Source organism: Pezoporus wallicus, unplaced genomic scaffold (genome assembly GCF_028554395.1).
Source record: "Pezoporus wallicus isolate ANWC-B61680 ecotype Strahan unplaced genomic scaffold, APGP_CSIRO_Pwel_v1 contig_4722, whole genome shotgun sequence".
NCBI classification, from domain to species: Eukaryota; Metazoa; Chordata; class Aves; order Psittaciformes; family Psittacidae; genus Pezoporus; species Pezoporus wallicus.
The window spans coordinates 6,283,377-6,355,465 of NW_026641840.1; the positions used below are offsets into that span (position 1 = coordinate 6,283,377).

Sequence of the window (72,089 nt, forward strand, 5' to 3'; positions counted from 1 at the left end):
TCATAGAAACAGCCGCATGCAGATGATTTTGAACAAGTTTTATGGTATGGAATAAAGAAATAAATTTATTTCTAATGAAACAAAATATTTGCTTTATGTGGAAAAACTTTATCAGTTTCAACTCCTTAGTCAGTATTAGAAATTTGCATGTACCTAATTGAAATCTCTTTGAGGTGATTGCAATTGATATTTTCTCTGCAATTTCAGATGACAGCAAAATACAATTTTTCAAATACTCACTAATAAAATGGGATCCTAGCAATAGTGGTGAGAAAATTTTTAAACAACAAACCTAGTAAGTTGCTCAAAACTCTTAAAATGCAAATAAACTAATTTCACTGAATACATTGTGAACAGGAAAGTAGAGTATGTATACTCTAGAATGTAGAACGTAGAGTGAGGTTTTAGGAAACTTTTCCTTTTCTTATGCAACTTATAATGTAACGCCTAAGTATTATGAGAAATTGGAACTTCCTTGAAATATCCTCAGTTCTTTTGAAGTCAGCTTGTAATTTCCTTTAGAAATAGGGTATAACCTTAATTGTGTTTTAATATATTTTTAAGGTTGATATTTTTTGTGCTTTACCATGCCCCTGATTCAAGGAAGTGCTAATCAAGCATATGTTTTCATGCTTTCCCAAACAGAGATATTTTTGAACTGCAAACTACAAACTCAACTCCACATATTAAATTGAATATTTTCATTGTTTTTTTCCATTCTCTGTGCCTTAATTGGCTTTTTCAGGCAAAATCCTGAAGATTCCTATAACTACAGTAATTAGGAATACTTATAATTTATGTTTTAAGTATTTTAATTTCTTCCCAATTTGAATATCATTATTTTGAGACTGACAAGTAAAATAGGTCATCTCATATTTCACAAGAAAGCCTGAATAACCATAGTCAAGTTAACTGTTGCCGATTAATTCAGCAGACGTGTCTCTGGATTTTATAATTCAGTCATTAATTGTAACAAAACTTTTATGATCCATTTGGTCAACAACTACGAGTTAATGACAACCACAAGGTAGGGCAGGTATTCAAGTCCATGAGGTCATGGACTTACTCAAGTCCATGAGTCCCTTTTCTTCTGAACCTGTTTACATTTTGTTCTTCAACAAGCCAAAACGCATTGATTGCAAGGAAGTGTTGTACTAGGCTCAACTCAGAAAAATTATGACTAGAAACAGTGCTAAAAATTATCACTAAAAAGGTTCCTTTTTTTCCCTACCTGGTAGATGGAGACCCTAGCATCCTAATCCAGAAAGCATATTTGCCTGATGTGGCAATCCAGCCAGACTAGATATTTGAATTGTACTGTATCATTTCATTCTGAGGTTATTTAACCCTTCCTTGACATTGCTTTGGTCAATTTTGAAACTAAGTACTTGTTTCAAAATAAAAAGCTGCACTGTTTTATTTTGCTTCTGAAGATTTCTAAGTAAATACTGCAACTCTCAGGATAATTTTAGGCTTAAAATGTTTGCCAAAAAGAAATAGAAAAATAAAAAAATAAAGATAAAGAAAAAGGAAAAGAAAAGCCTACTAAACCAGTAATAAATTTGAGCGCTCTTCTTGTAGTCTTTATGGACTGTAGTTCAGGCAGACCAAGTCATTCCCAGCCCCTGCAGGCATCATGCTGTCCAATACTTCCCACTATTGACCTGTGATGCAAGTGCCAAATAACCTTGTCTGGTGTTATTTGGGCTGTATTTTTCCATGATGGATAACAAGCCAAGGCAAACACTTTATATGACTATGCATAATTTTTGTGCTTCAACTGCTAATCTATGATCAATATGAGTAAAAAAAACAACAAGTGAGGCATTGTAAACCTCCTCATGATTTAAAATAAAATCTTGGACTTTGTCAGTGGCCTTCTTGAGGTGGAGGAACTGCCCCCAAAAACAACCTTCTGAAAAAATCCTAGTGGGCACAGCAACAGAGAAGCGGGAAAGGGGCAGGACCTGAAATTCACTGGCACACTTGATTCTTGTATTTCTATATCATTTGAGTGCTTGAACCTGAAGCCTTAAAAAACCTGTTAAGGAAGGCCTGTGTGCATAGGCTGGTATGTGTGTTTCAGTATTAATTAGAAAAACCATCTTTAAAGAGAGATCAAGAATATAAGGCTGCATAAACTCAGGAAATAACAACAGTAAGAGAATTATGTAAAATTGATATGACCAAAACAAACAGGATGGCTCTGCTCATTTAATCATCTTAGTTTTAGAGAGGTTTAATTGTTAAATAGGTTGTGCAAAATAAGATTCTTTCTTAATTTTGCAGCTGTTTCACTAGAAATTAGCATTAAACATATACAAAATAATAAAGCTTAGGTAAAATATGGTACACCAAATCTTTTCCTAGAAAAAATCGACTTATTCTGAGTCCACCCATTCATTAGCTGAACTATATGCAAAGCATGACTAATAATTTGACTTTTAATTATTAAGTTACCTGCAGAGACTGTATTTTACTTATATTTACTTTTACTATATTTTTAGTATACTTTACTTTGTAAAGAAATTCTTTTAACTTGAAGCGTTTATACCCTAATTATAATTCAACTCAGATTTAGATCTTGTTTAGATTTTGTAATAGTCTGAATTAGAGCTAGCTTATTAACAGTCAAAATATGAACTAGAGCAATATTACTATTGGCATTTGAAAAATCAGGATGACATTTACATATTTTTTTATATACATATTTATATATATATTAAGAAGGCTAATGCTCTGATAATGCTCTGAACTTCCTGAAGTTCATTCTGATTCTTCCCCTACTCCACTCCAGTTCCTGCCAGTGCCAGGATACTGGTGATAGAGTGAACCTTTGTTTAACCTGAAACCAGGATGTTACAGTCTTGGTTTTACTGTATGAGTCCCCTGCTCTTTTAAAGTCTAATTTAAATGCATATATGTAGTAAGGCATTGTAGATGGCCAGATAAGTAGCTGAGGCAGATAGGAAAAGTAGACATAACCTGTTCATGGCATTGGTACCCAGATCTTGCCAGAGCATTTGGGATTTATTTATAACGTCTGCATAACTTTTAGGGGTCTGAGGTGGGGAAGAGGTAGCAGTTGAGTATGGGGTTTCGGCCACCAGAACCTGAGAATTTTTTTAGATAACTGCCTATTTTTTCTCTGATTTATTTCTCATGCTCATACAGAGAGCTAGAACTACTTCATTCTCCTTAGGCTGATATTTTCTGGAAGGTCACTATAATTGCCCTCCCTTGACTTGTAACACCAATAACCTTGTTATTTATCTTACAGTTTTCCACCTTCTAGCTCAAGCAAATTTAGCAAAAACAGAGGCACAGTAAGCCCACCTCCCTGCACTGGTGCACCCCCAATGACATCTCACTTGCTGGCCAGCGCATCCCCCATGAACACACTAGTGCATTGCAAAGGCCACAGAATCTGCTTTAAATGGTAAAAAAACTCATCAGACCACTTTAGGTGCTTGACCCAGTCTTCTGATAACACATGAAAGAGAGTTTGCTGGCTATGGACCTTTGCAATGGCTGCCTGAGACATTCAGGAGTCTGAGTGTTGACACAGGGTGGTTTTTTTGCTATGCTATTAGCATGTCTGTCCTTTCATAACATTTTATATTACTTCTCAAATGAACCTTAAGTTCAGGACAGGTCACATCTTGTTTAATACACACTGAAACTAGAATAAATTAAAACAGATACCTACTCTATTCTAGACTAAGATTAAAATCTGTTTTTAAAATACAGTCATTGGTATTTTGATGGGACATTGTTCCAGAACATTTAATCTGTATAGTTCCTTCAGAAAACAATATTTCTGAATGCTTAACAAAACATTCCTGGAACAAGATGTCATTCTGCATTTCATCCTTCCAGCCTCAGAAATCAACTCTTCTTGATGTATGTGTGTTTTATTTTGTTTGGTTCTTTGTTTCTCTTAGTTTAGAGATCAGAAAGTGAATCTGTACTGTAAAAATAAGGCCTGTGGGGCTGGAAGCTAAAAAAAAAGAGAGAGGATGGGAAACATTTCATCATATATAGGTTGCATCTAACAGCTTTATTAATAGTGTGTTTCAGATGCTTTGAATTAAAACTTAATATAAAGAAGGTTGAATGAGTGCCAAAATCAACTGTATTGTTGGATAAATGGTATCATTGCACCCAAGTTCTGATTTATTCTGACATAAAATTGCTTGCCTGCAATTAGAGGTTCATTATTCTACTCTAAGACATAAGTAAACACTGATAATAAGGATTTAAATTACCATAATGGTTTGTATAAATTCTGTGATCAATTTTTATTCTCCTACTTTTATGCTTCTAACAGCCATTACATGGTCATATTAATATTGATAATTGCTACAGGCATACATTAAACACTCTATTTTTGTCTCATCCCAGTATTTGCCTGAACATACACACAGCCTGTCTTTCACAGTCTGCTCCACCATTTTCTTATTGCATGTTTTTTTCTTGTTGTGTCTATCCATCTCTCTTCCTTTTCCATTAAGTCACTCTCACTTCTCCTGTAGCTAACATATATTTTTACAGAGAAAAACATAAGCGGGGAAGGAAAGGAGGAGCTAGAGACCCCTGGAGAAAAAGACACTGATTTTGCAAGTGCAGGGGTGATGACATAGCTGCTGGAACACATTGGCCAAGAGCACTGCAACATCTTCTTACCCACTTCTCCCATATTATCATACCTCAGTAACCTCAAAAGTTTTCACTCTTTCTAAAAATTTCCATTTGGGCTCTGACTGAAGGTGAAATGTCCTGGAAGGTTTGAGTAAAAGAAGGTGGTAGCTTTTTATGTGGACTCCGTGTAACAAAACCATGCTTTCCCAAAACTAATTTTAAAGTAAGTGCCAAAAGACTTAAACTCTTCCTATTGTCTGATTTTGCTCTGATTTTGCACTTTAAAGAGAGAAATAAACACAAAAGTAAATCTAGAAATACTACTTAAGCAAAGGAGCAATGTGTAAATTATTTACCCAATTAAGAAATCAAGCAGCAGAAAATGCCAAAGGTTGCAATCATAACCTTAATTCAATTAATATTTTTTTCTGTCCATAGCTGTTGTTTATTTGGTCAAAATAAATGATGCTGCTCTCTACCCCTTGTTTACAGGGCTAACTGTGCCACAAGTCACATGGGATGACTGCTTAGAAATGGTCCCATTGCCAAGAGCATCATCCCTTCTTTGTCCATGACACAGGTTAATATTATGTGTATTAATATGCCAGTATAATACTGATGCAATGGAATATAAGACTTTATAAAATGTAATATATATGTATAGAATTTAGAATTTAATAAATAATATAGGACTTTACCTACTCTTTGTTAAACATCACAATGTGATTGTTAGTAGGAATTGTTACAATGTTCACCTTTGTAGGTGCAATCCTTGCTAAAAATGTTCTTCAGTGCAGACAGATCACATATCTCAGCATTTGCTTGATGCAGTTTTCTGTATGTAATACGTATTCATACTGATTGAAAACACTTATCTCCTCTAGATTATATATCCATGAAATAAAGAGCAGCGATGGACTGTATGTTGCCTGTCTTCCCAAAATGCATTTTACCTGTGCAAGGGATATAGTGTTTTAATTGCCAGCTCAAGAGCTAAGAAGTCAAGAAGTGTCACAATTGGTTTGTCCATATAACCTTTAATCTCTTGTTGTGCATATTCTCAAGTATGTAACAATATGCATTATCTAATTTAATGAGCACACACTCATTTGTCCTCAGGAAAAGTAATGAATGCAAAATATTTAATACTCATGCAGAATCCAATTAATTTATGAATGCAATTTGTCTTCATATTTCTGAGGATTTATAAAGTTGGCCTAGTTAATGATGGTAATCCAGTAGCACTACTCTGACTTCACTCTGATATTTAAAACAGCAACTTCTTCATGTTAAAAGAAACTTCTTATTTTTCTTTTTCTCCTTGGGAATGTATGCAATTTGCATTAGATCATAACTGCATATTTGTGAGTCCCAGTTAATTTGTCTTATCTGTGGCCTTCAGGGAAAAAAAATGGGGTTAATCAAATGATTTAGCATCATCTAAACAAGAACTAAGTAACCATGCTCATATTATTCTTATGAGCACTTCAGTTAACCCCAGTGAGACTACTCATCCGAATCAAATGAACAGGATCAAGCTTTCTGATCACTAACTAGTTTGTGTGATGTCAAAATGAATGTCCGTATAATGTGCATATTAAAAATGGAGCTAAGGATGGAATTTTGATTCTGGGGATCATTTTTATAATTTAAATGACTGACAACTCATAAAATGCAAAGGTTGTTTCTAATAATGTAATCTAGCAGTTCATATAATTCAAAACCACATTTGCCTGTTAACTGCTAGGTGAATTTTAGCACTTTGACCCAAGGAATGTCCTTTGATTACTCTACAGCACCTAACACACAGGGTTGCAACCTCAAAGGCACTCAGTGGCAGTAGTTTTGCCATTAATCACAGAGAGAGATAATCTGCAATGAACCAACTGGAGCAGTAAAACCCAGGAGGGAGTTACAGCAGAATTCACTAAGCCCTGAAAATTCAAAACTAAACTGAGACTTTGTCCTTTATTCATCAGATATCACAAGTTTTTGCAACAGAACTTACATAACCTGCAGCAGATGCTGTAATACATAAACGAATTGAATTGATCTAAGAGTTGATGTGAACTGTGAATGTCTTACTTCCATGCATTTGTTTTTATTCCTAAAAAAGAATTAACTTTTTTGGTGGTGGCTGGTGGCTAAGCAGAGCTTTACAGGAGTTCAGTGTCACAGATACATTTTCTACCATGTGCACAAGTTTACCCCTCAGGCAGAAAAAAGTGCATATTCAAATTGGTGTGGTTATTTAAATGAAGTCTCAACCACATATTTGCAGAAATAGTCTGTCTACAAAATTGTATTAAAAAAAAAAAAAACAAAAAAAAAGGTCCATCATCCCAGCCAAAGCAAGCACAAGAGTCTTCTAGAAGAAATTCTGCATAAATCTCTGGTTTGTTTGGAAGCTATTTTAATCTGGTTTTGTAATTATCTTCCTTTTCTCCTAGTCTACGTGTCAGTTCATATCCAGTGGGCCAAATTACATATAAGATCAAAAATCAGGTTCCACTAACTTTGTGTTTCCTTAAACCCAAGGAGACAGTACAAAGAATCAGATTTCACAGAGGACACGTCAGGAGAAGGAACTGTAAATGCCAGTGCACATTGCCCATGGCTCAGTGTTTCTTCTCCTGTTAAAACCGTCCCCTTAGACAGTAGTGGTAGTTTTGCATCTCAGTGCTCATCAGCCTCCACAGAAGGAATGCTGCTGCACTGAACAACAAGCTTAGTGCTCTCAGAGGGATCGGCGGCATGTGGGCTCGCAGGGGACAGCCACCAGGAGAGGAGGGCGGTGCTGAGCAGCTGACAATCCAGGCATTGGCAGGTCACCGTGGACTTTACATGGTCATTTTCCTGCCTTCTCTTCACTATCCCGAGAACTAAAACCTTAGCCAAATGTTTCCCAGAGTCTGAATTTGGGATTTTATGGTCCACAGCCTGAAAGAGCTCCAGGGACAGCAGTCTATGCATCATTTCCTTTTCTCTATCCTCTTTAATAAATGACAAATAAAATGGTGAATTACAGGTTTAAGCAGCTGATTGTGGGTTCTGCCAAGAGTCCTGAGACCTATTGAAGCCCAGGGAAGGGGTTTCACATATGGCTTTGGAAAAAACCTTGTCTTTGCCTGGCCTCACCTATTACCATTTTTCTGACAGAGTATCTCCCACCTTTCGAGAGCCCCAGTCCTCCTGGTTGGCAGCAGGAATAATTGCAGCCTCTGAAAACCACTAGAGCAGTTCCTGTTTGGATCTTTTTGGACTGCTGTCAGGCAGTGCACCCTCTCTGTTCTGCCTGCATTTCAGTGCCCTGTGTAAACTCCTGCCCTTGCAAGGAGGAAGCACTTCTCCTACGATGGGTTCTGTGGCAGGAGAGCTCTAGATGCCTATGTCTGAGTGCATGTTGGTGCCTGAGCCCCACAGAGATGCTCAGCTGCCAAAGGAAGATGGTCATTCAAAGCTGTCTTCATACTTTGTTCCAAACTCTGTATCCATCAGACTCTCACTGCAAAGATCTATTTGCCAACTACAAAATGGAAGACTGAATTTCAAAACCAGAAATTTTGGAAGGTCTTACATCTAAGTGCAAAGAGCTGGCTGAATGTTAACCTTGGACCAGGACTGGGTAAAAGCAATTAGAAAACTGCCTTCCCTATACTTCACCTAATGCCCCCCAAGTACAGAAGTAGAAGGGTAGCCTATATGCCTGACAGCACAACTGTTCACAGAGCTGTGTTGGGACCTGGCTCCAAAGGGATGAGCCTGGGGATCTCTGCAAAAGTCCACTCCAACTAATGCCCAGAGCAGCCCAGTACCAACATAATTGTAGGGATGCAAACAATTAGAAGAGGGCAGAAACACCTGAGACCATCATTGTCACCAGGGAAAAAGGCTGTGCACCTCAGCTTGAATTATCCACAAGCTGAGCTGGAAAGACCAAAGGGGAAAAGTGAACGAAGGTTGCAAAGGAATGTTAAGCAGTAAGATATCCCACCCCAGCTCTGCTACAAGCGTTTGTTTCAAACAGCTGTTTCCTATAAAGCTGACTTGAAAATTGGTATCTTCCTACTTCTGAGAGAATTTGTTCACTTCATCTTTTTACTGGCAAAAGCACTGTTATTGCTTTTCATTCCTGCCAGCCCTGCAGAGCCATGTCAGTGCTGTGGAGGTGAACTGGAGTCTATTTTGGCATGAAGCAGAAAGAACACAGCTTGATCTCAGATCCCAGGGTGAATTTTCAGTGCTGGCAGTCAAGAAAGTCGTGGTTTTATTTGTAAATTAAAAGAGAGGTCAACAGGAAAGTCATTTGGGAAAAGAAATTGAAAAAAGCAAATATGGAACCCTACCATGCCATTTATAGTCCTTTATAGGTGAGAGCACAGTTTACATAATGTAATTTGAGTTATAAATAATATTATTGTTTGTTTCAGCCAAAAAGCTGTAGCTCATTTAATTAAGAGAATGGATGTGTTTGCGTTGTGTTACTCATATTGTAAAGTATGTTTGTAATAATAACCTATGGAAAAGTTACTGCAGTGGCAGGGGAAAGGATAGTAAAAGAACTTACACAATTTCCAGTAAGAGAAAAACCTGAGGATTATCAGATCACTTTGTTCCTGTAAATCATGTAGCTGAAAAATAGAAAAAGAAGTAAGGGAAGAAATGTGAATTGGCATATTTGACTTTGGAGTCCAAAGTTAAAAAGAGACCATTTGCACACATAAGCCTGGGAGAGAGGCTTAGTCATTTCCTAAATCTGTTCAACACTCACGGTGTCCCATTGCCTTGGCTGGTGTGCAGTGCATACTCAGCGGTAAACCATATAATATCTATCAATCTTAAATGCTCACCTATTTCAAGCACCATTGGTGCAGAATTGCTATGTCATGTCAAACAGAAATGTTCACTGCAAAAGAGAAAAAAAACATGCTTTTTCAAATACTGTAAATGGAAACACCACACAAAAACACAGACGCAGCAAAAAAAAATATGTCGCACCATCCAGGAATCTAAGATGGCAACAGAGGAAAATTTGTAGAACTTCTTTGAGCCAAGTAAATACTGACATTTAATTTTCATGAAGTTTGTGTGACCTTCCATCCCCCACCCCAAAGGAACGTAAAAAAATGAGGTTTAAAAAAAACCCAAAACATTAGGCAGTATAAAACAATACTTCATAATTTCAGATTGCTGTATATGGAACAGATTGTTCCCATCAGGAGTAAGGCAAGTCAAGGAAAGGTAAAGAAGAAACACATTCTTGTGTGCCAAGGTGAATGAAGCAAGGGGCTGTGATTTGATTTTTAATGAATGGATCCACCCAATGACAGTAACACATGTAGCAGGATGTTATAAGCTGTTTCCATGGCTCCCTAATGTGGCTGCTGTTTTGTGCAGGGAAGAGGCAGGGGATAGGAGACTGAGAGGGTTGTCCCCCTCAGATTCAAAGACCAAAGTCCAAGCTCTGATCTGTACTGGTGCCAAAGGCCATTTTCAATAAATCCAGTTATAAATAGAAACTCATCTGTTGAAGCCAGGAACTCCAAGGCATCCGAATGCGATGCTAGCCACATCACCCCCCTGGCTGTCACTAGTTATAGAAAACACTATACTATGGTCATGCTTTCTTGGAAAACCACATAGGCAGACCTTTGACTCATATCAATACAGGGGACCTGGGTTTACATTAGCAGGGACAAGTGATGTTACAGATATATCCCAGTGATAGCTGATCACAAGGGTCTCAAGGTAATATAAGAAAATCAAACTCAAAGCAGCTAGGCTATTTCCATTGCTTAAACTAAAGTGAATGTATAAACTTAGCACTTCAAAAGTAATATAGATTGTTTGGCCACATGTTTCAGTTATCTGCGGACCATAACAAGCAATTCCCGGTCTTGGAGCTCGCAAACGTGGTGGATCAATAAGCCAGACAAAACCAAGTCCAGCTGGTACCAAAACTAAAAACAAAAAGGGCACCCTCTCCACAAAAGAGAGCCACAGAGATATCACTGCTTTGGAAAAAGGGCTAGAGATGTCAGGAAGCTACAACACTGCTCACATACTCTCTGACAAACTGTGCAGCAGAGGGTCACAACTTATATTATCCCTACACTGAGCAAAGGGGCAGTGAAAAACCGGTGCAGTAAACACCTTGAAGAAACTTTGGAATGATAATGAACGTGTAAATTGTCACACAACTTCTAAGGCAGGCATGCTCAAAAGAGCAGATTTTGGCCTCTTCAGGAACCTGCTTCGGAAGGTTCCATGGGATATAGCCCTAGAGGGCAGGGGGGCCCAAGGCTGCTGGTTGATATTCAAGGATCACCTGCTACAAGCTCAGGAGTGTTGCATCCCAACCAGAAGGAAGTGCAGCAGGAGGGCCAGGAGACCTCTTTGGATGGGCAAGTTGCTCCTGAGGAAAATTCAAATGAAAAAAAGAGGCTTATAATAAGTGGAAGCAAGGACAGGTGGCATGGGAGGAGTACAAGGATGTTGTCTGGGAAGCTAGGGACCAGGTTAGGAAAGCTAAGGCCCAGGTAGAATTAAACTTGTCTAGGGATATTAAGGATAACATGAAGGGATTCTACAGGTACATAGCATATAAAAAACAGACTAGGGAGAACGTAGACCCCTTCAGGAAGCTCTCGGCAGAACTGGCTACACAGAATTTGGAGAAGGCTGAGGTTCTGAATGACTTCTTTGCTTCGGTCTTCACTGGCAAAGGCTCTGACCGCACCACCCAAGTCTTGGAAGGCAGATGCAGGGACTGTGAGAATGAAGACCTTGCGCCCACTGTAGGAGAGGAGCTGGTTCGAGACCATCTTAAAAATCTGAATGTGCACAAGTCCATGGGTCCTGATGAGATCCATCTGCGGGTCCTGAAGGAGCTGGTGAATGAAGTTGTGAAGTCGCTGGCCATCATATTTGAGAAATCATGGCAATCAGGTGAAGTTCCTGATGACAGGAAAAAGGGAAATATAGCCCCCATTGTCAAGAAGGGGAAAATGGATGACCCGGGGAATTACAGAGCAGTCAGTCTCACCTCTGTGCCTGGCAAAATCTTGGAGCAGATTCTCCTTGAAGGCATGCTAAGGCACATGAAAAACAACAAGGTGCTTGATGACAGCCAGTATGGCTTCACTAAGGGCAAATCCTGCCTGACCAATTTGGTGGCCTTCTATGATGGGGCTACAGAACTGATGGACAGGGGTAGAGCAGCTGACGTCATCTACCTGGACTTGTGTAAAGCGTTCGACACTGTCCCACACGACATCCTTGTCTCTAAATTGGAGAGACATCAATTTGATGGATGGACCACTCGGTGGATAAAGAACTGGCTGGATGGCCGCACGCAAAGAGCTGTGGTCAATGGCTCAGTGTCTGGCTGGAGACCAGTAACAAGTGGTGTCCCTCAGGGATCAGTGTTGGGACACTGGTGTTGTTCAACGTCTTCGTTGCTGACATGGACAGTGGGATTGAGTGTGCCCTCAGCAAGTTTGCCGATGACACCGAGCTGTGTGGTTCGGTTGATACCCTGGAGGGAAGGAATGCCATCCAGAGGGACCTTGACACACTTGTGAGGTGGGCTGATGCCAACCTCATGAAGTTTAACCATGCCAAGTGCAAGGTCCTACACCTGGGTGGGAGCAATCCCAGGCACAGCTACAGGTTGGGCAGAGAAGAGATTCAGAGCAGCCCTGCGGAGAAGGACTTGGGGGTGTTGGTCAATGAGAAAATGAACATGATCTGGCTTCAGTGTGTGCTCACAGCCCAGAAAGCCAACTGTATCCTGGGCTGCATCAAAAGAAGCGTGACCAGCAGGTCAAAGGAGATGATCCTGCCCCTCTACTATGCTCTTGTGAGACCTTACTTGGAGTATTGTGTGCAGTTCTGGTGTCCTCAACATAAAAAGGACATGGAACTGTTGGAACAAGTCCAGAGAAGGGCCACGAGGATGATCAGGGGACTGGAGCACCTCCTGTATAAAGACAGGCTGAGGAAGTTGGGGCTGTTCAGCCTGGAGAAGAGAAGGCTGTGTGGAGACCTCCTAGCAGCCTTCCAGTATCTGAAGGGTGGGTATAGGGATGCTGGGGAGGGACTCTTCATTAGGGACTGTAGTGATAGGACAAGGGGCAGTGGGTTAAAACTGAAACGGGAAGTTTAGATTGGATATAAGGAGGAAATTCTTTCCTGTTAGGGTGGTGAGGCACTGGAATGGGTTGCCCAGGGAGGCTGTGAATGCTCCATCTGTGGCAGTGTTCAAGACCACGTTGGACGAGGCCTTGGGTGATATGGTTTAGTGTGAGGTGCCCCTGCCCATGGCAGGGTGGTTGAACTTGATGATCTTAAAGTTCTTTCCAACCCTAACTATTCTATGATTCTATGCTCCAGAGGAGTTTCACCAGTCCCAAGTGAATCATCCTTCCTCCCTGGAGCAGCAGCATCTTTTGCACTGATGGGCAATCATGGCAAGGAAGTAAAAATCAGAGGTTAAATATAGGTCCTGGCACAGCATGCCTGTGAGGGAGACCACTTGCCCTGGTGGAGTGTTGGCTGAACTCCCTTCTAGTCCCTGGGGCTCTCAGCCTCAACCTCCACCAGGAAGAGGCCTCCCATCCTGGGGAACACTGAGCCAGGGTGGTAGCTTCACCCAGTAGCACTGAGACACCAAGCCTGGGAACAGGGGAGCCCATGAGCCCCACTACAGCCAGGGTTGCCTGGGACCAGGGCTTGTCACCAATGCACAGCAATACCAGGGACCATTCCTTCTGTTGCTGTGCTTCATCCCTTACCCCAAATATAAACAACCCTCAAAAAAAAGTGAAAACCATGGAAATGGGAAACCAGTGGGGAAAAGGTGCTGTAACAAAAATAAATGACACCTGAGGTGGATGCACTTCATCAGTAGATTTCCACATCAGAGTTTTAAACATCTTCAACAGAGAAATATATTAGTTCGTAAGAAAAAACACACTTCCTTCTGATAAAATGGACACAAGATTATTGACAATGAGGATTTGGGGTTTCGGGGCTTCAGGGCTTTAATTGAATCTTTGCCTTTGATACCAAAAATATTCACAATATATTTGAGGGCTTTGCTTTTCTGTACCACAGAGAGAAGACCTTCGTGAACCATCTAATTTTGGAATAGCATGAATTCTCAGGACCGAGGAAGGGAGCATGCCAAGGTAATAAATTGTTCACTACTCAGCAGAGGAAGAATCTGGGGACTCCAGCATGGTAACAGAGACTTTATAGAATACAGCAGGAGGCTTAACCTTTTAACTTGACTGAAGTTGGCAATTTCTGAGAGCCTGTGAGAGGTACCTAAGAAAAACAAGGCTTTTGTCAGTAGGATCTAATTCACTGCAGGGAATCCTTACTCATTCAAAATTCATCAGGAGTCTGTAAGTTTAAAATAGTTGAAATCTGCGGTATAATAAGCCAGTAATAAATGTGACCAAATCAGATCAAGCAGAAAAAATAAAACTCATAACTTCCAGAGAAACAGTGCAGTTTAAAACAAGTAAAATCAAAGCATAACATAAAGATCACAACAGTGGTAGGGATGGTCAACACATATTTATTTTTGGGCCAAAAGTTGGTGATTATTTCTTCTACAGAATATGCAAACTCTCACTTGTCCTGAATGATGAGTGCAAAAATTATACACATGATACTGTTCTGGTCTGCAATAATTGATCTTTTCTACTCAGCATCCAACCAGCTTAGATTTCCACAGGCATTCTAAACAAACTATTGTATTTTTGACAAGTTCACATGGGCCCACCTCTCAGGCCTGTTAAGTCCTTTTGGATGGCATCCCTTCCCTCCTTCAACCACACCACACACCTTAGTGTGTTGCTGGCAAACTTGCAGTTGTATGTTTGGGAAAGTGTATTGTGTCTATAGTCTAAGAATACCCTTTGAGAGATTTATACTCAAATTGCGTTGGTTGACTGGAGCCACTCTAACATTTAAAGGCAGGAAAGGGAGTAGATGAGCCATCTGTGGCCTGAAACAGTTTGGTAGGATGGATATCACTCTTTCCAGGTCAAAAAACAACAAACTTACTACAAGAGTGGAGATTGTGCATTTAACATAAAAAAAAAAAAAAAGCATTTAATTAAATTGTACCTATTTTATACTTTGTTATATTTCCCTCTGTCATTTGTTATTAACTGCAGACTGCATCAAATTTCTTTATCAAACAATAAGTGATAACAGTTTGGGTCCTTTTAAAGCCACAAGGTAAATGGGATTGCTACTGCAACAGCAGGTGGGACAAGTTTGGGGAAGGAAAAGTGAAATGTGTTGGAATCTGCTCAGGGTTTTGGAACATTGGCATTCCTCAACAACAAGGTGAAAATAAATAATTTTAGCCTTGCAGAAGTTACCAAACATATATTTCTTGACATTATGCTTTTTTGTTCTCTAAATTCAGACATGTAGGTGTGAAAATTCACACAAGTCTGAGTTTCCAGGGTTGAAATAACATCACTTTCTGGGTGTCAAAGGAGAAATTGCATTATTTAAGCGTGAAAAACAATATACACCTGAAGACAGAAATTTCAGTAGTTTGATGATGGTACCATATTAATCCTGATCTGTGTCTGTTGGCATGTGTTTCTCAGGAAAAGTGAAGACAGTGTAACAAGGGACATACTTCTAGTCTTACCCCTGCTAATTCACTCCACCACACCTAAAGAATAATTTGTCTGAGCCCATTCCAAACAAATCTTTTTATGCCTACTCTATTTAGGAGGGGCAGGTGAACCCCTGCAGTTCCCCTAAGATTAAAAGTACTGTTTGTATTTTAGAAAAAAAGAGCAATATTAAATTATGCTATTTTAACACAGTTGTGGACATAGGTCTATTGGGCTAACCTAAGATTCAGTGTCTATTCTCTCATAAGAAGAGGTGTTAGACCATGGCAAAGTCTTCTGAGGGGAAGCACCTCTCTGCTGTCCTGACACTGATGTTGAGGGGGGGTAGTGCTGAGGTATAAAAGAAGTGCCAAGTGTTGGTCATTTTTTGTGCAAAGCGCAGAGCTTTCTGCTGTGAAGTGTAGAAACTAATTGCTATTGATGAAACCGGATAACACTTCACAGGTTTCACAGTGCCCTGGGTTCAGCAGTCGCAGTCACTTTTCTCCTTAGTAGCTGGTGCAGTGCTATGGTTTCAACTTTCAGCCTGGGAACAGTGCTGATAACACAGATGGTTTCAGTTACTGTTCAGTAATGTTTACTCTGACCAAGGACTTTCTGAGTCTCATGCTCTGCCAGGGAGGAGGGGAAGCCAGGAGGAAGCAGAGACAGGACACCTGACCCAAACTGACCAAAGAGGTATTTCATGCCACAGCACATCATGCCCAGTATATAAACTGGGGGCAGTTACCCAGAAGGGCCGGATCACTGCTCGGTCAGGCTGGGTATTGGTCGGTGGGTGGTGAGCAGTTGTATTCTCTTCCCTTGTTATTTCCCTTATCATTATTATTGGTGGCAGCAGCAGTGGTTTGTGTTATACCTTAGTTACTGGACTGTTCTTATCTCAACCTGTGGGAGTTACATTCTTTTGATTCTCCTCCCCATCCCTCTGGGAGCTGGGGGAAGAAGCAGAGGGGGAGGGAGTGAGTGAGCAGCTGCTCAGTTCTGAGTTATTGGCTGGGCTTAAACCATGACACAAAGGAAGCTGATTCTGTGGCGATCACGTAATTCCATTAAGTTTCATTATTTTTGTGATGTTCTGTATAAGAAATCTGTAGGCGTAAAGCCCCACTTTTTCCAGGTGCATTATGGTTTATCTTTGTATACTGGTTTTAGACAAACACAAATGCATATATCAGTTTGCATCCAGGTAAGATGCTATTTTTAAAAACACCCAGTGTAATTTCTTCCTTTCTTCAGAAAATAGTGGAGATCTTAAAACATCCAGTTCACTGACAAATCGGGTAGTTGTTCAGTCCAAGTATGGTTAAGTAGACCTGGGAGAAGAAACAACCATATTGCATACTAGCAACTTAGTAGAGCTGTCAGCTTTGTCTCCATCTCTTCCTCCTCTGGATGGTCCCAATGGACTAGATATGGAAAGGAGGGAAGCTTGTAGCCCCGGAGCTGTGCACAGTTCCCAAGTTCTTACGAGATGTTCCTGTGCTCAAGGTACAGTACATAACCAACACATTAAAGACTTTGGTATGTGTCTCCCAAGAAAGTTGGTCAGCAGTGATAAAAGATCCTATGGAGACAACTTTATGTGGCAAAGCAGAATACTTCTCAAGTTCTTCATCAGTCTTTCCAGGTAATGGGAGAAAATGGGTGTTCACCATCTACAATTAAGATCTGGGAAGAGGCAATATGGTTGCTTAATATCAAAAAAAGGCCAAAGCAGATGTGATCACTTACTTCTTCTTCCAGAAGTAAATTCTGACATGAATTGTTATGTAAAATACAAGAAATATCCATCAACAAAAGCTTAATTGCAGGAGGCATAGCAACCCACTGGATATTATGAGGAACTTGCTTTAGGCACTGCCTAAATTGTTTTAAAATTGATGCATATGAACAGGTAACATGCCAAGGATTTTGGTCAAGCTGGAGTCAAAGGTACATCAACCCAAATGATCTTTATTACGATATAAGTAATGCTAGATAGGCTAAGGATCAGGCCTCCAAAGGAAAAATGTCAAAATGAAATTCAATGCAGGAAATGCAGGAGAAGGACTGAAAGGGAAAAGCACAACAAACAAACAGTGACTTTGTAAATACAGTTGCATTTTGTTCATTCAAAAGAAGAGCAGCCAATCTAAGTAAAGACAAATTGAAGGGACACATATTAATGGATAAAATTCAGGATGAAAATAAAAGCAGAATGATGATGGAGAAAAACAGTCATGCACCTAAAAGTGGACTACAAAATCATTCAGGAGAAAACCTACTTCCAACATTAACTGAGTTTACATGATTCTACTGTATACCTTATGGTGAACAACAGCATTTTAGCAAGATCTCAGGCCATCAGCAGGAGGTGGCCCAAGAGGGACAGGAGAGTCTCCCAGACTAGTAGGGAGGATAAGTATCTACACCGACATTTTGGAGGATCTCAGTAATGAGTTTGTCATTGTTTTTGCCATAGTGAGTTTGGAAGTTATCTAAAATTCCATTTTGAGTCAATAATGATGACATAATGAAAATAATGCCCAGTAACAATAATTTACACAGCATCAAGTTATGCTGCTTTTTGCTATATTGTGTGTCAAAGTATTCTTGAAACACAATTTGGAACTGATAGATGCTTACCTAATATTCATGTGTATTTCTGCTGATGCCATCCAGAGGGACTTTGAGACACTTGAGAGGTGGGCCAATGCCAACCTTATGAAGTTCAATAAGGCTAATTACAAGGTCCTACAAATGGGTCGGGACACCACCTACAGGTTGGGCAGAGATTCAGAGCAGCCCTGCAGAGAAGGACATGGAGGTTGTTGCTTGATAGAAAATGAATATGAGCCAGCAGTGTGTGCTCGCAGCCCAAAAAGGCAGCCCAGAAAGCCAACCATATCCTGGGCTGCATCAAAAGGAATGTGACCAGCAGGTCGAGGAGGTGATCCTGTCCCTCTACTCTGCTCTTGTGAGGCCTCACTTGGAGTATTGTGTGCAGTTCTGGTGTCCTCAGCATAAAAAGGACATGGAACTGTTGGAACAAGTCCAGAGGATGGCCATGAGGGCGATCAGGAGACTGGAGCACCTCCCGTATGAAGACAGGCTGAGAAAGTTGGGGCTGTTCAGCCCGGAGAAGAGAAGGCTGCGTGGAGACCTCCTAGCAGCCTTCCAGTACCTGAAGGCGGGCTATAGGGATGCTGGGGAGGGACTCTTCATTAGGAACTGTAGTGATAGGACAAGGGGTAGTGGGTTAAAACTTAAATAGGGGAAGTTTAGATCGGATATGAGGAAGAAGTTCTTTACTGTAAGGGTGGTGAGGCACTGGAATTGGTTGCCCAAAGAAGTGTTAAATGCTCCATCCCTGGCAGTGTTGAAGAAGTTGGACAGAGCTTTGGGTGACATGGTCTAGTGTGAGGTGTCCCTGCCCAATGCAGTGGGGTTGGACATAGATGATCTTAAGGTCCTTTTCAACCCTGACAATTCTGTGATTCTGTGATTCTATGAAATGTTTACCGTATCTTAGAAGCAGCATATCTGCAATGTGATGCAAGGGTTGCTATGGTGACTTCACATCTCTTATTTAATCATGTACCTGAGTAAATACACATTATATCAATCTCTGTTAGAGGTGCTATTAGTAAAGTTATGTCAGCATTTCTATCAAAAATACTTGTTTTCCTGTTGCAACTTAACCAAAAGACAAAGAAAGCTATTCCTAGACCAAACTCGCAAAAGTCTTTGCAATCTTCTAGTGTATTTTTTTCATAGCTTTAATCACTTTTTCAAGCCCTCTGTTATAAAAATGAAGTAAAAAATCTGGATTTATTTCTATTCTTGAGTAGCTAGTCACTTTGACTAAGACAATTATAGAACTTTTCAGTTAGAAACATCTTTAGAAAGATTTCAGAGTTAGTTTTTATTTCACTGTTCCAGTCTGTGCCAGTGGGCACTCAGTCGGGAGTTAATTGCATTACTTCTCTTATAGCCCTTCTCTACTGCCAGAGTGGCATAAAGACACTTTTGTGTAAAGGAGAACCTTAGACTGTTAGTTCTTGTATTCAGTGATTCAATTTTACTAAATGTCATGAGAAATTTAATTTGTAAACTCCAGTGCATTCTTCTTGAGCAATTATTTGAGTCATTCCCCAGGATAACGCACAAGGAGGGAGTGTGTTGCTGGAAGTAATCAAATACTTTTATCTTTTTGGCACCTATTTATTTTTCTAATCAATTACTTTGAAAAAGAGTAGGTAACTTTCTGAGAATATGTTTCTCTGTGAGCTCCCCTGTGTATGTCAGGATAACTCTTGCATTATGCAGTTGTATAAATTTGTCAGTTGACCTGTTTTCCTTCTGTGAGTTGTTTTTCCTTTTTAACTAAAATGACATTTGTAGGAAATATCTATTTTTGGCAAAATCCCTTAGATAATTATATTTTTGAAACAAAACTGATGCAAAAGAATTTCTAAATATATACATTTTTACTCAAAATTTGGGTTTTTAAGGACCTGGGTGAAAAAGTCACAATTTACAGAAAATTATGCTGGAACTTGCATATGTGCTTGCATGTTGACCTTGTGAAGACTAAACCTTTAAGTGGAACAATTTCTTCTGTGCTTCATGTCAGCTAGTAAGAGTGGACACTCATTACTAAATTGGCTGAACAGTGTGGCTGAACAAACACATCTTTCCCGAAAGTGAGGAAGAACATGGTTGGATAGAGTAACTCAAACATATCCTAAATGTACATTAGTAACTGGTAATGAGAAGGGAAGGCTATTTTTTGAGAATTTACTCCTATAGTAAGACAGAGAGAGATGTGATGTGTTTCAGATGCTGCCCTGGCATAAACTATAGAGGGTGAGGTTTTACATGACATAAATCAAGGCCTTCATGTTAAATGGAGTCAAAGAGATCACTGAAATAATTTTGAAGGTGTTTGAGGAGGTGGCTCCAATTTTAAGTACTACAGTGTTTGGATTACTGCCTAAATTGCTGCTCAGTTTCTGCAGCACCACATAGGACATAGCTAAAGCTCCAAAAAGTCAAGTATTATAGCCTTCTGCTGTAAGGCCTTCTTTCCAAACCCAAGCCAGCACTGAAGGATTAGGGTCACAAGAAGCAACAGTAAAAATATTAGAAAACAGTGTCCAGTAATGTAAACAAACAATAGAACATAATGAATTCTGCATGTCTTGTGGCACCCACCTACAACTAAAATATGACTAGAGTACAAACCTATCCATTGTTCAAAAGAATTATCACCATGAAGCAGTAGTAATACATCGTTTTTTTTCCCATTAAGATCCTATATGCGTATTTTCCATACCAGTTGTCTTCAGTCATATACATCAATGTGCAAAGAAATCTTTCTAAAACAGCGAGTCAGCATATTCTTTCTCTATCTATCTGTTTTCTTCACTTATATGGAAAAAATTGAGCAAAGAGGACTGGAATGGGAGGTCTAAGTTCTGCATTTAAGGGTCTTTATTGGAAAACATTTTTCAGACCCTGAGGGTGAATACCTATGTAATAACAGCAAAGCATGGCAGCTCTGTCAATCTCACTCATAATAAGGCACACATGAGTTTTTCAGATATATGAATCTTAGAAGGTAGTAGCTGAACTATCTTGAAAAAAGCAGCTGAAAACAGTAAGATACACCAGCGTGATGTGTTTAGAACAACTGCCCTTCATCCCTTAGCAGGTTAGTGCCCACATGTTGAAACAGTTGACACTTCAATTTCTCTATGGACAGTACCAACCAGAATGCTTTCAAAGTATATAACCTTGAGATGACAAATGTGTGGACTAGAAGACCTACAAGAAATGGGAAAAATCTTGATCCATGCTTAAAATGTTGAACAAATGTGATACTATTTATTGTATGCGCAATTGTACGAGACACAATAGATCATTCTGAAGTTAACTGTACATTTTCACTGTTTTTGTTTTGTGATAGATTTAGCTCTTCTTAGTGAAACTCACTGGTAGCTAAGACTTCTTGCTGTTACTTTTTTTCTTTTCTGATCAAAAATCTATGATGTAAATCTGGAAATATGATCTTGGGTGTTACAACTTTACCAAAATTCTTATGAACCACCAGTAAGCCACAGATTCCAGACCTTGAAAGTCATGCAACAGACACCCTTAGTACATAATTTGACATTATTTTAGTCTATTGGTGTAAATATCAACACCAGAAAGCAAAAATTCAGAACCATGGTATGATAAGTTTCATTGTTAAAATATCATAGTGTTATCCAAGTGTGTAAAGTTCAAAGGAGGGGAAGATTCATCATCTTGTCAATATTGTGAATTTCACTTTCAAATCATGGAAGGACCATCCTTGTGTTACATGTCAGATGCTAGACCCTATGATAGCTAAAGAGTTCAGAGTTTGAAGAAAGTAATTAAAAAATTATGTTATGAAGGAATGGGTTAAGAATTTTTAAGAATATTACATTGAGGTCAGATGTCTGCATGAACTGAATTTCATAAAATCCTTGTGAAATAGGGAGGAAACTATTGAAAAATGTCTCATATGTCACTGCCACTGGTGAGTGTTACAAGTAGTAGTAGTCTAGATTAACATCAGGTCTTAGAATCACAGAATCATAGTTTGGGTTGGAAAGGACCTTAAGGTCATCCAGTTCCAACCACCCTATCATTGGCAGGGACACCTTACACTAAACCATGTCACCCAAGGCTTGTCCAACCTCGCCTTCAACACTGCCAGGGATGGAGCATCCACAACCTCCCTGGGCAACCCATTCCAGTGCCTCACCACCCTAACAGGAAAGAATTTCTGCCTTATACCCAATCTAAACTTCCCCTGTTTTAGTTTTAACCCATTACCCCTTGTCCTGTCACTACAGTCCCTAATGAAGAGTCCCTCCCCAGCATCCCTATAGGCCCCCTTCAGATACTGGAAGCCTGCTATGAGGTCTCCACGCAGCCTTCTCCAGGCTGAACACCCCCAACTTTCTCAGCTTATCTTCATATGGGAGGTGCTCCAGCCCCTGATCATCCTCATGGCCCTCCCCTGGACTTGTTCCAACAGTCTTGATGATTTGGATTTCATAACACTATGGTCAGTTTCTCTATGTACTGATATATATGGTAGAGTTATCCCATTTTACATCAAGATAAAGTTTGCTTCAAAGTAAAAAAACAATTCATAACATTACAACAAAAAGCATAACAGATTCCTGCTTATCTAGCAATCTATGACCTTAATTTACAGAGCACTTCTGATTCCTAATATAGCTCATTTTCTCCTTTTTTTCTTTAATTAATCCAGCCATTAGATCTGAAAATTTAAAATTCATGTTTCAGAAATTAGTGTTAAAGACACTGAATTGGAGGATAAAAGACAAGGTAAGTTAATAAGAGTCAGATAACTCCACTATGAAAACAAAGACTGATATTTAAGGAATTACCCTTTGCTCCTCAAGCTCACTACAGGTCTTGGTAGGAAGTATGAGTTCACCCCTCTGCTTTCAAACCAGATTAGTGAGCAATGTGATTATTGTAACTGAGATGAGCAAAATTTCTGGATGCTGCAGGAATATGATTTTTTAGTATTTTTTTTCCTTTTACAGTGAAATAAATAAGAGATAAAGTTACTCAAACGGATCTTCCTTTGCCACTAATAAGAATTTATCTTGAATAAGTAGCTCAGGGTTCAGTCCATGTTTCTACTTTATGGTTTATTGCCTACAGATACCTATGTAAGTGAAAACACAAAGCAAGTGAAAAAGTGGCTGATGGACATTTTCAGTTTTGTTGGAATGAGGTGTCACAGAACTCACACATCTTAAAAGCATGACTCATCTTGTGCTTTTTGGCTTCTGTTTTACTATGGAAAACATTCTTTTCTGCTCTCAGAAAGTTTGGTTTTGTGGCACTTATAGTTAAATAGTTCAGATCTTCCTCCATGCGAGAGAAACACGTGACCAACTTCATGCAGGAGTAGATGAGACATTGGATCATGTCCTTTCTGAAAACCTACATTGTTTGTCAGTGGTGGAGGAGAAGAGCACCTCAGCCATGGCCCACTGATGACCTGCCTTGTGTCACTCCCAATTCCTCTTTTTTTTTGAGCTAGAATGATTGCAGAAACATCTCCAAGTGAGAAGGAGCACTTTGAGAAATTCCTTCAGCTAATTAAAGTTAGGTGTTGACAGGCTGAAGGGATTCCAATCCAGACATTGGCAGAAGAAAGGTTAAAACACAGCCCAGAATGGAAGTGTGAAGTTTGACTGGCTCAGGAGACACAAACTTTCCCCTCTAGGTCAAAAGACTGAACTTAGCAATTGAAAAATCTGTTGTCACTGTTGCAGTTCAGGATGCTCCAAAAAATTTAGCTGTAGCTAGTTCAGCTGCACATGTAATAAAACCCTTGTAATCATTTCAGTTGTTCACAGTTTAACGTGAATCAGAACCAGATCTGAAACAAGTCATATATCTTGAATTGGCCTGATATTAGCTATACAGTAATTCTTGTTTCCCTCTTGCCAAAGTGGTGAAGCTAGAGTAGTCTGATCTTTCATATCAAGCCAAATATGGATAAGAAAGAGCTCTACACACAAACACTTCTAGAAATAGTAATATATTAATTTGCAAATAGAAATGTCACTGAATAGTACACACGGACATTGCATCTGTACAAGAATATGGAAATTTTCCACTTTCATATTTAAGTATGACTATAGAAAGTAATTTTCTCACTTACCACATAGCACTGCTTGCAATAGCAAAACAAACTTTATCTTCTGAGTCTCCTTGTTTTGCTGGAATGGAGGTGGGGAGAAATTCAGCTCAGTTCATCAACATGTTTAAATAGTGCCTTTGAGAAAGGATTCAGAAGCAAATATGTACTGTTGCACTGGGCAGCTGCTCTTGCGGGTTTCCCGTTAAATAAACATCTATTGCAAGGTACGTCTCGTAATGAGGTTGTTTTCTCTAGACTTTTTCTAGGGTCATGGTCATCACCTGGGAATTGTGGTTTTCAGATTTACGAAATTACTAATCAATATTTGTGTAGAATTACACAACGGTATAAGAAACAATAGTGGTGTATGAATGTGCAGCACCTAAAAGTAAAATGCTAATTTCCTGTGAGAACTGCTGATTTCCAGATTTTACTTTAATCTGTTCTTAGCAGGTTCAAGTAGTTTAAGTGAAAAAAGTTATGCTAAATATTTTTTAACATTTGCAAAAAAAAAAAAATGCTTGTATATGTAACTCCTGTTACTTTCAATAGGCATGAGCAATGTGGAGAAGCATGAGCCTTTGCAGGAATGGTCACTGCTCACTGAAGTGCGCTCACACTTGTCTCTGCTGTTCAGTCTGCTGAACCAGGAAAATACTTTTACGGATAGGATTTGATTTAAAGAAATACTAATGGCTTAGTGGAAGTGAAGAACACTTATTCTTTAGTACCTCATTTTTTTTTATTTATTCTTTTTTTAAGGTAATATACTAATAGAATTTTTTCTCATTAGCTACCATTTTAACCAGAATAGTAAGTATATTATTTTTCAGCTTCAGAAAGACAAAAATCTCCAATTTGAACTTCTTTTCTGAGTGCTTTTACAACTGTACAGAGTTACAACAGCATCTCAGCTACTGCCAAGACTGTACTCACTTCGGAGTTAGGTTTTCAAACTACAGTGGTGTCTGGCTTCATCTGTCTGATTTTTAGCAGCTGTGTTTGAATTGAGAACTTGATTGACAATTATCTCATCTTGACAGGAGCTTGATTACTTGGTCTATGAAAAGATTCTTTATGCTATTTTGTGATAAACAGTTACCTTTTTATCCCTCTTTTTGGTGCTTTTACTTGTTGCTGAACAGCCACAGCTACAGTATTTAAAATTAAGCCAAAACCATTTGGTGGTTGTGGCTGGCATGAAGCTTCAGTGACTAGTAGTATTACTTCTTGGACTTGCTGATGTCGATGAAGTTTTAACATGGATAGAATTCAAAATCAATTTTTCTCCAACAGTTCTACCTAGCAAAGATTGTGATAAACTATGTTAATTTAGGATTGAAGAGAGAATGAAAAGCCAGCAATAAAGGCCCTTTGACAGCAGTGGGGGATGAGTAATGGAAAATGTTCTTGCTGCAGAGCAGCAGAGTGTAATTTCTAAAGGAACCAGTCTTTAATTAATTGGAAAAGCAGTAAACTCAGTCAGTCACAGTGCCAAAATATTGCAGTTCAGTTGAAGGATTTTATTGAACTAATTGATTTAATTGTTTTAAGTAATGCCGTTATAAGAGTCATTATTAAGAAACATTATTCTCAATATAATTTTCTGAAACATAAAAACTTTTTACGAAGCAAGTGATTTTCATTTAAGAAAAGGAGACAACTGTTTTGATTGAAAAGAGAAACTTGACTAGGTTGTGTTTCATTAGGAATTATCAGTACTTGATTTTGGATGTCCTCATAGATAATGTGAAGCACTTACTTTGTAAGTGAAGGGTGCTTCAGCTATGTTTAGACTAGCTTAAACATTTCTAATGTCATTTTTCCAGCATCGCAAAATTGATTTCATTTTATCTGCCTAATCTAGACATAATGGACCAGGGAAGTCTGCGTCCCCCTTTTTGCACACCCACCCTCCATTCCTCATTAGCCTTTTTCAACATTTTTCAACTGCTGTAGGTTACTCACTAGCTCCACAATCAGTTTAAACTGGAATAAGCAGTCCTGCCTTACCTTTCAGTCCTCTGCCTGGTTACTGCCATCTACATTTCTCTGCCTTCTTTCTGCCACATATTCATGCAGCCACATGGTGAGTGGGAACAGGGCAATGCTCTGGTTTAAAACTAGCCCCTTCCCCCCCTTTTTTTTTCTCCTGTATGTATTTATATGACTATTTGAAGTCACTGGGAAAGCAAGGACAGTGAAAACAGTGATTAGGTCAGTGGGAGTTGGCACTGCCTCTTTAAGCATCAGCATTTGCTTATGTTGACTTAAGAGAGTTGTGGGACTATAGCCTTAGCATCGCTCCTCCAGGGTTCAAACACAGCCAGGGTCTCTGGAGCAAGAAGCAGGAGCCCAGATATATCAGTCACTGGTTCCCTTCCTTTCCCAACAGTGTTTGAACAGTTTGAAAAACCTGTCTCACTGGCGCCAGTTCTGATGCAATATCTCTTAAATTCAAAAGTAAAAGGAGAGTGTTGTATGTAACTCTATGGGAATTGCAAGTGTGGCGTCCTGACCATGCCTGTATAAACTTTCTGGTTCTGTGGCAGTCACAATAAATACTGACAACACTGCAAACCAAGAAAACTGTCTGGGAGGTTTTCATGCCACAACAAATCTTTAGGGCATTTCTAGCAACATCCGATTGTTTACCAAAGGGGAAGTAATGCAATCTGTTAGATCTAATGGCAGAATTCTGGAGGGAACATTCACATTTCCAAATGCCAGGTGCAAAAGGTAGAGGTTTTTGGTCTTTCAGATAAGCTCCACAACTGAGGAGATATCAAGGGTGACTGAGTTCCCATAAGGTGACTTTCTTTGATTGCTATTTGCGTTTAGAAAGTCTCTTGGCAGACTCCTTGCCATCAAGCTGTGGAGTCAGCATGGCTCAGGGGTCCAAAAGGAAAGTGCCTGGAAAGCCCCCTGGCCAAGGTTCTGCACAAATCCATTGCAGCTGCAACATGAAAATAGGGTTGTCATTACTATTGCTTTATCACTGTTATTTTTATCCATTACATATATCTGCTTCGGCTTCTCCTCTTGATTGAATGTAGTTACAGAAACAACCATGCAGACAAGCAGTACACAACCATTTCTAACATATTTTAGGAAAAGACAGAGCTTGAAACTCAGGAAATCTCATGAATTAGGACCGGAATTGATGAAGACATCTTCCCCATGGAGTGCCTCTCAGGATTAGGTGTGGTACTGAGAGTGGAGGACAATCTGCTGGGTCAGACACTGGCTGCCATCACGTGAGGCTGTTGAACTCGGCAGATCAATGGCTAGATCAGGGAGGGCAAAACCTTGCAGAATTTTCACAGTTTGGTCAGAGCAAAAGTATGCTTTGCACAAAGTAGCAGGAGGGATATAAAAACATGACAGTGTAATAAACATGTTTCAGCTAGTATAATAAACAGAATGTGAAGCCTCCAGAGCTGAGCCAGAGTTCTCTTTTAAAAGAGGAAAAATGCCCAACCAGGCATAGTCTCATATGACAAATGATAATAATGAGCAGTAACATTAACATGAATCATTGTTAGAAGTCATCTGGTGATTTTATTTATTTATTTATTTATTAAACTATAAAGCATGACAAAAAGTCACTACCATGGGGTTAAGGAACACCAAGAAGAGAAATATGTGGAACTGACAGAGAGACAAAGCTTTGCTAAAGACAAAGTTTCATCAGAAAAGGAGTAACAACAAGAATCTTTCACATAGAGTATATTTTTAATCTTTTTAACCCTTTTTGCATCTTGTCTGGTTTTAAGAGCCTTTTCTGTATCATTCATTCATTAAATACCTTATAAATAGCAGCCAGTTTGCCTTGAGGACCTGCATACTCGTTTGCTGCTGAACCGTGAATGTATTTACCCCTGTGATGTCCAAGTGAAATAGGGACATACTACATTTCCAGTTTGCCAGATGGAGAGTTAGAGTGAGAGAACTGAAGATGGAGATATCTTATGTTGAGCTGCTGTGAGTTTGTCTACAAGGTGTGTTTTGGGCAGACATGCACTGGCACTGCCAATGCATAAAGTCAGTTGAACCCATGGAATGCTTAAGAGCACAGCAGAGATGAGCTGAAGCTTTCTTAGGTTGCCGCATCTCATACTGATAGGTTTATGCTTGGTGTATCTTGACAGATTGAACAGCAAAGAAACTGACTTTGCAGAGCCTGAGTTGCACAGGTCCTGAGCTGCTCAGCCCTGCCTGAGCAGTAGTCATGCCAGACAGGACTCTGCACCACGGGGACCTCCCTAGGGGAAAGTGTCAAGTGTCTAACACACAGGTGTGAGCTCTGACTGCCACACTGGTGCTGGGCTCACACTCTACTGGACCAGGAATGTATTGGTTTCACCTCTTTTTCATTCATTATAATAAATGCGGAATTCTTGTAAGCTGTTAACAGCCCTAGGTCTCCAAACCTCCATGTTTTTCTCTTCACGTAAATATCAACCTTTGTAAGAGTGGTGTCTCATCCTGTTTCCTTCTGAAGAGCTGACTCTGCACCCGAGGTCTAAATAATGTTGTTAAGTGCTGCAAAGTATTATACACTGCTCAGACAGGACAAATAACGGTATTGCTCTCCTGCAGAGTCTGCTAATGAAAGGGGGATCTGATTGTTTTCACAGCCTGATTTTAATCACATCGAGTTTACATGAACACATTATTTTCATAAACAGAAACGTAGTCATGGGACCCTAAAGTTTACTTGTGAAACTGAGTTATCAGTGGCTTTTTTTGCATGTTTTATAGAAGCTTGTTGACTCCTAATGTAACAACGACCAAAATACAAATGGCCAAATAATGTTTAACACAAATGCAGTCAAGGACAGACTAGACAAACTGTAGGAAGAGCTTGCCTGCTTTTTCCAGCTAGGTCAGTGGTCTGATAAAAGTAGTGCCTTATCCCCTTGCCCACCTCTTTTCCTTAGCTCACCATGGGAGCGACAGCTGTGCTTGTGGTCTCAGTCAGGAAGGATCCAGGTGTGCTAACCCTACTGTGGGTCAGCTGTGTTCTGTGCCTCTCTGCCTGCAAGGACAGCCTGGCTCTCTCTTCTCGTATCCCCATTAGGTTGTTGTAGACAGCAATAGTATAGAATCATAGAATCTACTAGGTTGGAAAAGACATGTAAGATCATCATTATCTCTCCTCATCATTCTTTTCTGTGGGCTGATCAAGCCCAGCTCCCTCAACTTCTCTTTGTATCCTTTGCGCTTCACCAGCATCTTGCTGTACCCTTTTGGTGGAGGACAAAACTCAAAACTGCCTCCTGGAGGGGAATAATGTCTTCTTCCCTGCCTTTGACCTGCTGACTGCCCTTTAGCTAATATAATCCAGATGGTTTCATGAGATCTTCTAGGCCTTTACTCTGTGACTCTCAGGTGAGGAGTAGTTACAGACAGGTCTTTTATCCCAGCACCTCATGCTGGCATATACTGAGGAATTTGAGATCTGTACACTACTGAACAAATATAGGACTCTCTGGCTTACTAGACTTGAGCAACACTGTATGTATGTGTTTTCAATTAAATGGTGAATAGTGAGGTCTCCCCAGCCAGTGTGACTGAGAGTATCTCATGGTAGATAACCATGGACATATGCCATGGTGGACACACATATCATAAAAAGGCACAGGCATTGGGCCCCAGAAAAGAGAAAGCCACAAGCAGGCTAACCTAGCAAGTAATCCTTCTAGAAACCTTTCCTTACTCACATCTGAAAGGCCTCCACAGGAGGCAGCAGCAGAGATCAGGCCAACTGGACACAATGTTCTGACAGGCTGAGTCTGAGCTGGGCTACTTCTGATGAATCGTTCGGGATGCAGGGACCATTGAAGCTGCTGCAAAAATTAGCCGCCTCAGACAAGGACAGAGACCAAAATAACAACTAAGCTTAACTCCTTTTCACCTAACAGATCTGAACCTGCCAGTTTTCCAGATCTTGAAAGAAGTAGAGGTCCCAAAGAAATGCCTTACGTGTAGTTCTGGATGCTCCCAGGTGCCCCAAGTCTCAGCACCTCTTACTCACACTTGGGCAGAACATGGCAGCAGCTGTGAAAAATCACAAGAACTCTGTTAATCACTTGAAAGGGCAGTTCTGTACACCTAGTAAACAGGACAGTGTAAAGAGGTTGGATAAATTGCAATATCTAAATCCAAACAGTCAGGTACATTGAGACTTCTTATATATATATATCAGTGTAGAAAGGGGCTACAATATTCCTCAGTGAGCTATTATATTAAAAACTTCGGAAACCATGGTATGCATGTTATCCAGCAGTGGCTATTCACCACCTAGTGAATTCATCATTCCTCTGCCCTGCAGCTTTGTTTGCTCAGTCTCGTTCCATGTAGAGCATGGACAATATGTTCTTTCTAGCACATGTGGACACTGGCAGAGCAAACAATAGACACAGGCTTGCGGTGAAAATCTCCAGGAAGTCCCTGCTTTAACTCAGACAAGGCATGAAACCAGGAGTTGTCCTGACAGTGCAAGATGTTCTCAAATGTGTTCTGATAGTAAGTGAGGCTAGAGGGGGATGGCACCACTGAAGTAATGTTTTTTATGTGAGGGTGTGGAACAACAGAAGACCTGGGGTAAAAGTCTAGAGAAGATGGTTTTATCCGCTTCTGACATTGAAATAGAAAGAAGGCAAAATGAATTTTGCATGGTAAGTCCTTCTTCTTAATAGTATAAATTACACATGTACCCTTCCCAGGCTCATACCATAACCCTTTAAGCACCTGACTGAAATGTATTAATTAAGCTGGCTGGTGACCATAAGCCCCTTTCAGACGGGCTGAATCATTTTCTGAAATGTTCTTGTCTCCTCCACTGAGATTATACAGACCCTATGGCAAACTAACTGCAGTTAAGTCCCTTTTGCTAGGAGTTATGAGCCTGGCCTTCTCTTTCTGTCCTGCTTAAAAATATTGTGCAACAATAAATACTTGCACATAGCACTGGCAGTAATCATTTCAAAAGGGAGATGTGGTGAAGTCGCAAAGAAAATATCCTGTGCCATCTGTAGTCACACTTGATGTGCACACTCTCCAAGAGAACACTAGTGAAGCAATTAAGATATTTTAAATTATAGCCATGATTCTGAAACTTGTGCTTATTATAAGGACTTCTATTTCTTAAAATGAATCACTTGAGCTTTATTTAATAGCCTATTTTAGCTCTTTTTTCAGATCACTGTAACCAGTTGCAAATGCAGCTTTTCATACTTGTCCTGCAAAGCTCATTATTGCCAGAGAGACTGGAACAAACTTGGGGGTAAGAAGAAATTGGTTTTGGAAAGAAAACACAGGATGTTGCAACCTCTTTTCAGAACATACCAGTTATTCTGATACAGAGGATTGAGTTCATTTACCAAGTATTCTGTTTGTTTTGAAAAATTTAAGAATATTAATATTTAAAAGAGCACTTTGTGCTCTGTTGTGGGTAGCTGTGTATTTACAGTGTATGTGTGAAGATGAAAAGATTTCTTAAGCCAAAACTTGTTGCTCTTTCTCCAGCAAATCTCAAGAAATCAATGGACTATTGAATTCCTCACTATGTCCTTTCTTTTTTTTTTTAGCTTGCTTCTGACACATGGAATGTTGTTTGCCTAATGTCTGGCCATGTCTCACTTAATTGCATTCCTGACATCACTAGTTTTGAGGGCATCTTTCATACCTTAGTGTTCCTGCCTGTGGCACTAGGCAGTTTCACAGACTCATCAGAGCACTGGTTGGAGGAGACAGCTGGTCCAGCCTCCTCCACAGAGCAGGGCTGCCAAGCACACCAGGTCAGCTCGGACGTGGCCTTGTCTTGCAGTCCCCAAAATCTTCAAGGGCAGTGACTCTGCAGCCTCTGCTGCCTGAGCAACGTGTTCTCAATTTGCACTTTCATTCTCTTCCACTCATGTCAGAAGCGGGCAGCGGAGTGCACTGAACTTCCCCCATCAGTGCTCCCCATGTCTGAGGGACATGAAGTACTAAGCTTTGGTCCAGCACCTCCAGTTCACACAGCCAGACCAGCTCTTGATTGCTCTTTGCCTCAGGCAAGGGCTTCGAGCAATGGCTGGTTGGTTTTGCTCCCTAAAGAGCATTATAACGTTCAGAAAATGAGACCTGCTGATGTGGCCAGTGTGGAACGCTGTGCCTGGAGCACAAGGACCGCTGAGCCCTTTCTAATGGCACTGCCACACCAGTCCCTGAAGAAAACCTCTTCTCTGGAAACACCCTTCTAGCTATAGAAGATTGTTTAGGGGTGGCCTTCTCTGTGCAGGAAATGTGCCATTAGTCCTTGGGTCTGCCACATCTGTAAATTTCTCCTGTAATCAATGGCAGGTATTACTGCAGCACAAGTTGTCTCTATGAGATGGCAGCTAGCCAAAAGGCACCAGAAAAGTATAATACAACACTTACCGAATATCATAGTTCTAGCTGCAGCTGACCTAGTTTTCTCAGAGAAAGGGTAAACAGGGCTCTGGGCAGGGGAAACGCTCCTAGCCAGGTGATGATCAGAGCTTGTGGTATGGTCCCACAAATCAACAGAGAAAGAAGAGATTTATTTAGCATCTTTTTTTTCTTTTTTTATGGTGCAGGTGGTCAGAAGTAGTTCACTTGGCCCTTCCTTGAATGTAAGAGAAGGCTACACTGGCTGCAGAGTATCTCTGGCAGAGACGTGTTTCACAGAAAGCTAATGCCAGCAACAGGCATGGGTGTGAGGGATATCACAAGGTTGTGCTTTCTTTTGTTCATTGTTTCCAACATTATAACCAAGGATTTAATCCTATTCGTTGCCAAAAAACAAGAAAATGTGTTCTCCTGTTTAAACTCTTGCACAATCTTAAGTAATCCTAGCAGATACAAAGTTTTCTTCAGAAACAATGAAATCAAACGTAGCCATGATGAAGTCAAGGCAGAAAGGGCTCTGCAGTCCTACGGTAACAGTGTGACTCTCTTCAGCCTGAAAGTTGGATACCCACATTTGCTCCGCTGAGAGAAGTCTTTCCTGGTTAAAATTAAGCACTGCTTCTCTAGTTAGGATTAGGCATAAAGAACTGGAAGTGTCAAGAAACCCCACGTTAACACAGCTGGTTCCTCCACTGCAAACAAAGTTACCTACAAGCATGTGGACAGTTTCTGGCAGCCCCACCTGCCTGTATGCCTTTTGCTGCTTAATACCTTTGGGGCATCAGATGCTGGGGCAGGGGCACGGCTGAGACCATCAGTCCTGACAACTCCATCCCTCCATGCACTGAGGAAAGACACACACCCAAGCACCCTGATGCGGCTACACTGAGAATTGTGCCACCCAGCTTAGGCTCGATGGATATCAGACACAGACATGGATGTTTGTGCTGTTTGAAAAGAAAATGAACTCCAATCTTTATTATTATTTTTGTAATCAGGTTCAAAACATGTATCAAAAGTAATTTTCACAGCTGTTGCTGATTTGTTAGTACATCTGTCCCCAAATCCCCCTGCTGTTTGCTTTATGGTTTGTAATCTTATTTTCATTTGTTTAAAGAAATGTTTTCCTCTCCCCTGTCATTACATGAGACATCCACATGAACAACAGCACAACGAGGAAACTGCCTATACCCACGGTCCTGTCAAGTACTCAAAGCAAACAGGCACAGAGCAGGACTGCCTTCCCTCACCCTCCCTGCTGCTCTGCTCCTCTCCCCCAGCAATGGCATAGAACAGTTTGGTGCCAAATCACAGCTAAGAGCTGCTTTAATTCATTAAGGACACCTATTCTTTGTCTTACGTTTAGAAGGAGAGCCTGTTTCCCTCATCAGACCAATTGATGCAGAGGAAAACACAGGCCGATTTGTCTGAGTCTATACTGGAGCTAGGGTTTTTCTGGAGGGGGGAACCATGAAACAGCACACCACAGGCAGTGCCAGCAGCAAGCAGGAGGAAGCCCTGCTCACGGCCGAGAGGGGCTGGGTTCCCACAGGTTGTCACACAGCCTGAGCTAAAGCAGGCTGAAGTGCTCCACAGGAAACTCTGAGAATTAAAACTTACATCCCCTCCTTTGCCTTCCTTTCACAGTCAGGCCAGTCTGGGGGCTTTAATCACAAAGCCTACACAGGAGGGAGGGCTGGAGAGTTGTTTGGGTTCGTTTTTTTAATTATGGTCATTATGGAATTGGATAAGAGGTTATAAATTCTACAGTATTGCAGTCACATTACAGGAAACTAAATACTTCTCCACAGGTCTATATTGCCGTTAAATGAATAACACTCATCACTTGACATATACCTCCACAATTGCAAAGACAGTAACTATATCAGCTGGAAAACTAAGGCACAGGTCAACCAGCCTATTTGAAAACACACACTTCCGATCGAGTCCTCTCGCGCACATCTCACTGCAAGCACAAGCTGTGGCTCTGCAGTCACAGAGATAAGAGCAGCGCCGGAACCCTTAGTTATTTCTCCCAGATTCTGTTTTCCAGCCTTATTACTATTGTGCTACTGTAAGTATAACGCACACGCATCATTCAAAAATGATGACTACCAAATGAAAGCCTGGGTGAAGCATTCTGCTATGCATTTTGTAATCGTGCTAAGCTCAGAGAGCAAAGAGCTCTGGTAACGGAGATGTTTGCCCTCAGTGTGCTCCAATAAACTGATTTACCTTTCTCCTTTTTTTTTTCTCCTTTTTTTTTTTCAAAAAGAGCTGACGCAAGTTTGTCAAAGGGAGTTGTTGGGGTGTAGCAGCTGGTGATTGGTTCTTCTCATACACTCCCATTTGTCTTTAAATCACTGTCCAACTGCTCTAGGTTGCACATGAGCAAATTTTTCATTACAGGTGCAATTCCTAAAAGATACAAAACTGCTTAGCAAGCAAGCGGGAGAACCTGCCTGACTCACAGGTAAACCTACAGATTTTCTTTACAATGTTTCATCAATTTATTCTAGACTCCGGCCAATGGAGCATTAGAAATGTAAATAATTTGTAAATAAAAGTGCAATGCAAAGGATGGGCTCCTTAAGATTTACTGAGATGGCAATTTATGTTGGCAAATATCTTTGACACCTCTCCAGGAAGGGAATTTAGTCTTGTTTCATTGTGGTTTGCATGGCAAATCAAACTAAAGCCATCAGATAAGCAGAGAGAGGTGTTTAAAATTGACCAGGCAATTAAGGAATGGATAATTGTTTCCCTTTGCAGCCCTTGGCTAACTTCTGAGATTTGCTTTTCAAGACTGGTTTAATTTCCTGGTTTAACATTTCTGTAAGAATAATAATTTGTGAGAGTAGGCTTTGTCTTTTGATTGTTTATTGCCCAGTGACAATACTTGCTTCATTTTGAAATAGCTGCATAGACAATTTTATTATAAAGTCACTATCATGAAGATGAAGAGTCTGGAAAAATCTGCTAAACCTGATACCATGGCAGAGCTTACAAACCTTGATACTGCAAAACCCATGAAAATGTTTGTCATATCTGTGGCCTGCCATTATTTGCCCAATGGTTGACCATTCTCTTAAAGCCCTAACTGCAGACTGGACAGAAATCAATAACTTTGTAAAATCAGATGCCAAAAAATGCCATCATTTTCTGAATCGTTGCTGAAAATTGTAAATGTTGCAGAACAGTACCTTATACTTGAAAAGAAAAATAGTTTGATAGGGAAAATAACTTCCCTCTAATAACAGGTGAATCTCTTTTCCAACCATTATTTCCATTTTAATGCCACACTTCAAGAAAAATCTTTTCTGTTCAGCCAAATGCTACATGAGGAGACAAAACCATCACCATACCGAAGCCAAGTTTAAGGAATGCTGTTGAGCGAAGAGATTTTTCTTGTGTGTTTAGGCACCAAATTCAGAATTCTGAGGCAGAAAGCGCTAAGTCCCATGGAAGATAAAGCAGATAAACTTTGGTGTTTCTCCTCTGATGCCATGTCCTCAGCTTCTGGCAGGGCCCAGATGTGCCTGACCTTGGTGGCCGTGTTCGATCACACCATCATTGCCTTGGTGCTTGGCCATCAGCCAGGAGCGGTGGTTCAGCCAGCGTGAACCCCTGCAGGGTTCATGCCACCAGTCCTGGCAGTGGGCTTGGGCATGGTACAGCATGCAGCTGTAGCCAGCATTTTATTTTAAGCAGAGTCAGCTAGTGCATCCCCTTCTTCTAAATAATATCTTGCAAGCAGAACAGCAAACCAAGAGGTGCAGAGCTACCCCATTTCCTCATCAGGTGAAGGGGTGCCAGCTCTGCCCCTTCTACATTACTTGTGGGGAGCACATGCTACCTGTACATCAGCATCCCCCTGAACCCTTCAGGACTTGCAGCGTTAGGAACCTGGAGATAGGGGTTTCCAACAGCTAAGGACCAGTTCCATCAGTTGTAATTACACTTGTTAGTGTTTGCAGGATTCGAATCTAATACCAAGTCTGTTTGATGAGTATCATCTTGCTCACATTCACACTAACGGCTTTCAGCTCATGGTTTGCAGCCCCCTTGAGATCTACCAACCACTCCTTTAAAGGTGACAACTGCAACAAACCAGGTTGTCAGCAGATTTAATTTTGCCACCTTAGGCTTTGCACCTTCACCAGACAACATTCAGGAATTCATAGGTTTTAAAAAAAATAATAATTAAAAATCAGTGCTTTTTGCACTAATTCTGGTCTCTTGAGGTGACGCCCATGAATCAGATTACTTGTGTAAATGTTTGACAGGACAATGTCCAGATGATTCTTATGCTGCAACATGTGTTTCCAGTCAATTTTTGCTCCCCTTTCTAAACTGTGTTTGCTGTGCTGCACACACTTTCCTTCTCAGCCTAATCTTTGTGTAACTCAATTCCTGGCAACTTTTTTGCTTACTTTTCCTCTCTTTCCCAACTCTTTGAAGATCTGTATTTTTTGGACTGCCACTTCTGGAAAAGACATTTCTCTGACAAGCTTTAGGCAGCGTGCACAGAGGAGATTTTACCCTTTACCAGAGCAGGGCTAAGCACGGTCAGATTTGTCCGCCTGATTTTTATACCATAGATCAGAAGTGAACACCAGGAATTGGAAGGACTTTCTTTCTCAGACAGGGCAGCACTGCGCTTGAACACGGTTCTGTGAATGAAACCACAGTTGGGAGGGCTCTCTTAGGGGGGTTTATTATTTTTTCATGTCACGGAGTTATTCATATCCCAGGAGGGCAGAACCGCCCCCCCCCTCAGCCACTGGAATGCGAGTGCTGGCAGCTCTGCCCTGATGCCCGAGTCACTCATCCCCACACACACACTCCCCGCATGGCAGCAGAAAGGAGTAAACACAGCCGCTCGCTCTGGTAGGAAACCTTCTAATGCACTGTGATATTGCTTTGCCTTTTCGGTTGTCTGGTCTGGGTGAATGTTTTAGCGAGAAGCAAGGAAGCTGCCGTTAATTTCTGGCCCAGGGTCAGCTTTATCCTCCAGGATTGGTATTTAAAGTTTGCATTTGCATGTTAAGCACATGCACTCTAACAGTTTGCCACTATGTTCTTAAGAACAGCATGTGGTCTGTAGCAGAGGACAGGGAAGGTCTGGTCATCGAGGAAGGACTTACACATCCATAAGCATAAAACCAGAAAAACGGCTGCTAAATAACTGCAAGTTTGGTGTTACAAAGAGACAGACGTAGAAATTACTCATTGCTGTGTGTTCTCGTACTGTTACTACGCAGTGCTGGGGTGCGTTTAGCATGTGATACTTACGAAAAATGCAACAGACCCAGCCAGTGTGCCTGATTGCAAGGGAGCAGGTAGAGTCTGCAGTTCTGGTCCCACGTGTGCCAGCAATGTGCTATGTTCACTCCCTTCACCAGCGCGCCCCTTTTTCTCCTCAGCTGTGACATGGAAATACAAAATGCATTAAGGAATATCTTTGGGAAGGGAAAAGTATTTTAAGACTACACTGTTTCTTGCTCAGTGCTTTCCTTGAGTCTGGGAATGAGCAAGCGAATGTAAATGTGTGTCTGCAGATAAGACTGTAACATAAAGCTGCTGAAATCCCAGAGGTGAAGTCCTCTTTGTAACTTTGTTTTGTACAGTTTCCTTTGGTCCATATGGAAATACAGAGTTAGTTGAGCATTTATTCATATGATTTTTAAGAGGCAGGAATTCTTTTAACAAGGTTAGAGATAGTCGGTCTTATGTTCATCTGGTAGTCTTTAGTGAGACAGATCTTCTAGTGGTGGGACAAGAGTTAAACAGATACACTGCCAACCAGAAACCACTGTATCAGAGTTGCACCTCCTAATTATCATAGAAGTGATCATGCAGAGATGTTCATCTCTGTCAGATCCCACTGAAAGGGATCTTACAACAAATAATTCAAAGCACTGAGCATTTCCTTTAAGAGCATGTAAGTTTTGAATCAGTGGTAGGGAAACCCTCACAGACCCCCTTCATTTCTAATAGCAAGCAATTCTGTAACACCTTTCCTTAGAAATTCAAGAAATTATTTTCTGCTGGCTTTGTCATTTTGATGGATGCTGGACATCCACTGTGCATCCTTTGGCCCTTGCTCTCTTTACTATTTGAAGGGAGACAGAAGGTCCAAACACTGGCATATAAAGGGATATTATGCTTGCCCGGAATTTTCCCAGTCTGCAATGCTTCCCCTCTAATGCTATTACAAAGATCAAACTCAGACCCAAGGATTCACACTGTTTTATCTAATTTGAGGAAAACTCTAATGATTCTGTTGTGTTTTGTTTGCAGAACAGAGTGTTCCGGCAGTCCCCGCATGGTAGAGAGGACCCACAAGCAGACAGCGCGGTGCTGTTTACACTGAAGAGCCAAGTGCGTGTGCTGGAAAGCACTGACCACTCTAATGGATCGCATGGAGCTGCAGAAAGTCAACATCGAACTGGATAATCAGAGCAACAGTGGGGAAAGCCTTGAAGACAACTACACAGAGGTGGCGGGTTCAGAAAAGTCTGCAATTACAAGGTAAGCCTTTAAATGGGAAGGCTCTTCCGTTAGGGCTAGAAAGCAATAATCGAAACACAAGCTTCACTGATGTCATCTGGGACTCAAAACATCTCCTAGGTAATGCATTGAAATTGGTGTGATTGCTTCGCTAGTATTTCCCCTTCAAGATCAATTGTCCCTGCCCTGTGCCCTGGAGGATGTTATGCCAGCACAGCAGAGCCACCATGGGTCCCCCCCTTGCTGGCCACCACCTGGAATGACCTCTGCAGGCTCCCAGCTCCAAGAACCTGCCCGTCAGTTTCCAACTACTCCAGCCAAATAATACACGTGTAAATTAATATGCTCTCAGGGCAGTGCAACATGAGCACCCCGAGAGGGGAGATTGCTTTCCAGAGCAAGGTAGGGAGGGCAGCAGTTAAGTGCTCCCAATGGGACAGCCCATCCTCAGGCATCTCCAGCACAACCCATCATAGCACCAGCACCTGGGTGGCCTGAGGAAGACATCGCAAAACCATCCACCAGCCTCCAGATCTCAGTTTGCTGACACCTCCCTCATCCCCCCCCGCCCTTATCTCCAACAGGGCAGTTGCAAGGCACTCTGCTCCTCAGATGTGAAGTTCATGCTCAGCTTTAGCCCATTGCTGGCTATAAGGAACTGTTATTTTCCAACATCTGCAATGATGTATAATTTGAAGATTACTGGGTTTAAAACTAAATGCCAAGGCAAGGCAAAGATCTTCTAAACATGTGATTGGACATGAGAACCTTACAGGAGAAAAGAGGTTTTTTTTTTCCTGAAGGATTTTTAAATATTCATTGCAATGGTCAAAGGGAAGTTTTCACTAATGATAAAAGGCTCTACTTGACCAGAATGTGTGTCATAAGCCTCATCTAATATTTTCTTATTTTCCTTTGTGTTCAGTCCATTTGCTAGTGATGATGCAGAAAGTCAGAAGTTCCTTACAAATGGATATATGGGTAAAAAGAAATTGGAAGAATACAATGAAGAATATGTAAGTTTTATTCATTTTTAAGGGTTACAAAGGGTTACAATTTATTAATTATTAAAATTAAGGGTTACAAAGAGTTACAACTGCGAAGTAAACCCGAATCTTTTTCCTAGTGTTTCAGTAAACAAAATTACTCTGGAGCTTGATCAGCATTATCTTGGCTTTGGAAGAATAAACACATTTTGTTGTAGTGCAGCAAGCCCTTTCCATAGTCTTGCAAGACTGGATCTTTCCTTCTCAAGTAATCAGAAAAATTCCTCGTATCATGCTTGGACTTCAGTAGCACACATGCCCATGTCATCTTACCCAAGATGTTCAGCCAGGCTTGGTCAGCACCCCTTTTTCTGACAGAAGATTTGGCTCAGGAGAACTTTGTTGCTTGTATATCAGTGTAAGAGCTGGGACTTAGTGCATGTGTGCTTGTATTGTTTATTTCTAGCATCCACGTAAATGAATCCACATCCAGCTGCATCATTTTAAAGAAAGGGCATTCGTGTTTGGCTTTGAAATGCTGAACATTACACTCAGCACACCTGCATCTTTTTAGATAACTTCATATGCAATTGGAAGCATAGCACTATTCCTGGGGTGTGCATGTGGGTGCCTTTCTGCTCAGGATTTAACTTTATTCAAAGTTTTCATGCACTTGCTGCAAAGAAAAGCATTTTCTTGATCATGTTACAGGTTTCATTCAGATTGATTAAATAAAAGCAAATAATATTACTTCTGATTGCAAGCTAAAATTAAGAGCCATATTCCCCTTTTTTCTTTTCCACTTGGTGGCAGATGTGACTCCCTTACACACCACCCACCCTCTCCTAGTTTTTTGTCCTCTTCCACTCTTCTGCCTCCAGCCTGAGACACACAGTGCTTCCTTCTTTTCTCCCCCAGACACACTTTTATTTCGCCAAAGAAAGAAGCACATACTACTTAGAGAAAAAGTCGATAATCTGATTAATTTTTAAAAGTAATCTGAATTTTTGAAAGAATAAATAAAATCAATAAATATAATTTTGTAATAATCGGTAAATCTGTTAGGTAGCAGTACGTATTATTGTAGAGACTGGCCAGCACTGCCAGTTGTGGCTATGTCACCTCAGTTACTTATCCAGGAAGCACCTCCCCTCCCCACCAAGACAAAGAGAGTGGGAAGAGCCAAACACATACCAGCACAGCTGGCTTTGGGAGTAAAAGACTCTCCTTATGGTGGCAAGCACCTGCGGACCCGGGAACCTTGACAAAGCTCCACCTCTAAGGATCAAGGGAGCAATACAGGGAAAACCAGCAAAGAGGATAATTAGTCTGCTGTGCTCAGTAAAATGTAAATTAATTGCTATTTTCTGTTCTTGCTCCCAACAGCACCAGGGAAGAACTTCTTTTGGAATGTCCACTTTCAACCTCAGCAATGCCATTATGGGCAGCGGTATCTTAGGGCTCTCCTATGCCATGGCCAACACGGGAATTATCCTTTTCATGTAAGTGCACAGAAAGAAAAGCAAATAGAATATAAGCAGTGAGATAGAGCGAAATATTTTGTGGTTAGGGAGGTACGTTAAGCTTGTTTTGTTAGCTGAAAACTATTGTAAGATCATCTGTAATGAAAACATTTTAGTTGCACCACAAGGAACCGTCCACTGCTGACAGACCTTTAATTTATTTTAGCCCTGTTTTGTCTCAGGAACACAACTGTGAATTAATACTGTGCAGTCAAAAACCAGAGGGGAAGAACAGTATACTGGTCCTAAAATAACAGCAGCAATCTTGCTGGTTCAGTACGGGAATTCAACAAGGGAAATAAGTCATCCATAAAGTATATATTTACATCATCTCAACTATCTAATCACTATGTAGAAATGGAAGAAGAATATTTGCTGTAAGTCTGAAATAGCAGCATGCTTTGAATGCAAAGACATTCACAGATTTATCCAGATTTAATGCTACTCCCTCAAGTCTATTTGTACTCAGTGTGCACAGATGACAGCAATGGTATGTGGCTGACATACAGTATCTATACAAGATGGGCTTTGATGGACAGTAACAGATAGCCATGTGAAGTTTTTTAATCTATGGCTAACCTTGTAAAATGAGACAGATTGTACACAACAAAAATAATAATAAAAAAGATCTTTCTAATAACTGGTTTTATTTTTAAATGAAGCCTTAATTTTAATCCCCTGCGAGTCTGGAATGAAACACGACAGTACTGTATGACAATAGGCCATTGTTTACATTACTGAAATCAAACAAGCCTTTAAAACAGGTCGCATTGCTATCTTTATATGGCTTCTTTCTTCTGGAAATTGTGTAAGTACGACAGCAAGAGCATTTGAAATGCTACATGTAGCTTCCAGTTGCTAAGAAACACCTCCTGTTTTGCCAGCAGAATTTTTAACTGAAAATTAATTGTAGATGCAAATGCTGTCCTGGATAAGTACTTCCCAGCACCTGCACTCAAACGGTTTAGATACACTATTTGCAGATATAAAAATGGAAACTGGTTTTAACATTGACTGCATTACAGTTGAAAAAAATGTAGGCTTTGAGCACTTATACTAACAAGTATGGCCACAAATTATCACTGCAAAGAAAACTGTGATACATCAATCCTCACTAGAAAAAAAATTAAAGTAAAATTTACCTTTGTAATATCTTTATTTTTAAGGCTCTCTTCATTCACACAGGTGGCTGAAAAGATTTGTTATGAGCCTAATGACATTAGCTCTGTTGGCAGTGCTAAAGCAGGCAGTAATGCTAAAGGAACCCTATAGAGTATTAAACAGCAAAAGCAAAGGATGTTTCCACCCACAGCTCATTTTCTTTTCTGTCCTACTTCCATACTTTCTGCATGAGAACATTCTCCCTTTCATTAGAGGAAGGAGTTTTATTTAAAAGTATAAAACTGTGTGGGGATATTGTTACCCCCACGGCATGCATCCACTGGCTGGAGGTTCCTCTGTTTTCACTGGGCATGACGTTAGTGTTAGTGGGACAGAAAAATCCCACCTACTAAATGGAAACTGCTGGATGTTAATTCTAATTTAGGTGATGCTGGCTGCATTGTCTAAATTTTTGTAATTTGCTGTTCTCATGTTGCCCAAGTGCTCTCATGTTGGAAGATGTTCTATAGGGTGAAGGCAAAAGGAGGGCTTCTAAAACTCAGAAGCTCTGCAGAAGTTCCCATTACATCCTCCTCTCCAGCAGGGGAGGCTTGCAATAGCATGGAGCACACACCAGAGCACCACTTCTACTGGCTGGCATGATTTAGCAACCAGGATGGCTTTGGTTTACCATATCTCATGTGCCAGGATACAGAGACCATGTCTCTGAATAGCAGCTACGTGGATGCCCATAATCAAAACAGATACTGTCTTGGCAGGATGCAGTGTGACCTCAGATATGATCCCCCCTTATTGCATGAGGCCAGGGCATGAGAGATGATCCTGCTCACATGAAGTCCATAGTGCTCTCTGTCTCACCTGGAGAAAGAAACTTCTGAGAAAATTGTGATGATCTGGTGGCCATTACCTGGCCCAAGAGCCTACGTCTCTTCTTAGACTGAAATTTATTTACAGTCTTGGCTGTCGGTATCTTCCACATCTATACCAAACCACACGTTCAGTGGAGTGGAAAGTCTGGGCACAGCCTCTTGCTGGGCCACACAGTAAGGCACATCTGTATTTCCTAGCTCTGTCATGTTATCATCACATCCCCTTCTACACCAGCACTTGTATAGGCTGATGACGGGATGGTTATGGTAATAGGATATGCTGCCCATGGCAGTGTGCAATGAAAACGTCATACAAAAGCTACATTTTTTACCAGAGGCACTAGAGACAGAGAGCTGAAATCACAGAGGACGCAAGTGGTGTGTGGAAGGAACATGGCAGTAAGCAGATTTAACAAATTCAGGCACAAGTACCTTCAAGCAGAGTAGTCCAGAAGAGTATGCTGCAAGTGCTCCAAAAGCAGGTTTCCCAGGGTCATGCCATGCTTTAGTGTTATGCAAGATTTCTAATGCACTTCACATAGCAAGCATCTCAAGCTAAACTCCACAACTTCACAATGACAGGGCAAAAGTCTAAAGCAGTGACTAGCCAGGAAGTGGCAATGAAGTTGTCACAGTCATAGTTTGGGCTGGGCTTTTTTGATAGCTCTGAGTAAGGATAGAGATTAAAATCAGTGAGCAGGTAAAAGACCAGACCTGACTCTTGCATAGAAATCTGTTTACTTTAGTAGGGTTCTGCTAAGATTCTCTCGTATCACAGAATTGGCACTTACCTGGATTTAAACAAGCCTTGAGGGACTTTTGGCATGTATAAGGTGCAACTGCAGTCACAAGCTAGTTACCACTTATCTCTGCATTGCACTGCCAGTTCAAAGCATAAACTTGCTGAAAACTATTTACACATTGAACTTCATAAGAATGAGCAAGTGTATATTCAAATGAACTGAGTGTCTCTGATGTCCTGCTTGGGATTCTGATTGCTGCTTTGTCTTGCAGAGTTTTGCTGCTCAGCGTAGCCGTACTGTCGCTCTACTCGGTCCACCTCTTGCTGAAGATATCGAAAGAAGGAGGTATGAGGATCAGACTGGGACTAACAGTCCCTGATGCATGCATGCATTTTACTCTGGAATGCAATTTGTCAAGTGCATCCTATTCAGTGGTCCATGTTTCTTTTTTGTTTTGTTTTGGGGTTTTTTTTCAGAATCACTAATATATGAAAAACTGGGAGAAAAGGCGTTTGGCTGGCCTGGGAAGTGTGGTGTTTTCATTTCAGTTACAATGCAGAACATCGGAGGTAAGGGGCAAAAGTCTTCTAACTTTTAACACAAGTTCTTCCTCTCCTCTGTTTAGCTAAATGGCATCAGAGATGAGTCAGGTACAGTACATACTATTTTGTAATAAGTAAGGACAAAAAGAATTCATCTTCATTGTTTCAGCTACCTGATGCTTCAGTGTCTGGTGAAGGCTAGCTGCCTACAATCTCTCCATGACCAGTGAAGAGTTAAATGGCTTGGCTGACTGTCTTCAAGGAGCTGGCCATTTCTCTTTATTGATTACAGTTCAGACTAGCCATCATCTGCTTCAACTTAGAAAAGATTAAACCTACCTAAAAGAAACAGCACATGGTTCTGTCTCCTCCATACAAGAAAGCTTCTTGAGTAGTTTATTTTCCAGCTAAATTTTGTCTCTGAAATGATAGTTGGGATGTGATCTAAGATGTTGAGTGTTTAAGAGTGACTGTTGAAAGTATTCATCGAAAAAGATGCTCCCTGTGAAATATCTATCAAAAAACCTCCACCCTCTCAGAACCAGAGGCTGTTTATTTACCAATGTAAGCAGTAGGGGTAGGACTGTGCATTCATGCAACAAGACCTATTTCCTTTTAATATTTCCTTTTCTTTTAAGAAGCCTTTTAGGAGGCTGTGGAACACCACATCTGAAATATTAATATTTTCAGATATTAACACGTATCTGAAAGCTCGGTGAAGTCTGTAATTTTTTTTCTAGATTTCTTAAGGAGAAGTAGTTGAAATATAAATTAAATGCATCATTGGTCAATTAAATGTATGTAGATTTTCTTGTGATCTTTCTCTTGGAATTAGTATGTTCCAATATCCATCACCAGAACATTACTGCTCTTTTAGAGCAACTTTGCTACCCAGACAGAAGTGGTTCACATGTCTCTATTGCAAGAGACTTTTTAATTTTGTCCATCCTGTTCTATGATCTTTCTAATATCTAATGTGGTTCAGGAAAGAAGGAAATATGCTTCGTTGTTAGAGAGGAATAGCTGCTCCTCTAGTTCTCTTGTCTAGACTGATTCATAGAGAGAATGTTCATCAAAGACTTCTCCGTGGTGAACATAAAGTAACTGAAGAAAGCATGCTTTATATTTACATGAGTTGTATAAAAGTCCACCTTTCCATTAGGACTCTCAACAACTAGTTGAGTTTTTGAATATATACAGTATTGGAAGGGAGAAGCTGAAAATACAAAGGATAAAGAATAAGGTAGATGAAGAAAACTAGAGGCAGTAACAACTGAAGCTACTACAGAACGTGGATGAACAGTGTCCATTGGAAAAACATTGCAACAGAAAAGGAAAAAGAAAAGTTGAGCGTAAATTTCGTAAGAACAGTGATTTGAGCACGTTGTTAATTCAGTAATAACTGTATTATATTGTAATAATGAATGTTAGATGTCCTTCAGGACATTCTCATGACCTTGTTGGAAGCTGACCTAATAGAGAGCAGTTCAGCTGAGAAGGACCTGGGAGTATTGGTAGATGACAAGTTGACTATGCAGTGTGCCTTTGCAGGCAAGAGGGCCAACAGCATCCTGGGGTGCATCGGAAGGAATGCGGCCAGCAGGTCGACGTAGGTGATCCTCCCCCTGTAGTCAACCCTGTGAGGCCATGTCTGGAGTACTGTGCCCAGTTCTGAGCTCCTCAGTACAAGAAAGACAAGGAGCCACTGGAAAAGGTCCAGCAGAGGGCCACAGGGATGATCAGGGGTCTGGAGCATCTCTGTTATGAGGACAGATTGCAGGAGCTGAGCCTATTTAGACTAGAGAAGACTGAGAGGGGATCTCATTAATGCATTTCAATATCTCAAAGGTGGGTGCCAGAGAGGATGGTGCCAGGCTTTTTTCAGTGGTGCCCAGCAACAGGATGAGGAACAGTGGCCATAAACTGAAACACAAGAAGTTTCACTTCAACATAAAGAAGAACTTCTTTACATTGAGGGTGGCAGAGCACTGGAACAGGTTGCCCAGGGAGGTCATGGAGTCTCCCTCTCTGGAGGCATTCTCTGAAGGCATTCAAAACTCATCTGTGTAATGTTCTGTAGGTGACCCTGCCAGGGGGGTTGGAATAGATGAACCCCAGAGGTCCCTTCCAACCCTAAAGATTCTGTGATAACAATATCAAGGGAATATACCATCTATTTAATCTCACTGTTATTCGAACAAAACTCATTTCTCTATTTTAATAAATCCTGATTTCCCAAAATAATATATTTTTTGTGCAGCATTAATATTTTCTTGAAACAAATTATTTTTGTTGGAACTACACTGTTTTCTCTGAAGGTTTTTGTTTGGGTTTTTTTCAGCAATGTCAAGTTACCTCTTTATTATTAAATATGAACTTCCTGAAGTGATCAGAGCATTTATGAAACTCGAGGAGAGTTCTGGGTAGGTACCTTTGCCCAACCTGAGCCTCAGATGAAAATTTTTCACTTTGCTGTCGGTGGGAATGATTGCTATTTTTTATTCCTCCTCTTTAGAGAATGGTACTTAAACGGGAACTACCTCGTCATACTAGTAACAGTTGCAGTTATTCTTCCTCTCTCCCTTCTAAAGAGTTTAGGTAAGCTTAATGCCCCACTTAACCTCATTTGTTGTTTCTGTTAGAATTGTGAGTTTATATGTAGCTGAACTGGTTTTTGTTTTTCTTGCTGCACAGGTTATCTTGGTTATACGAGTGGGTTTTCGCTGACCTGTATGGTTTTCTTTGTCAGTGTGGTAGGTAGCTGTTTGGGTATTGTCTCTAAGCAAATACAGAGCCTGTAAACTGCAACGCTGTTCTATTTCTTACCACGACAATTTAATGCGAGTGTTAGAATAGCACCTGCAAGTGAATGAAATCAACCAGCCTTTTGCTGAAAAAAGGCCAGAATAAAAAAGTTCAGGCTAAAAAACAACACTTGAAAATAAAAAATAAAGCAGGCCAACAGCAGAGGCAGAGTAACAACAAATACTTGTAGGCAAAGCAGAAGTAGTAGCACTTGGTTTCTTGCTCCCTCCCTTTCAACTATCTCTTCTGTGTGCCTCTTTATATTTCTCTTGGCATACCCTGGATCTAAGTGTAATATTTCATGGTACCACCCTTCTGATATTGTCTACTGTTTCGTAGGTAATCTTCAAGAAATCCCAAATACCTTGTCCTCTCCCCATCATGGACCATGGGCTTGGAAACTGGACTGCCAACAACAACACAGTGCCAGCACACCTGATCATGTTACCAAATGAGTCTTTCAGTTCTGGTGTGAATTTCATGATGGACAACACTGCTGGGCACTTGCCGGGCCTTGAGGAGCCAAAAGATACCTCTCCCAGAAGTGGTGTGGAATATGAAGCACACGGCGACAGTAGTGATATGTGCCAGCCAAAATACTTTGTGTTCAACTCACGGGTAAGGGACATTCTGTAGAATTTGTTTCTACCCATTCGTGCCACAGCTAAACTGTTGCAAGCCAAAAGTCAGAGGTACAGCAGTGACCATTCTTACTAATGGAAGCTTTATTTTACAGACTGCCTATGCAATACCCATCCTGGCATTTGCATTCGTATGCCACCCTGAGGTGCTACCAATATACAGTGAACTGAAAGAGTAAGGTTCTTAAATTTTGTCCCGTACTTCCAGTTAACCAGTTAACCAGTTAGCCAGAGATCACTACATGTTCTGCCTTGATTGCTGGTGTGTAGACACCCATCCGTTAATGATTTATTGCTTTCCATAGTGAGCAGATACTGGCTTTGCTTTGACTTAATAGATATTGGTGACAAGGGAGCACTGTTCAGATAGCTGCATTAATCAATATTTACTTAGGAAAGGGGAATGTGGACAGACCTTCGAATGATGTGAAATATACTGGGGAACTTGGTTGCACTGAAACTGATAATTCTGTTTTCTAATAATATCTTAATAAACTCTGTGTCTGGGTCAGCTGCTGCTTACCCTTGAGGTTTCTTGGGATGCCAAAGTTTTGGGTGTCTCAGTCTCTTCACCCAGCCTATTTTCCTTATGAAATACACTCGCTTAAATCAGCACACAGTTGACAGCTGGGAAGGGCTAAAAAATGCATTTGTTCAACAGCAAAAAATGACATTATAGGAGGTTGTGCTGCAAAACTCAATTACCTCCTATTTCAGCAGGTTTAACCTCAGAAGAAATAAAAATTCTCTGATTACTTGGGAACATGCTTCCAGGTCCTATAAGCTGAAGATTTTCTTATACCAATTCTTTAACCAAAGGATTTCTAAACAAAGGATTTGCCCTGCAAGAGTTTCCTGAACCTGCAGAACAGCCCTATGTAGATATAAGGGTATGCTCATATAGAGCTGACTGAAAACTCTTGTCTATTATTATCCCCAGCCCTGTAATTTTAGCCACTCTGGTTTTTATTTAAGATACACCATTTGAGATTGATTGTATATAGATAATGATATACAAAATAATGTGGCATATTTATATGTTGTCACTAAGTAAGCAGTACAAATGGAGTTCAACACGCTTTCATAAGTCTGCGCAGTTCTGCAGAGCTGCAAAGCTTCAAGAGCTCTGTATAATCAATGTAGTTGCTATGAACTTACTAGCCAATGAAAGGATGTCTCTAAAGCTATGACTCTTCTGAGTACTTTTTGCACAAATAGAGGCTTTCTAAGACTAGCACTGTTACCCTCTTTCTCTCCTACTTCAGTCGCTCCCGAAGACGGATGCAGAATGTCTCAAATATCTCCATCACTGGCATGCTTATCATGTACCTTCTGGCTGCGCTCTTTGGATACCTTACCTTCTATGGTAGGTCAAAGCCTTCTTTGCAGAATTTTCACTCTCATTTTAAAGCAGGCGAGATGGTTCTACCACACTGAGGCTCAATTTTTCATGTATTACACCTGGGCTGGAATCCAGGTGTAAGCATTATTCAAATATAATACACTGTGTTTCCTAATGAATAAGCGGTGGGACTTACCCACCTATCAGACCGCAAGCTTCTCATCCATGAGAAACTCAGAGGCACTTACTAGGGGCACCAGTTTTGTATCTCTTGGTTTTGTGAACTCAGGCAGCAAGCTGCTGTAAACTTGGCTTCTGGTAAAGGCCAAGAGTGACCATACTAAAAATACTCTATTGCTCAACAGTTTTACATAACACTATTAAGGGCTGCCCACCCTGGCTTTGACGCCACTAATTCAGCTTCACCTATGCCGACAAACAGGTGCAAATCATTCTAGTGTAAAAAAAATATGGATAAGCTAGATTAACCGGTAGGTAAACAGAGTGGGCTGTATTATCCCACTGTTTTATTCACTCACAACTTCTTTTTACCTCTTTAGCTCCTCTGTTGCAGCAAAGAAGTGAATGACACTGCACAAACTGCTCTCTATCACTGGGGCAAGAGGGCCCTGTCTGAGAGCTGGGACACAGCAGTGGAGTTTGAAGGGAGGTGTTCCCAGTTCACTGGGTTGTTTCCTATTTCATATCAGAGCAATTATTTCTACCTCAGGTTCCACACCCACTTTATGACTTTGAGAAAGTTATTCGAGATACTGGAGTACAAAGCATCACCTCAGAGCATCACTCTCACCATCTCTGAATGATGGACTTGTATCTTGTGCTGGGAAAATTCCTCTTTCATGTCTAGCTCATAAGGCGTCTTATGAGAGCAGCTTGGCCAAAGCTAACCTTATCATCTGGCTGCAGTATAAGAATCCCTTTGTATGTGCAATATTGCTCAAGTGATTTGACTTCTTTCTGTTTCCTTTTTGTAGGAGAAGTTGAAGATGAACTGCTTCATACATACACCAAAGTGTACACCTTTGATGCGCTCTTGCTGTCAGTTCGCTTGGCAGTGCTGGTGGCTGTAACCCTGACAGTGCCCCTTGTCCTTTTCCCTGTAAGTAACAGAGCTGCTGAAGCTGAAATCAGGGCTAATCTGTGTACACTGACTGTATGTACTCAGCATGGTCAGACTTTAACATTGAAGAAAACTATACCTGAATTTATATTTTGAAGGGCGTTTTCTCTTATGTAGTTTGACAAGGGCAAGGACCTTAAGTACTTAGGGTTACAGACTTTGAAAGACTGAAATAAATCAGTCTTTATAAATAAATCAGCAATAAATCAGAAACAACTGCCCTGGCTCGCTCTCTCTGTACTATACTTATTAAAGCAGTAGGGTAAGTAGTGGAGACTTGGGGGTATACTTACAAGATTTCCTAATACAGACATAGGCACCTACTATAGCATTCAAACTCAAGACAGCCACACGCAGCTCAGTCCATGTGCTATGCTGCACTGCCAGACCTGGCTGCCAAGGCAGAGAGGCAGAGGCCATGTGGGCATCTTGCATACTTGAGTCTATGGAAAGGGGAGGAAACTAAGTACTGGAAACACAGGCAGTAGAGACTCAGCCACATAATCAAGTGCCTGTGCAATGTTTGGAGCTTCTAGGTTCTGTTCATGGAGAAAAACACAATATCAACAGCAGCAGAGAGAGAAAGACACAGCTGCACAAAGTGCTCTGCAGAGGACTGACAGTGCTCAAGGATCAATCCTCACCTGAAGAGCAGCCCTCCAGGCTCCTGAATGTACAGGACTGTCTCTCATGCCTTCCCTAAGCTGCTAAGCAGCAAGGGAAAAAAATAGTTGGTCCAGGTCATTAAGTTTTGGGAGGCTGGTGTGCCATTTGTATGGCACGCACAAGCCCAGCATCATGCTGCCGGTGGACTCCCAGCAATCTGCGTCACACTGTAGCATTGCTATCTGATGAGAGCAGTAACCCTGGGTCCTGTTGCTACGTTGTCCTGGATGCAAACATGAGCTCTGCGTAGGTACTGTTTCCAGGCTTACTGACAAATACCTAAGAGCAGTGATCACCATTCAAGGTTGTCTACAAAACAAAAGCCAGAAGTTCAGGTATATAACACCCATTGTGATCAGTCCATCTAGTTTAGAGTGCTGTGGTGTTCTGCTTTAAATGTGTGTTTAAACCAGTGCGTAGATTCTTAGTCCTAACTAACTGACCACTCTTCATGGGAAAACAATCTAAGGGCATTGCAAAAGCCTCTGTCAGATGCAGCATTTTGCATTTTTTGCTTTCTGTATAATCATATTTATGTCTGAATCAACCAAGTGTGCAAAGGCTTTGCAGTTTCATACCACAATACTAATCACTCTGTTAAAAGAACTCCCCAGGAAAATATCATTTACTTGTAAACCAGCATACAATTTTATACGGCCTATTGGGACAGCCAGCTTAATAGATCTAATTATTTCATTACTCCAAATAAGCAGTATAGTTGTATCTACTACCTATGAACCCTATAACTACCACACTTGTATTTTCCTAAAGTAGTCACAGTTTATTATTTAAAAAAAAAACCATTGCACCATTAAAAAAAAAATATTCAATATAAATCTATGTACCATTAGTCACAGTAAACTTCAGTTTGATAACTTCATTTTAAGGACTATATCACAGCAGGAATAATGCACAAGACAGTGAGAATAAGTGAACAGGAATGCAAGCAGCAGTTCTTTGGTAGAACAAAGCTATTTTACACCAACTCAGAGGCTGGACAAAATTTTTGCAGCCTGCCTCCCTCTTCCTAATATTGGCTCACATCAAGCTGCAAAAATATAAACTGCAAAATTCATGTTGTGTTTTCAAACAATGGCTCCATTTGACAGAACCACAATTGACTCACCAAGCTCAGCCAGAAACAGTTGTCTGTTGTTTTGAAAGAACCAAACAGAAGAGAGGTTTCAGCTTTTTTCAGTGTAAAATCATTTTTGTTCAACTTCTACATTTCAGATCTTTTAAGTTAATCACGGTACTTCAGAGTAACACTATCTCCAGCCACCAAAGGGATTTGCTTATGACCTTTTTCCTACTTACCATCTTCGCTGATGAGAGAGCATAAAAACTTTCTGTGTGAGAAAGTCAACAGAGCAAAAAGGATCCTCTTCAATAGCTTTTAGGATTACAATTTCCAAGCAGCATTGAAAAATACGTTTTTATTTTGAGAGATGAGATATATTTGCATATATTTAACAAAAGTAAAACAGCAGCTTGTTCTTTCCTCACAAAAATAAATGACAGCACTCCTATGGGATTTTCAGAGGGATCAGGTTTAAGAATACAGCAACTCATATTTCACCCATGCACTTTTTCCCTACTGATTTGTATTCACAGTAAGGGGTTTCTTGGGTTTTTTTTTCGCTGATATTAGCATCTTTCAGTTGAACAGATTTCATGTCCCTGATTTTACACCCTATTTACTTGACTTTCTCCTACACTGTAAATATTTGAGTTTCTGCATTAAACTGTGAATCCAGTTCTCAAAAACCTACATCAGAGTGAGGTTACATTAAGGGAATCAAAGACTGAAAACACATTTCTTCAGTCAGAATTTCTCACAGGAAAAGTATCTATCGACAGATCACTTAAACAATTGAAAAACAATGATAAAATAATTGCTGATTAACTTCCCCCACTGCTTTTCCTTTACAGATCCGTTCATCTCTCAGTGAACTGCTGTTTCCTAAGAGGCCGTTCAGCTGGATAAGACATTTCCTGACTGCAGCAGTAATTCTTGCTTTTAATAACCTGCTTGTAATTTTTGTCCCAACGATTAAAGACATCTTTGGATTTATTGGTAGGTTTCATAAATACTTTTTGTTCACTCTGCTAATCCTGTCCACAACATATTTACATTCATGGGCTGAATGACAGTCTCAGTTTGGGTCTTACAGTAGAATAATATAAAGACAGATTAAAGTAAGGAAAAACAAGACAAAAAATCCTAAATAGCTGAGACAAAGCTAAACACTACCCAATATTGTTGCAACCTTGCATAAGGCAATAGGAATAAGGAATCCAATAATCTCAGTTCTCATTTTAACAAAAAAAAAAACCATGGGGGCATATGGAGGAGTGGGAAATCTGCTCTGGTTTTCGAGCATCTATAGCCTGGACAAAATGCATTGACTGCCAAACTGTGCTGTTAGAAAAAGGAGAACTGTAACACATTTATTTTAACATCCACAGTTTTCTCCCTACTTCTTCTTTTTGGACAGTTTTGGCCTCTGACCAAAGAGGTCCATGAAGAGTCTCCATGCTCTGAGCTGCCTGAGGACTTGGGGATGCCGATGCCCTTGAGAAAGGCACCTCCATGGGGTTTCTGCATATTTTATACTCCACTCAGGCAACCACTTTGCTCCTCGCTGATGTTTACACCAGGGCCACAGTGCTGGGCTCTGCTGCGAGGAGAGCAGCAGCCACTTACAGGGCACAGGTCATCCACCTTCTTTTTGACACTTGCTTTCCAGTTCCATCGTGCCCTTGGATTGTCTGTTTGTCCTCACTTCACCAGCTCACATGCAGACATCCATAACACAGGCAGCCACACTGGTTTCAACAAATCCTCTCAGTAATGAGTGCCTCTTTGGGCACCAAGCACTCAAGTTAGTGTATGGAGACCTACAGCTCTCCATGAATGCTGTCTATAGAGAGAGCCCTTTGTGTGCAGCTGGTCTTGGAAGAGCAGCTGCCTCCCCACACACTCTCTTTTGCAGGTGTACTATGTTGGTTACGTGTTAAATGACACAATGCTCAGCTCTGCTTTCTCTTACAGGTGCCTCTTCTGCTACTTTGCTGATTTTCATCCTCCCTGCTGCCTTCTATTTGCGGCTTGTTGAGAAAGAGCCCCTGAGGTCTCCCCAGAAAATCGGGGTAAGGGAGCTGGCAGCAACTGCAAAAGGAAGGATGGGAGGGTGTGTGCTTTCCACAGGTCACACATACTCAGACTGCAATATCTGGCAGTTACTCGTAAATGGTAGTACCTTGCTCAAGATATAGGTCAGGCAGTGTGATCCACCTTGGCGTGGAGAGCCAGGCTTTACAAGCCAAAGCCTCTGGTGCCCTACTGCTACTGACACACAACAGTAAGTGTCTATGTTAAAGTGTTCCTTAAATCGCTAGTAAAAGGCATTTTTTTAATCCAGTCTAAGGTCTAGCCAACACCTCCTTTGCTTAAACAACATCAAGACACTGTATAAGGAGCTGCTGGTTCATGCTGTAAGGCCAGCTGTAGATTAACAGGAAGATTTGAGGTCAAGGTTAAGAAGGAAGTTTTACTGCAGAGATAATTAAGCGATACTGAGTGCTCCACTGAGACAGATCCATATACCTACAGGAGACATACATGAAGATTTATCATTTACACACAGTGTGTGTTTATACATCATGCTGGTCTGCCGCAGCAGTACCTTTCATCCTGAACATCAATAGGTATCTGCACATTTAACAATATCACCAAGGAGATGTCCTTTGAAAACTTAATCAGAAAATTGATGAAATATATATGCAGGTACATAATGTAAACAAACTTACATATATGCATCTATCTACATGCTCCATGCAAAAGCATGGAGGTTCAACCGATACACACTGCAAGTATAAAAAAAATGGTTGTCATCATGAAATTATTCCTGATGATTACTTTTGGAGCTGTCATCAGAGGCAGACTGGATATCTGCTCCCGTCTCTCTTCATTTTTCATGTTGCTCTGTGCTAGGCACATCTATAATTTCACACCGTGCGTTGAGATCACATAAAATATTCATCTTTGTGTTGTGAGGCAGAATATTGTTGAGTGTGAACAGATTATGGTGAAATAAAGCCCTGCTATAGCAAAGGGTGACTATAAACATCTGAATCACTTGCATATATACAGAAATGCCTTCAGAGAGGAGAGTTAGGCTTACCAGTTTGTCATATAGGGGTGAAAAGGATTACCTCTGAAGCTGATGAAAAGGATTAACTCTGAAGCTGTTCTTGATATCAGAGACAATGATCATTCATTGGAAATTGGTCAGCTTTTAAAGAAAAAAAAACCCTGTTCCTGTGTTATATTTTGTATTATTGTTAATAGTAACAAAGTGGGGCTTTTTCAGATCTGGTCTTGTAAAGCCTGGCTCTCTTGGAATGAAATTTGCACAAGAGTAACTTTGATTCACATAGCCCTGTATGACACTATTTGGGCTTCAGTCACAGAGAATGACCTAAACTCAGGCCCCAGGTGTTACAAAACGCAGTTCCAGTGGTACAGTCTGTGAACTACAGTCTGCTCAGTCACTTGCTTTATTAATAAAATGTTATTTTCTAATTGCAGGCTCTAATTTTTCTCATAGTTGGCGTAATCTTCATGATTGTGAGTATGACTCTTATTGTAATGGACTGGATTTACAATCCCCCAAGTTCCAGACATCACTAACCTGTGGAGACAACTGAGTGCTTTTTATACAATAAATATTTGCATTGTGTGCTCCAAAGGACACTTAAATGGAACTGTTATTCCTAGCTAGTAACTGCAGTATTTTGAAGACAGATTCTGGTAAGGTCACTAGAACCCAATGGAGTCCATGTCCTCCTTTTCACTAACGATATTATTTATGCATTAGGAACCTGAACTTAACATTTCTGGCCAAGTGAAATGAAATGTGTGGTGTGGATGCTTTCTGTTTTCAAAACCAAAATAACTGTGTACATAGTCCTCAAAAATAGCTTGGTGTCACTCTTTCCAAACTCCCCCATCATGCTAAAAGCCACAGTTCCTTTAGCCCTGGAAAGGCAATGGCCAGAAAACCAGCTAGAGCCTAGTTCTCTATCTGAAGCTCAGGAGTGGCTGCCCAGGTCCAAGAGAAAGAGTATGGTTTCTGTAGGGGATCTGAAAGGTAACTGCTCCATACCAACCTATGTATCAGAATGGTGATGGCTTTGACAAGCCAGTAGACAAAGCTGAGCATCAGATTTGTCGCCCAAATTTGTCACCCTTAGCAGGTGATGGCTGTCGTACAGAATAAAGCTTTCTGGAACAGACTCTGTGCTGGGATGTGTGCTTGAAGTACCCCTGAGCATTCATGTTTTGTTGTTAAAGATGCTTGTGATGGAAACATCAGGCATTTCTGCTGTGGGGTTTTTGGTTTCCTTTACTTTTTTAATTCTTGTGTGAGCTTGCATCACTGAACAAGTTGTATCCATAGAAACTTGTCTTCCACTCTCATGGGAATTTAAGGAGACCACAAGGTGTGGCGAAGCACCCTGTCCAGTATTGTTCACTACTTGTGTATTTGGTAAATGTTCAGTGCAGGAAACTGTAATTTGCTATCTATAAAAAATATATGTATTTATGTACATATTTTTTTGTTTTCCTCTAGTTATAAAAATGTTAACCTGTGGTAAATGATTTTTGGAAATTTTTTATGTGTCACTTTCTTGTCATAGCCACACACAATATTGTTTTGAAAAAAACATATTGGTTTGGTGGGTTTGTAAAAGCTTCTTTTTTATTCTGCAGTGTTTGAAATATACCTGTAGCAAGACCTGTTACCAGCACAAAACAGATGCAGATGTTTATTACTTATGTTACAATAATTTGCAAAATGTTTTCCTGTTGAGAATTTTTAATACTTGGCCTCAAAGTTCTGTATTGCCATTGTACACCATACATTTGGGTAACTTGCTCGGCTGTTGTACCTTAGCTTGTCTATGCATATGCTAGCATTCAACAGCATACAGAAAACTAAGGTATCCAAAGGAAAATACATTACTGACAATCTCAAATGTATCGTGCTATGCAGCTGTGCAAGAAAGAGAAAAAAAGGTGAAATTCTGTGTTATATGGGTGCTTAATTAACACTTAGTGCCCTCCAGACTGTGATTCTGGCTCTGCTGTGGGGTACCTACATATGCTCTCTGTACACACCAAGGAAAAACAGTCAGAGAAGTCACAGCAATTCCATCACAGAGGGAATGTGTGGGAAGGTGCGACTGCTGGTTTTAACACACTTGCACAAATCCAGGCTGGTGCAATTGGAGCTTGCATTTTCCAACTTAGAAATCCGTGGAGCACACCCCCGCGAACTCGGGAAACCATAAAGCACACAAAATTTGTCTCTGCTCACTCCCGTGTGCATGTGCATGTGTATGAACGCACGTGTGTGTAACTGTGCGCATACGTTCAGGTGAATTGGAAAAGCATATCAAACATATATTCCAAGCCAACTGCCATCTTTCTGAGCAGTATTTTATGCTCACCTGAGTACTGTATGCTTAATATACTGGGGCACACTTCCTCATAAATGTTTTGCATTTATAAAAGGAAATGGTGCTAATAATCTTTTGCTCTGTTCTAAGCAGACTAATACAAAATATTCTGCATTCTTGCTGAAGAGACCTTTAGCATGGTCTAGAGTTAATAGTAACACACCCGCACGTCTCTTTTCCTGTTACCATTACTGAGAGTTACATGTAGGGAAGAACTGAATGGTAACTGCATCTTTGGTCCAGATCAAAAGCACATACAGTGATTACAGCTCCATGTAGAGACTTATGAATTTGTGTAGCCCACCTAAAACACCCATAACCTTAAGAAAAGTAATGGAAAAACTATGGAACAATGACATAACTTACTGCTTTTTTAAGGCACAAAACTGTCGGTGTCCAAACCAGATGTACAGAGTCTGTAAAATGTCAGTTTTTCAAGTTAAAATATGTTGGTCATAGTGATATGCAGCTGCTGTTCACACTGGGGAGTAAGGGTAGTATTGCACACTAACTTATTAGCACTGCTGGGAATGGTGGATGTTGGAGTTTCTTGTTCATTTTGTAATGTTAACAATAGGCCTTGTGAGCATTTTTATTACAAAATCATCCATGGATGTATAATAAATGAATTTTTCAGAGCGTGTAGATCTTTTTTTTCTTCTGTTTTAGGCTAGCAGGAGAAGGTTTATTTTTATTTTCTTTTAATCAAGCAGAGTCAAAAAGCCAGAAAGTCAAAAATGCAGCCTTAACATGAGCATCACTGAAACTGAGTTCCCTCTAAAGAGAGAAATTTTTGTATCCACCTATCTCCACAGAAGCAGGATGGCAGCCCCTTCATATAATAACCCTTTTACATACCCTGTCTTGTATCTATTCACGGAGCAGCATAGACATCAACGTGTAGAGAGTGGCTAGTATTAAAAGTGGGGTTATCTGCAAGGTACTGAATGCCTCATTCTTTGGAGCGTGGGATTAGCTGGGATACACAGTATAGCAGCTAAGTATAGTCACTATTAGGAGTGCACACCAGATGGTACTGCTCTGTATAAATACTTCCTATCATTGCAGCTGTAGGTTTTCCTGCTGTTACATATTTGTCTTGTGTATAATTGTAGCCCAAAATACACTGGTCTATGCATCGCTCCAGCAGTGATGAACTCAGGTGAGAACCATGCTCGCAGACCCAGACACTTGCTCAACAGCTGCAACACAAACATCCTACCTGATTTTCTCCTTCCCTTGTGGTGAGGTATCCCCAAATTCCCTGCAGCATCTCCTTTCCTCTGTCTTGGTGGTTCTTGAGCTATATATTTCTTGTGGCAGGAGGCTGTTTTAATCAAATGATTAAAATGGTGGCAAGTGAATAAGGGGAGTTAAAGAAAAGAAAAAGGTATGTCTTCAAGAACAAAAAAAGGAAGCAATGAAAAAAAAAACCCAACCCAGAAGTAATGAATGAATATTTCAGCTCTGGATTTGGAAAGAGGCAGAACAAGGGATATTTACTAGAGAGCAAGGGACACCTATTAGAGAGCAAAGTCCTCCCTAGTCCATAAATAATCAAAAGTGATGTTAAACAACATCTATTTGAAGTAAGGGCAGCAGGCCTAGATAAGCCACAAAGCAGGTGGCTTTGGCATTAATTTTTAGTAAACCCTTGCATGCTTGGCTAGTTCTCAGTGGCTGACATAATAGTCATGAGAGCTGGTCAGCAATTACTTACTAGGAGATCTATTGGTGCTATAGGGGGAAAATTTCCATTCCTTTGACTTTAAACTTCAGTGGAAGTTTTACTGCAAATGTGCTATTGCAACAACATTCTGGCAGAGCCCAGGCAGATCCACCTGGAAACTTGCCTGGTTTTCCACTAACTGCCTGGCAAGGTGCTGAGGAGTCTCAGGGGCTTACGGCTTCTTGCTTCCACCTCTGCTGGTGGCTGGATACCCTGGGAGGGAGACCTGCTATGGGGCCAGCCCACTGACTCCTGGGGGTTCAACATGAGCTCAGGGTTGCAGTTTCCTCCCATGGAGCTTGGCCTCAGAGCTGCGGTGTCAATAATTCTATGGTATATTTTGCTATCTAGTAGCATCCTTTAAAAAAAAAAGACATGAAACATGCTTCCATGCTTCTGGTTAATTAAGTCATCCCTTAAAAGCTTGTGCTGAACTGGAGTGATGAAGACTCGTAAGAGCATGGGAGATATGAAGCTGGAAGGGATCTCAAGTAACCTGCTATTTCTCACTTGGATTAGATAACAGTCTTAGGTTAGTGCTTGGAGGCAACAGCATTGGCTCTAGCTACTCATTTCAGACATTTAGTAAAGGCCAGCACAAAAAGAAACAACCAAGCAACCAAACGCTGTGCTAACTGGTCTCACAACCAGTAAAGTCCGCAAAAAGCTGCTGTTCCCATCTAGCAGGAGACAGCACTGACAGCTCGGTACCCCCACTGAGGTGCTGGGAGGCATTCACAGCTCTGCAGAGTTGCCACTTTCATCAACAAAGCATAACACTGAAAGAAGTCCCCCCCACTCACCTGGTGACCCAAGTTCTAAACCAAATATAATGATAAATAGCTTTGGAAATCAATATGCTGTCCTAGTTTTGCTACATAAAATGAGACGGAGACCTTGTTCTGTTGCTAACAATGAAACAGAAGGTGTTCAACACGCAGCAGAAGCAAAACTAAACACAAAACGATGCTCTTTTGGCCAAAGTTCTCCAGGACACTTTGAAGTGGATGTTTCAAGTTCCATATGCTCAAATGGAAAGTGTTTGTGGCATTCATTTATCTTTACATGCATCATGCATCTCTCCTGGCACATTCATCTTAGGCTTGGGAAAGTTACCCTGTCCTCAGTAACAGATTGTCTACACATAAATTATTACCTAGCTGATTATTCCCAAAAGGAAGAGTCCGTGCCTCCTCTCAGGGGGCCACTTACTGATGGCAGGAAGCGATGCTGCATCAGCCTCCTTTTCCCTCTCTGACCAAGGTGAAACTTCTGCCTTTTTCCACCGCAGAGCAGATGGCCCTTCCCACCCTTTCTTTCCAGGATTGCTGTGGTTAGCTTTTACACAGGCAGCTCAATCCATTGACCCGGTTCCTAGGCTGACACAGTCAAACTAACCCAACAAAGAGTTTCATGTGCATGAGTTAATACAGCTTAGTGCTCACACTAAGACCGACGCTTTTCCTTTGAATCCCTACAGTTGACTTAGTCCATCCTGAGAAAATTTAGAGGGCTAAGCACAAACCATTTCTGAACTTCCCCAGGAAGAAGCAGCTGATGAGGCAGACAACTTTTCATGTACACCACCTTATTTACTGCTTCCTTCAGGTCACTTGGTAATCTCCCTTCGGCTTGTAACAACACCTCCTCACCATTCAGAGGCACTTCAGCCTAATATATCACTAGTGGACAGAAATAGGAGCCCTGTTGCATGGGTTAGGGGCCACCTGTTTCCCTCCTTCAGCTACACAGTAATATAAGTTATATATACCTGGAACCTTCAGTGAACTGGTGATCTTCATATGTGGCCTGGGCTGCCTTAATACACCCCTTTTCTCTTACAAATACTTTTGCACTCCACAGTACATTTTATAAACCTCCTGAAAAATGCTATTCAGACCTTATTTATACAGCCTCAAAGAAAACAAACATCTGAATCACCCCTGTGAGTAACTGGGCAGATACAGGCTAAACAGAAAACTATATTCAATATTATTTTCAACAGGAAACCTTATGCCAAACCCTAGGCTGCTGCAGGGAATGTGGTTCCTTATATTGCTCATTAAGAGTCTGCAAGACATTGAATACTGCTACTAACCTCACCCATGGAGAGCTGCACACACATCCGCACAACATGCAGCTAAGCAACAGGATGCAATTAAAGCAACTATGCTCCCAGAAGCTATTGGGAAATTAAAGACAAGATTACTCAGAAAGCAAGTTTCTCTGAAATTGTCTCCAATGATCCAGATCTAATAGTAATATGTGAAATACATCAAATTGCATTCAGTCTAACGTCATTCATGGCGGGTGAGTCAGAGAACCTAGTCAGGGGTAACTCATTTCCTGATATACACTCACACACACTGCCAGCGCCTTGAACAGCCATTGTGGTTAAATGGGTATATTTTACCTGGCTTCAGGTGCAAAAGGAAGACAAGGGCAAGTTCAATATTCCTGTTTAAAAAAAAAAAAGGGGAGGGTATCACCAGCATCCTCTGAATGGGACCAAAACCGTTTCCCTCCCACAGACACAGTTCCACCAGCAGCAAAAGGATCACATCATTAACTTCAGCAGTTGGGAGTGTGCAGTTAATAACATCCCAGTCTGTGCTCCTTTGAAGCACAAGAGCTACCATGAGGGCCAGGCTACTTGCTCAGTAGAAGGGAAGTTTTGCTAAAACACTGGAGTCAACTAAGTGCCAATCATAGGACCATGGAATAGCATAGGTTGTCCTTAGCCAGCATCTTCCAGGTTCAACATCAAAGCAGAGAAAGACCTCACAGCTGTGCACATGTGTGAAAAATTTTTTTACAATACTTAGTACAGCCTAACAGAATATTTTGATGGTAAACACCAGGAAGCAAACTACTCAAATGCAAATAAGAGACATGTCTTACAGTCAGACTGGATTGTTCCCATTCCAAAGGAGACTTTTGTCAGTTTCATTTTCAGTTCTTCTATTATCCATATGCCCCCCAATCAGTGAGTAATATGAACTAAGCAGTGTATGGGTACTAGCAATAAAATGCGAATCCCAGAAGACAGCCAGACACAGCATTTTCTCTTCCTTAATCAGCAACTAGTGAGAAAGTCAACTTTTTTGCCCTGTTGGACACAAAAAAACAAGGAGGTGCACAAGTAAGCACTTGAAATGAGTGGGAGATTACCCTGATTGTCCAAGCCCACCCTGCCTGTCACAGAAGGCTGTATTACATCCTCCAGCCTCAACAACAGCTGCTAGGAACAGCTTTCTCACTCTGGAAGCTCCAACTAGAAATTGCTTATTGTAGTCCAGATTCTCCTCCCAAAAGCTAAAACTAGCTTTTCTGCAAATCTGCTTTTCCTGCACAGTAAAGGACAGTGAAATTAAGAGAACTTCAGACTTTTTGAACATTATTAGTGGGTGAGTACAGAGAAGAGTGGAGACAGGCACTTTTAGCTTCTGCCATACAACATTCAGCATGTGAAGACCCACTGTGGTGTTTGTGCTCCCAGTTTTCGCATTCTAAGATTTCATCTGAGCACTAGAAACTATTCCATAATCTTCTCTGGTTCTTATATTCTGTCTTCACCCTCTTATATTTGCTAGTGTCCACAATGGAGGTTGATGCTGATTACTACAGCTATGTAAACATCGTACTTTAGCTTCTATTGTAAAAATCCCCAGGGGTTAAAAAAAATCACAGTTCTACCTGTCCCTTTAAGGAACAATGAAGAAAAACTTTTTTATTTGCTCTCATAAATTTACCTGTACATTAACATAGGTATATAGCCATGTTGACAAAGTGAACAGTAAACAAGGGACAAACATTCACCAGAATGACAGGTTCCACCACCTGACTTTCACTTGGATGGGAGCTATGAAAATCTCTCTCTCAGTTGCAGTGCAAAAGATGGGGAACTAGGAAAATATTAACTTTTTCCAAGATCTGCTTAAATATCACCCTTGTGCTCCTGATTCCCAAACATGAAAATACTCTGCTCCTCACGACAATTCTCTTTCAACAGGATGACCTAGAGGGCACTGATGTGCACTTGAATTCCCCAGAATGATTGCTGCTGCTTTGTGGACACATGCAATCTGTGATGGATAACGCAAAACACATATCACTATAGCAACACTCACACTAATATATGCTTGTACAAAGGTCCAAGGCCCAAGGGACTCATTCAAGACTTCATGAAAAGTTTCATCTCACCAGTGAGAGACCAGGCTCAGTCCCATGAGATGGAGATGAACGATGCACCATATATTGTGTGAATTACTGGTCTCTTGGAGCTAAAACAAGTGATGGAAAATAGTTTGTGAAAAATCCAGCATCTCACTAAAATCATCCAGAGCTAACTAAATAACAAACATTTTCATAAAAAAGCAGTTCTTCCTATGACAATTCACAGGAGTCAGTAAATATAAAGTTCACTGCTTGCCCTAAAGAGTTAGAAAATCTCTGCTAAGGTACGCAGACTTGATACACCATATCCACTACCGCCTGGCATGATGTTACTCCAATAAAAGCAAACAGAGATATTCTCATGCACCCAAAGACAAGTGGCAATCAAATCACAAAAAGGAACATACCAAACACATTCCTGAAATAATTCCCCTTCTTCTGTTTTAAGGATTCCCATGCACCATCTTTCAATGGCAGAAGATCATGCCAGCACTAATACAGGTTAACTCTAAGCATGCATTTTATTCCATCATGTCTGTCCTTGTATAAAATATCAGTTACAGCATAATGCTTTGGGCTTATTTTCTGGGGTCTTTGTTCCCTGGTATTCACTGGCGTCAGGAGCATAAAACATGAAGTGTCAAGCACCTGACATGCTGAACAAAATGTGCAATATTTCTAACTTCTGAGTCAAAATCACCTTATATTTACATTCATCCTGCACACAGAGACTTTGACAGTTAAATGTCAAATAATACATTTGGATTCAGTTTTCACTGATCTACTGATAATATCAATGTGCTCTTTGAAAGCATCCTGCTCACTTACATCCAAAGTTCAAATAGATTTTAACCCCAGGTTAAAATCTCGAACAGAAACCAAGAATGTAAAGTAGTAGCAGTAGTAGTAGTAGCTGCTGAAATTTTGTCTCATCTTCAGAAAGCCTGTTTGGCAGCTACCCTCTGTCATACCTGTCCATAGTTATATCCTTATCAAAGGACAGGCAGAAGGAAGGCAGGGATGCAACCTGAAGGCAGAAAGTTCATGAATCCAGTCCTGAGATTTATGCAGCTTAAGGAACTGTACTTTACATTTCCTTTGTCAGTGTCTCTCATTGCACTGATTAGCCTCAGCCTGGAACAATGTCATTGTTAAGGCAACCAGCCTAGGTGGGCGGCTATTTTAATATGTTGTTGGACAAAGCTACATATCAGAGCTCACAGGGTTAGAGGAAGTTGTAGCCATGTGCACAATATATTGTTGACGCAAGGCAAAACGTCTTTGTTTATTAGGCACCGACTAGATCTTTTTTGTGTTAAATGCCCTTTCCTAACTGGCACTGCTCATTGGCATGCGTCCACATGAACTTCTAGCCTCAGCAACAGCCTTTAGCTAAAGGCATCAGGGACAGCCAGACACTTGCCCTGACTGATGCCTGGGGATAATCCCACTGTCACTTCTGTCTGGAGAAAGCATCCAGCCACATATCTCAGACAGGAGTCTTCAACATTAGCAAAAAAAAGTAGAAACTGTTAATGGTCAGACATGAAATCTTTCACAAGAAGGGAGGGAAGAGCAGCTAACCACTTTGTATGCAGGGGCACAGAAGGCATCTGCCTGCTACTTTCAGGTTATGAGTAAATTCAGTGCTAAAAATTTGACTGATAGCTATTCTCTGAGCTAATCTGTCTATCATAACCAACAAAATGGCTTTGTGGACCTGTTGGAGTGAGTCCAGAGGAGAGCCATGACTATGATCGGAGGGCTGGAGCACCTCTCCTATGAAGAGAGGCTGAGAGAGTTGGGCTTGTTCAGCCTGGAGAAGATAATGCTCCAGAGAGACCTTAGAGCAGCCTTCCAGTACCTAAGAGGGGCTACAAGAAATCTGAAGAGGGACTTTTTACAAGGGCAAACGGTTTTAAACTGACAGAGGGTAGATCTAGATCAGATATTAGTAAGAAATTCTTTACTGTCAGGGTGATGAGACACTGGCACAGGTTGGCCAGAGAAGCTGTGGCTGCCCCACCACTGGCAGTGTTCAAGGCCAGGCTGGATGGGGCATTGAGCAACCTGGTGCAGTAGAAGGTGTCCCTGCCCATCACAGGGGGTTGGAACTTTTGTTTTGTGCACCTTACCACCTTTGGTGATTCTATGATTTGATTCTTTGTGCAAGGAAAGAAAATTTCTCTTTGAGATTACTGGCTCTGCACTCAGTAATACACGATGTGCACAAGAGAAATAAGCATTTTGGAATAATCTTCATACTATTTTCTGTTCCCTGATTGCTCGCAACAGTTTGTGCCTATGTAAAAGAGTGTAACAAGTTCTTGAGTTCCTGCAGAGCATGACATAATGTTCACAGCTACCACAAACAAACTGATGAGGAATTTTTCCCATACCCACTCCTGTCCCTTAAAGCATCACTTTCAAATATAAGAATAGCCTAGTATGGTGACAGATCATACACAGTCAGGGCTGCCCTGTGCCACCTTGCAAAGAGCAGTGGGTTGTCTGTCCAACCCTTTGACTCACGTTTCAAGGAAGACACCATGAGCTGCTGCATCCAAGATAATTTCCAATAATTCCTGAGGCATGAGGCAGTCAGCAGAGGTGGTGTGGCAGCCACAAAGCTGACTTTAAAATGACAAATATACCACAACAGATGCTAGAAGAAAAAAAAAAACAGGTTTCCCCATTATAAGGAGGAGGAAATGCCAGGCCACTGCCTACGCTAATATACCAATGCACTGGGAGGAAGCAGGCGCATCTATCGTGACTCTGGAGAGAAAACAACTTCCATCTGACTGTTTTCAAGAAAACAAAAAAGAAGAAAAAAAAACCCAACACAAAACTTTTGGTGGGATTTACTGGTAGAAAAAACCCATAGATGGGATGGTCCGTAAGCTCAAAATGTCTATCATTACAGTTTTAATTACTAAAACAATGAGCAGCAAGAAAGATAATAAAGCATGAAGCAATCACATTCAAGGGCACTAAAATCCTGTCTTTGCTTCCACTGGGAAAATAACAGCACTGAAATCGATGGGGAAAAAAGCATTATAAATGGCACTGAATTACTAATGTACGAAGGCTAAGCTCATTACAGTAATCATAATACTGGGAGAAATTAGAATCATAGAATAGTTAGGGTTGGAAAGGACCTTAAGATCATCTAGTTCCAACCCCCCTGCCATGCGCAGGGACACCTCACACTAAACCATGCCAACCAAGGCTTCGTCCAACCTGTTCTTGAACACTGCCAGGGATGGAGCATTCACAACCGCCCTTGGCAACCCATTCCAGTGCCTCACCACCCTAACAGGAAAGAATTTCATCCTTATATACAATCTAAACTTACCCTGTTTCAGTTTTAACCCATTACCCCTTGTCCTGTCACTACAGTCCCTAATGAAGAGTCCCTCCCCAGCATCCCTATAGGCCCCCTTCAGATACTGGAAGGCTGCTATGAGGTCTCCACACAGCCTTCTCTTCCCCAGGCTGAACAGCCCCAACTTCCTCAGCCTGTCTTCATACAGGAGGTGCTCCAGTTCCCTGATCATCCTCATGGCCCTTCTCTGGACTTGTTCCAACAGTTCCATGTCTTTTTTATGTTGAGGACACCAGAACTGCACACAATACTCCAGGTGAGGTCTCACGAGAGCAGAGCAGAGGGGCAGGATCACCTCCTTCGACCTGCTGGTCACACTCCTTTTGATGCAGCCCAGGATACGGTTGGCTTTCTGGGCTGCAAGAGCACACTGAAGCTGGCTCATGTTCATTTTCTCATCCACCAACATCCCCAAGTCCTTCTCCGCAGGGCTGCTCTGAATCTCTTCTCTGCCCAACCTGTAGCTGTGCCTGGGATTGCTCCGACCTAGGTGTAGGACCTTGCACTTGTCATGGTTAAACTTCATGAGGTTGGCATCAGCCCACCTCACAAGTGTGTCAAGGTCCCTCTGGATGGCATTCCTTCCCTCCAGCGTATCAACCGAACCACACAGCTTGCTGTCATCGGCAAACTTGCTGAGAGCGCACTCAATCCCACTGTCCATGTCAGTGACAAAGATGTTAAGCAAGACCGGTCCCAACACCGATCCCTGAGGGACACCACTTGTTACTGGTCTCCAGCCGGACATTGAGCCATTGATCACAACTCTTTGTGTGCGGCCATCCAGCCAGTTCTTTATCCACCGAGTGGTCCATCCATCAAATTGATGTCGCTCCAATTTAGAGACAAGAATGACGTGTGGGACAGTGTCGAACCCTTTACACAAGTCCAGGTAGATGACATCAACTGCTCTACCCCTGTCCATCAGTTGTGTTGGTCAGGTCGGATTTCCCCTTAGTGAAGCCATGCTGGCTGTCACCAAGCACCTTGTTGATTTTCATGTGCCTTAGCATGCCTTCCAGGAGAATCTGCTCCAAGGTTTTGCAGGCACAGAGGTGAGACTGACTGGTCTGTAATTCCCTGGCTCATCCATTTTCCCCTTCTTGAAAATGGGGGTTATATTTCCCTTTTTCCAGTCAAAACCAAAGCAGGATCATCTCATTTGTCCCACAGGAGAGTGGATTCACACAGGCATCACTGAGAGCTTCCATGAGCTGCATCCCAGAGTAAATTTAGAGGGGATGCTAACAGCCATGCAGATGGGGCCACAGAAGAAGTGAAACCTGAGCAGTCCACCCTCAGAATGCATACCAGGACACCAGGACAGTGCTGCAGCCCATGCTGCCCATACTGCAGGGGCTCACACCAATGACTGTTCCTGAAGTCAAGCCACACTGTGGAGCAGAGTGGCTCTGCAACCAGGCTTACTCTCAGAGCATGTTCTGTTCAGTCTGATTTTCTGTTACCAGCCAGCAGGTTATCTCCTCTGCAGATAACACCTCCTAGCACAGAAATATCATAGCTGGCTCTCCTCAGGGCAGCGTGGCTATGGCTACACTAGCACAGAAAATGTGTCTGAGCAGTACCACATATCTATTGTCCACACAGACATATTTACTTACATCCTTCAGTGAGATGGCCATGTCTATGCTGCCTCCAGCCCATGCTCTCCAAACTGTCCCCATCCACCCTGGTCTGCAGGAGAGTTAATTGGAGCAGAAGAAAATCATACCAAGAACTGTATGAACAATGAACTGTCTGAGTTTATACTGTGGCCCTAATATTTTTAGTATTGAAGTGGTACCTAAATCAGGTTTATTAGGATCAGGCACAGCACTGCTCCCACTGAGCCAGCTGGAAGCAGCACATCTGCAGCCCTGGAGCACAGCACCAGGAGCTGGTAAACCTGAGCTGGCTCCACACCTCTGCACCCAGCTCCCTCTTGATCCCTGTTCCATGAGCTCAGGACAGATGCCTCTGATCCCATCCAAGCTGGCTTCCAGCACCCACATGACAGCACATGTGAGCTGGAAAGCCCTCTCTGTACGAGTGTGCCTGGCATTGTGATGCAGCAATTCAAGCTAGCTTAATGTGGAGCCACCCTGGGAAGCCATAGTACCTGTGTTATTCAGGTCTTCCAGCCCCACTTTCCCTCGGATAACAGAAAGCTGACGGAATATAATAACAGTAAGGAAACAAGTAAAAGCTTAGGCTAGCCTAGCAAAGCACCTATAATAACACAAACAAAACTTCAATTTGCACTTTTAGCTTCCATTGCAGGACTTTTGATTGGTACCATTTCTTTGTCCTTTACATGTGTATTAAATAACGTGGGGCCTGATCCTGAAGCTTTTATGATTCTCTTGATTGCCTGCTCCTGCAAGAAGGTGTGGCATGCACACACCTGCAAGACTAAGGTCTAAATGGCAGCTTCCGTTTCCTTATACGTATAATATTGATCATTTCTATGTATTTTTGCAGTATTTCCTTGGCAAGACCTTTCAAAGATAAAGGAAATGAAACAATACTTCCCTCTACTGGAAGACCAAGGAATTCTGGAAATGAACGTGAAGGGTCGAATTTTTCTGAGCTATTTTTGCTAGGTTAAGAGACACAGCACCAGCGGACAAAGAAGATAAGGGAGTTAGATATTTTTTTGGCTGGTTCTTAGCCCTGGGTTAAAGCATTGGGGATCTCCTATATAACTCAGTCTTTTTCCTCCAAGTTTTAGCCTGTGTGACATGTTTATTATCTTAATTATCAATGAACTCCTAAAAACCCTCAAGCCAATCAACCTGTGTGCCAAGATGTTTTAAGTCTCGCCGTGCATGTAATTTGCTGAATCTGCTGCATGGTTATTAGGTACACTTTCTCAAGCTGCTATTACATTGCTTATTCCAGGACTCCATGAGAGTTTTGGGAAAAAAAAAATCAACCACTGCCAAAGAACATCTTTCAAACTCCCATTGGGGGTGTGAATCAATGGCTAGCCAGGGAAAGGTTCTAGGGAACATGGAAAAATTCACTTGTGGCTTATAGATCTTGTTGAGAAGGCTGTTCCACAGGGCTGGAGAGGGTGATTCCCACCGGAGTCATGGGAGCCTTGAGATTTCCAGCTTTTTTTATAAATCAGTATCATGCAAAACAAGGTCAAGCACCAGCTGTCCCATTCCTAATTTCCAGGCATCATCTACTGGCAGCTGTCCATAAGCTTTTCTATAGATAGATGGTTTTCTGCTGGTTGCGGAGGCCACAGGGAAATTTGAGAATGGGGGAAATTTATACTGAGTAATTCCCAGATACCCCTGTTCCCAGTTTTGTCTCTGCCAAGTTGTCTCCCAGTCTCTCACGGGGTTCTGCATAATAATTATGTCACCTTCCATACCTTCTGATTATTCATAACTTACTTCTGTTATCAAATTAGGCCCACAGAAGTAAGTCTGATCAACAGGCTTTACATCTACAAACACATCTTCATGTGAAATCCAAAGTGTCCTGAATTTAACTGATGTTAAAGCGTCCTCTTTAACTGATAAAGTATCATTATCTAACACCTCTTTAACCAATGAGGTAACAGATGGGGCATTTCAACCCTAGTAAATGTTACCATTTCTGGGTTGAAACATAGAACTACACAACAAAACTACCGGCAGGAAAACAGCCACAAAACAGACTTTTCAACTGAAAACAGAAAGAATTACAGGTAAGATCTTCACGGGCAGATCCTGAGAACACCTTTAGTATGCATCCAGCTTTTGCTGAAGGAAAGCTTCTACCAGTTCAGTAGTAGTTACCGCTAAAGGGTGGCAGCTCTAATCCAGGGCTCACACTTTGCCAGTGCTCTGGAATTAACACCTGCTGCTTTAGAAAAAAAGTGCTGTGGCATCTCCCGGGGGCTAAAAGAGGTCAGACTGCCCTCCTCTGCCTCCTCAGATCCACTTGAACCACCGCGTTAGCAAGCTGGCTAAAAAAAACCCGACAGATAACAACACAACCTGATTCATGCGTCTGACATGCTCAGCTGAGGTCTCTTCCCCCTGTTTTTGTTCAGTTAGTCACTTCTGTTTCACAAGGGACCGCAGATACCGCATTTCTTTCCTGCGCCCAGGAACATAATCGCCCTAAGTCCGAAAAGGAAGGGAAATGCGCTGTTGCTAAATATGACCACATCGTCACTTCGGGCAGGTCATGAGCTCTTTATGCCGGCAGCAAAGCAGTCATGCTCATCTAGCTCCATTCAATGAAATCAGGTTGCATGTATGAGTAACTACTTATTCAGTTGCATACGGAATTCAAAATCTGGTCGTTTAAAGTCAGAATCAGAATTGAGAAGGCCATAGCAGATCACAAGGCCTAAGTCACATTGTAGGAAAGGACTTTGTGTTCTTAATTACTCAGAGCAGTGGGATCTCAAGACTTGGCATCTTGCATCGAGCAGAACAGCACACCAACCTCCCAGGAACAGCATAGCTGCAAAGAATGAAACTGGAAAGATTTCCTTTTAGGGCAAATCTCTCAGCCATTCACTGATTTATTATTAACATTTGTACTGCTGTTGTGCTAAAAGGCTCCAGCTAGCTTGGACTCCACTAAGCTAAGTACCACACTGATGACTTTATCTGCAGCTCGAGGCTCAAGTTCAGTCTGTAGCCCTAAACCCAAAATCACTGATACTTCACCCAGCTGAAAGGAGACACGCTGGTCCCTTAAGCCAAGAAACTGGGACAGAGAAGGAGAGGTTCCCAGGTGAGGGCTGTCCTTCCAAGTAGCCTGGTTACTGCTAACTCAGCACCCTTAGTTCTGAAACTGGGACCAAATTTGAGAAAAACAAGTGAAAGCCACAATCTGCAGACTTTCACGTTTGATTCTTCAGAGCTGTCTGCCTTGCTGCTGAATACAGAGGTCTGTCATTCCCCATGTACAAACAGGCATTTGCAGA

The 72,089-nt window shown here is 41.2% G+C and overlaps 1 protein-coding gene and 1 long non-coding RNA gene across 3 annotated transcripts; one reads left to right on the plus strand and one right to left on the minus strand.

Annotated features, from left to right (window-relative positions):
* Positions 1 to 5,769: 5,769 nt before the first annotated feature.
* LOC130607954 (uncharacterized) lies at positions 5,770 to 24,227 on the minus strand. Its single transcript, XR_008974398.1, has 3 exons — positions 24,040 to 24,227; positions 9,492 to 9,547; positions 5,770 to 6,037 (listed from the first exon to the last, which is right to left on the minus strand). It is a non-coding gene; the product is annotated as an uncharacterized LOC130607954 (long non-coding RNA).
* Positions 24,228 to 34,765: 10,538 nt separating this feature from the next.
* On the plus strand, positions 34,766 to 58,497 carry SLC38A4 (solute carrier family 38 member 4). Of its 2 annotated transcripts, none has more exons than XM_057425491.1 (16): positions 34,766 to 34,909; positions 38,740 to 38,970; positions 39,875 to 39,965; positions 41,322 to 41,437; positions 44,464 to 44,537; positions 44,669 to 44,761; positions 47,076 to 47,157; positions 47,250 to 47,332; positions 47,429 to 47,487; positions 47,879 to 48,157; positions 48,276 to 48,355; positions 49,446 to 49,546; positions 50,518 to 50,642; positions 53,262 to 53,406; positions 54,385 to 54,482; positions 55,924 to 58,497. In XM_057425491.1, the coding sequence occupies exons 2-16, from the start codon at positions 38,852 to 38,854 to the stop codon at positions 56,023 to 56,025; spliced, it is 1,647 nt and encodes a 548-aa protein (XP_057281474.1). In that variant the 5' UTR covers positions 34,766 to 34,909; positions 38,740 to 38,851; the 3' UTR covers positions 56,026 to 58,497. The 2 variants fall into 2 exon arrangements, with proteins under 2 accessions (XP_057281474.1, XP_057281475.1); XM_057425492.1 differs by lacking the exon at positions 34,766 to 34,909 and adding an exon at positions 37,209 to 37,326.
* Positions 58,498 to 72,089: the final 13,592 nt, after the last annotated feature.

Bases quoted from the DNA above. Each gene is read 5' to 3' on its own strand.
- SLC38A4 (XM_057425491.1), top strand. From the start codon at position 38,852: ATGGATCGCATGGAGCTGCAGAAAGTCAACATCGAACTGGATAATCAG. The intron at 49,547-50,517 runs GTAGGTCAAAGC...TCCTTTTTGTAG, and splicing joins TGGATACCTTACCTTCTATG to GAGAAGTTGAAGATGAACTG. The intron at 53,407-54,384 runs GTAGGTTTCATA...TTTCTCTTACAG, and splicing joins AGACATCTTTGGATTTATTG to GTGCCTCTTCTGCTACTTTG.